General features: G+C 42.6%; 1 protein-coding gene and 1 long non-coding RNA gene across 2 annotated transcripts; one reads left to right on the top strand and one right to left on the bottom strand.

The window, feature by feature from the left end:
• Positions 1 to 19,168: 19,168 nt before the first annotated feature.
• Positions 19,169 to 33,496, bottom strand: LOC138789652 (uncharacterized). Its single transcript, XR_011362750.1, has 3 exons — positions 33,412 to 33,496; positions 23,514 to 23,770; positions 19,169 to 19,227 (listed from the first exon to the last, which is right to left on the bottom strand). It is a non-coding gene; the product is annotated as an uncharacterized lncRNA (long non-coding RNA).
• Positions 33,497 to 33,581: 85 nt separating this feature from the next.
• On the top strand, positions 33,582 to 58,397 carry SLC39A13 (solute carrier family 39 member 13). The gene is made up of 10 exons (XM_069965841.1): positions 33,582 to 33,667; positions 36,382 to 36,602; positions 36,953 to 37,066; positions 45,676 to 45,815; positions 46,859 to 46,951; positions 47,042 to 47,131; positions 49,444 to 49,494; positions 49,570 to 49,702; positions 51,780 to 51,879; positions 55,981 to 58,397. The coding sequence occupies exons 2-10, from the start codon at positions 36,383 to 36,385 to the stop codon at positions 56,054 to 56,056; spliced, it is 1,017 nt and encodes a 338-aa protein (XP_069821942.1). The 5' UTR covers positions 33,582 to 33,667; position 36,382; the 3' UTR covers positions 56,057 to 58,397.
• Positions 58,398 to 63,008: the final 4,611 nt, after the last annotated feature.

Below are 63,008 nucleotides of genomic sequence, written 5' to 3'. Positions count from 1 at the left end.
AGTGTAATCATGCTGCTGTGTCTTGCTGCATCCCTTCTAAAAGTAGAATTATATTAGAAAAACATGGCTGTATAAATAGCCACATGGACTGTATCTAATAGTGCAGCATATTTCCAATTATCCTGTCACCAGTCCATTTAATTTTTGTAAATACTTGTTCCCATGGAAAAATATTTTCTCATAAAATTAGATTGTGCTGTTCTTCTGTTGTCATTCAAGAATATTTATGAGTAAACTGACAACTGGACGCTACCATTCTTCTTGTCATAGGTGTATATACCTACACAATCTAAAGGGCCTTTTACATGGGCCGATAATCAACCAGTGGTGTTGCTAGAAATGCTCCTGCAGACGACTATCGGACTGTGTAAAAGTGACAGCAATCAGTTGAGGACCAAGCAGATCATGTCTTTTGAGCGGGCATCGGCTGCACATCTTCCTGTGTAAACAGAGTACTGTGTGGCCAATAACGATAAAGGGAAACTGACAGCACAAATATGTATTTGTGCTGTCAGATCTCAGATCACAAGCAGTGCATACTTAGCATCCAAGCCGCTTGTTATACGGCATGTCTCTCCAGTCCTCCGACTGCTGGTTGTATCTTCAGGGCCCGCCTCCAGCTGTCAATCATTCTGGAGGAGGCGAGCCTGAAGATACAGCCAGCGACCGGGGCACTGGAGAGGCATGCCATCTGCACTGAAGCAGTGCAGATGGTAAGTCTACACTGCTTGTGATCTGGAAACTGACATCACAGCTATATACATAGCCTGCATGAAGGATCCTTGTATGGTTCGTGCAGCCCCAGGAAACTGACAGCACAGCTATGTTTATAGTGCCATGTAAAGGCACTTCAAACAAGCATTGATCTCGCAAAAAGAGGCGCTCGTTTGTGGGCGAAAAATCTTATCATGTGAAATGACCCTTATGCTGTCAGCACAAATTGGATAGTGTCAGGGTTTGTGGGGACAGTTGTTAATTTATTTATAAAGTTTTATAACACAGCAATCACAGAACATAATGTATATTAAAAAAAAAGTGGTGCGGCACTTGACTAGTATAAGCCTTTCCTAAGTCCCAACACACGCCTGTTAAAGGAATAGTCGTTTACGACCTATCCAATAAGTACTGAGGTCTGCTGGAGAGGCTCTAACCATTTTGGAGTTGGTGGCGATAAACTTGAAGACACAACTTGTACTCATAGCTATGAAGATCTGTCTATTGCTGGTCAAGAGCACAGAGTGACATGTGCAATAGTATAGCCTCACTTAAAGCGTAACTGTCATGTTTTTTTTTTATTGCAGAAATCAGTAGTATAAGCGATTTTAAGAAACTCTGTAATAGGTTTCATCAGCCAAAAAAGCCTCCTTCTGTACTCAAGAAGCAATCTCCCAGCCTCCCCCCCCCCTGACTTCTTATCTGTGCATTATCAGGCAAACACATCTTCATTACAGAGAAGCCAGTGAAGACGGGCTCTGCTCTCTCCATTGTAAGCCTATGAAGGGGGGAGGGGCTGAGGGAGATGAGGGAGCAGGAAGAGGTGACATGAAGGTCAGCTGTTTGCAGACTCTCTGGGCACCTAAAACGCTAAATTCAGGTGTCAGAAAGCTCAGTGCTTATCTATGAACTTACTGAGAGAAGATTGCAGAGTGTTGTGCTGTGCAGAAATCCTCTGTGCTCAGTCACTCCTAACAGCCCCTACCCTCTCCATAGCCACATAATGGAGACAGAAATCCTGCTTCATTTGATGTGAGGGGGGAGGCTGGGAGATTGCTTTTTCAGTACAGAAGGAAACTTTTTTAGTACATAAAACCTATTACAGAGTTTCTTAAAATCGCTTGTACTGTTGATATTTAATGTTTTCAGAAAAATTACCCTGAAATGACAGTTACGCTTTAAGGGTGAGCCAGCCGTTGGGGTTTCCTGTTAGGTCTGTTTAAGTTGGTGTAGTTGCTCTTTTCCAATCTGCTGTCTTTACTGAAGCTCCTGGTGCGTGTAAAGGATACAGGCCCGGTGGTAACCTCACCCAAGGATTACTAGCCCGACATGGCTAGCATGCAGGAACACTTGAAATAGGAGATCAGCATACACTTGTGTCACATGACCAAATGGACTTCCAGTGCAAGTGTATGGGGTCATATAGGTCTCATACACAGGGCAGGGAGAGGAGCCTGTGGCAGCGTGGGCATCTCCCCACTAGTTCTACTGATCAGTCATAGTCTCAGACCCTGACTGATAAAAAAAAAAAAAACTTTACATATGTCTCTCTAATGTATCAACAGTTTTTTTTAATGACAGGTACTCTTTGAAGGGGTTGTCCGGCTAGGACCCCTTTTTGCTGAATGCAAGAGAAGGGGATGGGTGAAAAAAATAACATAAACTTATCTTCCTGGCTGGTGCCCCGCCTCTGTCACTAAATGTCTGTGCAGGCTTTCTACGTCATGTCCCAGAACCTGGCTGCACAAAGAGAACCAGAGCACGGAGCTAAGTGTATGCTATTTTTTTTACCTATCCTATCCCCTCCCTGGGCATTCTGCAAAAAAGAGTCCTGGCTGGACAACCCCCCCTAAGGATGAATGCAACTAATAGACAGGGCTGACTTTGCAGAAAAAAAATCAAAATAGGGTCCACTTACTTGTGACCGATTAAGCCATCATCCCTCCATCCCATGACAATTGTTCACAGCAATTGTTCTTTCCTACAAGGGACCAGAAGATGATGTAAAGGATGACACAACACTCTGGCCAGCTCTTCCCCATCTATTTGCTAACACTAAAAGGGTTATCCAGGATTACAAAAACATTGTGGACTTCTTGGGAAAACAACGCAGCTGTTGTCATTATTTTGTGATTAGTCATGCAGCTCAGTTCCATTGAAGAGAATGGAAACAAGCAGTAATACCAAATACCACAGACATTTTTTATTAAAGTATTGTATTGCCCCCCAAAAGTTATACAAATCACCAATATACACTTATTATGGGAAATGCTTGTAAAGTGCTTTTTTCCCTGCACTTACTACTGCATCAAGGCTTCACTTCCTGGATAAAATGGTGATGTCACGATCTGACTCCCAGAGCTGTGTGGGCTGTGGCTGCTGGAGAGGATGATGGCAGAGGGATGCTCAGTGTCCCTCCAGTGCCCTGTGTCTCTCAGTGTCCCCCTGCCATCATCCTCTCCAGCAGCCCCAGCCCGCACAGCTCTGGGAGTAGGGTCGTGACATCACCATTTTATCCAGGAAGTGAAGCCTTGATGCAGTAGTAAGTGCACGGAAAAAGCCATTTATGTACATTTCCCGTAATAATTTTTTTTTTTTTTTTTTTTGCGTTTTTGATGCGTTTTTTTGCACTAGGTGCGTTTTTTGTTTTTTTGTGGTTTTTGCACTGCACTTTAATGCCGCACATAATATTTTGTATCACGGTACACTATGTACTGTTTGTCTATATCAAATATTGTTTTTTTCGATTATATCTACACAGTCCACATGATTTTTATATGATCTCACAATATTTTAATTCACATTTATTACGTAACATACACTTTATTTATTTATTTACACAACCTAATGCACTCTAGCACTTTTTTGTCAAAGAGACACACTTACACATTGATCCGTATTCACACATCACATACAATCATATTTATTATTAATTTTGTACACATGTTTACATAATCTTAGATCTAGGTCTACACGATTTGTTTACATAGCACATACTGCACCTTATGAATGACATTCTTTTTTGTTTTTATAATTGTATTACAACAACACTGTTTACATGTCGAATGAGGGGTATACAACATCCTGCTCGCACATATACTCCACTAAGGTATCCGTGGTAGTGCGCATGCCCGAATGACTTCTCTGTCTGTGGTGCGCGGCGGCCTGGGTAACCGGCGGCGGTGTCATGTTACCCATGATCATGTGACAGGCATGGCCGGCTCACGTGACCGGGGCCGTGACGCCGCTTCCGGTTTGGCCGCGGCGCACTCACAGTGATGGGATGGAGGACGGAACATGCGCCGAATGAGCCACAGGTGTTGAGTAAGTAACAACGGGGAGTGATTGGTGGGATGATACCATTTATACCCTCATCGGATGGGACGTCATTACCCCCGGACGAAGGCAACGAAACGCGCGTCGGGGTGGTGGCGTCCTGGAGGATAAACATTGCACATCATTGTAAAAGGTATTTCACTGTCTGGATCCCTTGATTTGATGGGGAAATAATATTTAATGAAAGGTGGATCAGAGATTTATGAATTATCTGTGGGCTGAGTCCATGAATTGAATGCACTTGCACTTTATTATTTATCACATGTACTATAATGTCCTAATATGTGAATACATCCCCCTTTTCTGTGACATTTGTTGTCGGTCAGAGATTCCAGCATATATGATTTGGTTACTTTAGAAACACCTCCAGGATAGTCACTGTTCTTTTTAATGTTTGGTCTGTCTCTCTTTTTTATGTTAGTGGTTTTTATATTTATTCAATAAAGATATATATGGTATTTGCTACGAAATTTCAGCATTTGTTCTCTTTTTTGGTATAATCCGTGTTTGCTGTAGTGGCGGTAGAACGGCCGATTGCAATGGACCTTGAATCATTAATATGAGTATTCTATAGGTATACGGCCATTGCATCTAGACAAAACCGTGAATGTAACGTTGTTATCTGTTTAAATTACAGAATTTTTTGTCTTCCCAGGTCATGGATTTGCGTACCCAGGAGCAGTCCTGGATGACCAGACTAGACGAGATTTTTAAGAGAGAGCCAACATTAAATGGATCTAGCACCCGCAGAAATGTAAGCGAAATGCAGAATAATCTTAAGACCCTATATCAGAAACGTACTAAAATTTGGTGGAATAAAGCATTCCTTGAAAACTATATACAGAGGGATCTCATTCCAAGAGGCCTGAGAATACAAGTATACCCATCCTTTCCCATTGACGATGAGGACTTTACTAATAAATGGGAAGAGGTCTGTACAAAATCATCACTCCAATTTATGAGTTTATTGGTCAATTTGAATAACAAGTCATTGGAACAACTAGAAGTTGAGATTCTCCGGGTACAAACTCAATTACAGACAGAATCAACAACGGAGGAGAAGGAATCTTTCAATAAAAATATGGAGAAACTGTTTATAAGCTGGGAGAAGGAGATTCAGGAAACAAAGGCCAAGAAATTCATGAGAGACCAAGAGGATTTTCAACAAAAACGAGTATATAGATGGAGACGTAATCGGGAAAATGTATCTAACCTGAGTAGAGCATCATCTATGACTTCACTGACCTCTCAGAGCAGTACAAGTACGTCATCTAATCGTGACTTCCATGCACGCAATTACGGCAATACAAAGAGGAAGTACAATTACAATCATAATGAGGATAAGAGGAAACAGAAGAGAGGAGGCGATGGTGAATTAAAGGTAATAAATCTATCCTCTCATAACTTCACTCCCACAGATATTGGTGTACTAATGAAGGGCTTCACTTTTTCACCCTGTAATCCATTTGACCCTTTTACAGCGGTGAAAGATCTCCACATGTTTGCCCGCACACTTGTTTTTAAAAAATGGCACCACCGTAATGACTTAGATGAAGAATTCCCTACATTAACAGAACATGAGGCAGTGAGGACATTAGAGGACCTACTAACAGAACAGGACACGGAGACTGAGGAGGTGAGTAAAATTCCAGAATGTATACGAATCAAATCAAAAAAATTCCCGATATTATCAACCTGTCCAGCTATAGACCTGTTTGTAAAATTAGTTACCTCGGAATTTGAGAAAATGCCACCGCATATAAATAATGATAACCTAACTAAAGAAGAAAGGGTAAGCTTAAAGAAATTACAACGAATGAAAAATGTACAGTTCAAGCCCGCAGACAAGGGAGGGAATGTGGTGGTCTGGCCTAATGAGATGTACGAGACAGAAGCAAGACGACAGCTTAATAACCCCACCTGTTACAAGAGACTAACATATAACCCACTCTCTTCCTATAGAGACCAGCTGAAAGATATTCTGGTGAAACATCAGGAGGAAGGAACTCTAACATCACAATTGGTAAAAGCCCTTACCGTTGCTGAACCAACAGTCCCGACGCTATATCTTTTGCCGAAGGTGCATAAAGACATCAAGAAGCCAACAGGTAGGCCGATAATATCTGGCTGTGGGTCACTCACTGAAAAGATAGGAAGATATATAGATCATAAATTGAAGCCACTAGTAGAATGCCTACCTTCCTATGTAAGAGATACAGCTGATCTAATTAAAAGAATAGATGGAATACACTTAGAGGATGACATGCTTCTGGTAACCTGCGACGTAGAGTCATTATATACAAACATTAGACATCAAGACGGTTTGGAAGCAGCGTCATATTTTTTGCAAAGTGGAGATGTGGGAAGTGACATGACAAAATGTCTGGTTGAGTTGCTATCTTTTACGCTAACTCATAATTTTTTTACCTTCAATGGGTCGTTCTACCTACAGCTCCAGGGAACGGCTATGGGGGCGCCTTGTGCGCCCTCGTATGCCAATTTATTCCTGGGGCTGTGGGAGAGGGACCTCTTCTTGTCAGATCAGCACATCTCAATGGACCGTGTCCTCATGTGGGCACGGTACATTGACGATGTTTTCCTGATCTGGCAGGGAACAGAAGAAGATTTACAGATATTTATGGATAAATTGAACAACAACACTCGCAACATCCATTTGACCTATAAGTGGGACAAGAAAAGCATAGATTTTTTGGACATATTTATAAAAAAAGATCTCTCTGGTTACTTGCAGACAGACGTCCATAGAAAGTCCACATCAGTGAATTCGATCCTGCATGCAACATCCTCTCACCCAGCCTCTACAATCAAAGCAGTACCAATCGGACAGTACCTGAGGGTTCGCCGCATCTGCTCCTCGGATGAAGATTTTGAGGGACAGGCACGGGAGCTCCAACAACGATTCCTGGATAGAGGGTATAGCAAAAGAACATTAAAAAGAGCGTACAAGAGAGCCAAAGGAACAGACAGACAACAACTGATCCATACATCTACCTCTAGGAGGGCAGAGAACCAGGTGAGATATATTACCAACTACCACGGACATTGGCAGAGAATGAGAGATGTGATGCAAAAATATTGGCCTGTCCTACTATCTGACAACATTTTGCAGAAATACTTACCCAAAAAACCATTGATAACTGCTAGAAGATCTGCGAACCTGAAAGACATATTAACGAAAAGTCATTACCCAGAACAACAAAAGAACTTCTTCAACACCAAAGGTCCTAAGTGGGGCTGTACCCCGTGTGGGAAATGCGTGGCATGTCCTAACATTGAAAGGGCCACCGATTTCACCGACTCATCTGGTCAACGAACTTATGAAATCCGACAAACAATCACGTGTGATACAAGGTACGTGATTTACTATGCTACATGTCCCTGTACTAAAATATATGTCGGACTCACAAGCCGGGCCTTAAAGATACGTGTCCGGGAACACATGAGAGACATTGAAGCCGCACGTAACGAAAACATATATGCGAATTTAAAACCAGTGGCACGTCACTTTAAGAAGTACCATGACTGTAATCCTCGTCTCCTAAAAGTCAGAGGTATTGACAAGATGAATATAGGAGCTAGGGGGGGAGATTGGAACACTCGTCTGGCTCAACGTGAAGTGAAGTGGATTTGGAAGTTAAAAACGGTATATCCCTTGGGCATGAATGAGGTTCTGAGCTTCGCTCCATTTCTGAATTAAGGTGCTAGATCCAAAGTTTTCTTCTCCAAGTCCCATTGTTTGATTTTAATACATATAATTTTAATGTCTTTTAACTAAATTATTTTTCTTGTTTTTTCTTTAATTTAGAATTTCTTCTCCCACCCACACCGAATGTAGCATGGATGTTGGTGATAATATGGATGGAATTTACTAAAGATTGAAGATCTCCCCTCAAGGACATTATTAATATATCTAACCCCCTTTTTTTTTTTTTTTTTTTTTTTTTTTTTTGCGTTTTTGATGCGTTTTTTTGCACTAGGTGCGTTTTTTGTTTTTTTGTGGTTTTTGCACTGCACTTTAATGCCGCACATAATATTTTGTATCACGGTACACTATGTACTGTTTGTCTATATCAAATATTGTTTTTTTCGATTATATCTACACAGTCCACATGATTTTTATATGATCTCACAATATTTTAATTCACATTTATTACGTAACATACACTTTATTTATTTATTTACACAACCTAATGCACTCTAGCACTTTTTTGTCAAAGAGACACACTTACACATTGATCCGTATTCACACATCACATACAATCATATTTATTATTAATTTTGTACACATGTTTACATAATCTTAGATCTAGGTCTACACGATTTGTTTACATAGCACATACTGCACCTTATGAATGACATTCTTTTTTGTTTTTATAATTGTATTACAACAACACTGTTTACATGTCGAATGAGGGGTATACAACATCCTGCTCGCACATATACTCCACTAAGGTATCCGTGGTAGTGCGCATGCCCGAATGACTTCTCTGTCTGTGGTGCGCGGCGGCCTGGGTAACCGGCGGCGGTGTCATGTTACCCATGATCATGTGACAGGCATGGCCGGCTCACGTGACCGGGGCCGTGACGCCGCTTCCGGTTTGGCCGCGGCGCACTCACAGTGATGGGATGGAGGACGGAACATGCGCCGAATGAGCCACAGGTGTTGAGTAAGTAACAACGGGGAGTGATTGGTGGGATGATACCATTTATACCCTCATCGGATGGGACGTCATTACCCCCGGACGAAGGCAACGAAACGCGCGTCGGGGTGGTGGCGTCCTGGAGGATAAACATTGCACATCATTGTAAAAGGTATTTCACTGTCTGGATCCCTTGATTTGATGGGGAAATAATATTTAATGAAAGGTGGATCAGAGATTTATGAATTATCTGTGGGCTGAGTCCATGAATTGAATGCACTTGCACTTTATTATTTATCACATGTACTATAATGTCCTAATATGTGAATACATCCCCCTTTTCTGTGACATTTGTTGTCGGTCAGAGATTCCAGCATATATGATTTGGTTACTTTAGAAACACCTCCAGGATAGTCACTGTTCTCTTTAATGTTTGGTCTGTCTCTCTTTTTTATGTTAGTGGTTTTTATATTTATTCAATAAAGATATATATGGTATTTGCTACGAAATTTCAGCATTTGTTCTCTTTTTTGGTATATTTCCCGTAATAAGTATATTGGTGATTTGTATAACTTTTACGGGGCAATACAATACTGTAATAAAATTTTTCGCCGGACTTCTCCCTTAATAGGCACCCTAAAAGTCTGTCCTGATGGTACTCCTGCCCCCGAAGTTCCAACTGTGTCGACGGATCTCTGTTTTTGAAAGTTATGAGTCTCTTTACAGTCTTGGGAAAGTGGGGGTGGCATACATGGTAGGTTAGGCAAGGGTAGGTAGCTGCTGAGGATAAGCAACCCGACAGATATCCCATTTTTTTTTTATTTGAACTTACCTCTCCTCAATTGTATGCCTGCAATGTGATCCAGTGATAAAGTGGTAATGTTTCTTCTTGTGAAGACCATCAGCTAGCAATGCTCCATGGGAAAAAATATATACAGATTAGCTCTCTTCCTTTTTAAAGGGAATCTGTCAGCTCCTGTGCCCTACCTAAGGTGCTGGCAGTGTGCTGTAGCTGGCAGCCCCCAGTGAGCATGGTGACTTTTTGGCAATTTTCCATGGAGCGGATTATGTACAATTTTATGTATCCTACTGTACTAAAGAGTCACAGAGCAGTTGTCCGTGCCACACTCTGGTATGCATCCTCCTCCCTCTTCATGAATTATCAATGCTGCCCTGCCTCCTGCTCGCTCAGCTGTCAGATTGCAGATCAGTCCTCTGTAGGCAGTTTATGTCTGAAAGAAACACTCAGGTATAATTGAATCTCTTCTCCCTAATGTAATGTCTAGAAACCTGCCAGCAGTTCCCTTTAATGTATCAATCAGTCAATTTACCTGCTTAATAACGCCCACAGGCAAAATGTCATGGCTACTTCCTATACATGGACTCTTAGGGGCACGTTTATCAATCTTTTTATTGTGGCACATTTTTTGTTGTTGTGCAGGGTGTAACATTTTCTGCATCATTTATGAAGAAGTTTACATTCAAGCAATTAGCTATTTTTTTTTAAATGTTTTACTTGGAGGGGGCATGTTAAGGGTGTGGGTTAGGTTAGCTACTTTTTAGCCAGATTTATCATGTGCGATTTTCTATTTTGTGTAAAAACTATAGTGAAGCAGTACTCCAGTCAGGCCCTAGCGTAGTTTGAAAAGTGCGCTAGCAGAAACATTCTTGTGCATATGAAAAATAGGCCCCTTAATATACTGGAGATGATATGAGGTGGCCCTTCGGCCTTCCTTTTTGTTGGTCTCGTCTCATTTAAACCCAATATATGGTAAAAATCGATGCGGAAAGGGAGAGAAGCAATTTGGAAACACTAGTTTCATGAATACAATGATTGTGTATGGTCATGGATTATACTGTGCTGTGATAAGGAATAGATTCCAGGCCTTGTGGCTCTGGTGGTTTTCTGAACAAAGGTGTTGAGCAGATCCTTACATGTCTTATCTTATTTAGACAGTTTCCTTAGCTAACCTGACCACAGCAACCACAGACATTGTTAGTCACACATTTATGGGTAAATAGTGTGTAATACACCTGCTGCAAGACCACGCTCTGCACATAGAAGGTATGTGCAATTCACCTCCAAAGGGTAGCAGAAAGGAGTCTGTTTTAGCTGATTTGTGTAGATATTCCGTGTTTAATAATATAAGCTTTATATGTAATGGTTCTTAATAGGTATAGACCTCTGTCCACATTGGGCTATGCATATTTTCCTAATTAAGAACACACAGCCCATACAAAATCTACGAATGTTGTAATGACGCAGGCCACACCACTCTCGTGACGACCTGTACAAGGCCTCACACACACTATTTTTGCAACATTTCCCGGCCTGTTGTCAGGAAGATTTTATCATTAGAAAGAGAGAAACACAGTAAGTGAGATCTGGGCCTAGATAGTATTATGCAATGGACATCTGAGCCTGTTTACCTCCTTTAAAGGGACCACATTATACATGAAATGCAAATGAGTATTTCTTTTTTGTGACCACTATCTTACTATGTACACAGAGCTGCCTCCTGAGTGTAATCCCCTCCTCCCCTCCAATTAGTCGTCAGGAGTAATTCACTGCTTAGATGAGGGCTCCTTATGTGATCCTCTGCCTTGCTGTGATGCTGTGAGGAATAGGTGCTGTCATGTGACTAGCCAGATAAGTTAAAAAAAAAACACTGGAGTTCGGATGTGAGTACTGCTGTTGCTGTCAAACAGTCCAGTTGTGGTCAAGCCCCCTGAAATGGGGAGCATGAGAAATAATAATGCACCAAACGGGACTTTCAGGGGTTCAATAACAGCAGTGATTGCACTAAACATACCTTGTCAGGCTTTTAAAATTCTTTTGAAAGTACAGGCATGCTTTAAAGTGTCACTCTCATTAAAATTTTTATTGCAGAAATCAATAGTACAGGCGATTTTAAGAAACTTTGTAATTGGGTTTATTAGCCGAAAAATGAATTTTTATCATGAAAAAGCAGTTTGAAGCTCTCCCCTCTGTCTTCATCTTTTCCTATGGAGAGAGAAAGTAAAAGCAGCAAAACAGGACAACAAAGAGTTAATTTACATTCACAGTCACCACTGACCTCTCTGACCTCTAATTAGGGCTCTGAATAGGCCCCCTTCTGAGCAATCCTTTGTTCTCAGCTCTGAGCTGCCCACTAATCTCGCTCCTTCCCCCTCCCCCCTCCCCTCTTCATAGACCAGACAGATCCGACTGATGAAAAAACAGTCGAGATTTCCTGATACTGAGTAGTGGATGACAGAAAAGAGATGAGGGGGGGACCTGGGAAAAGGCTTTTTACATGCAGATAATGGCATATTTGGCTAATAAACCCAATTACAATGGGTTACAAATTTTTACGAGAGTGACTCTTTAAGAACAACGCAAAATGTCTTGTGTGAAACCAGCCTAAGTGATTTCATACACATCATTTTTGAAAGAACGATACAGTTCATTTTTTTGAGCTAAAGCCAGTAGTGAATTCAAAAGTAAAAGGGAAAATAAAGGAAGGAATAGATCCTATTGGTGGCACATAAGATTTTTAGTGTCAGGGTCCAGGGTTCAGGTCCCTATACATGTGTGATGTTAGAGGGTTTTGCAGCGTATTCTTTACACTCCAGCAATTTATAGTTCAGTGCATGTGAAAGGGGTTTTATTAACCCCCTCCACATGTGCATACTGCTGTTTTCAATCCATCAATGTATAGGGTGAAATCAGCAGATATAAGAATCCACATGTAATATATGCAAAGGTGGATGTGCAGAAACTACCAAGCAGTAATCATGTTTCCATTTAAAAGACCTAAACACCTCCACACATTTTGGTTTATCTGGAAAAAAAAACACTGGACTGGACCAGGACCAGGGCTGGACCATTTAACTAAAGGGACCATACACTTGTCAGTAATACAGCTGAAACCAATGTGTAGTATATGATTACTATTGTTTCTAACCTTCTTAGAATGCAGTTTCATGGTGCACAGCAATTGCATGCTGACAAAATCTAAAAAGGCTAATTGGATGTATGATTTGGCCGTTTTACTGGCAATCTATTGGTCATCAGAAGCAAGCAGGGTTGCCTTGCATCATTAGTTGCACTGTTAGACTATACCTTTAGGCTCTGTTCATATTTTTTGTGGCAACCATTTATTACAAATGGATTCCAACACTGACTTATAATGGGGTATGCGGGACAGCAAGAACGTTACATGGCTCCACACTTTTAACTTTATGGATTCATAATGATAACCAACTCCCTGTAATATTTTCAGCCAGTACCTATTGATTAAAGCTGTTATAACACAAATACACAGTGTATATATATATATATATATATATATATATATATATATATAATTTATTTTTTTTAACTGTTTATGTGATGAGTAAGAATAAAATTCCAAGGCTTCAATCCTTCCAACCTTTATCCGCTATGACAAAAGATCGCTTCCTCTTTTGACAAAGACCCGATTGCATAACTGGGTAGCAAGATGAGTCAGAAAGCCTCAATTCCATCCCCCACCCTAATTCCCCCTTCCTACCTCCCTCAGGCCATTCACAGAAGTTTGTTTTTGGATGCGCAACCAAGAAAAAATAGATTTCATATAAATCAGCAGACTTGAATTTGGATACTATGTTCCCAGAAACAATGAATTCAACATTGAGTAAATAGTAGAGATGAGCGAACCTCGAGCATGCTCGAGTCGATCCGAACCTGAACGTTTGGCATTTGATTAGCGGTGGCTGCTGAACTTGGATAAAGCCCTAAGGCTATGTGGAAAACATGGATATAGTCATTGGCTGTATCCATGTTTTCCAGACAACCTTAGAGCTTTATCCAACTTCAGCAGCCACCGCTAATCAAATACCGAACGTTCAGGTTCGGATCGACTCGAACCCGAACCCGGTTTGCTCATCTCTAGTAAATAGGCCTCTATTAACAAGGCAGCAGCAACTAATTAGCATAGTGCCAACAAGCTGCACCTAAGAGTGTGTTCACACTATGGAATCTGGGCAGATAACTCGCTATGGATTCCGCTGCTTGTGCCATCTCCGCCTGTGCCATACACTCCATTCAATGGTTGGGCAGATTCCACCGTCTACCCAAAGGATTGACATGTCTTTGGGCGGACGACAGAATCCGCCCGACCATAGAATGGAGTCTATGGCACGGGCAGAAATTATTCTATATAAGGAGTTTAGTAATTTTATAGTAAATATATTGATATATTGCAGGGTCATGCATTTACCCTGAGCTACTGTAACATACCAATATGGGCCCCTGCAGGGTGTGTCTCCTCTGCCACCAGGCACTGCATTGCTGGGGCCCAGCAGCCCCGAATTTCCAAAGAAAATGGTCACTATGCATAATGTATGGTATGATCCATCCTTGTGATCTAGTACATAAAATCTGGTCGGGATAAGGGGGATTTCTTCTCAAAATGGTGGTCTATACTTTAAATCCTGGCATGGAGTGCTTTCTCATTAGGCTGTGAGCACTAAGGATCCTGCAAGGGACCCAGGAAGAGGCAAGACTATTTAAAAACAGGTGCACATAAATCCAATTAAGGGCGCACCGGCCCTTTTACAGTAAATTTTACTGTGTCGGAACACATGCCCTAGGTGGCGGGGACATGTGGCACCAAGGAGACCAGGATACAGGGACAGAGCTGCAGACGGTCCTGCGTCTGGCACATGGGGTGTGTGATGGGAGGGCAGGCACCAGTGAAAAAGCATGGCCACAACCCGATGTGCAGGTCACAGCTGCGGCCATAACAGCCAGAAAGTGCCAGAGATTTGTAATTTGCTTCTATTACGAAATCTCAAGTCTTCCAGTACTTATCAACTGATATATGTCCTGCAGAAAGTGGTATTCTTTCCATTCTGGAGAGGAAGAGAGGTTTTCTTTTAGGATTTGCTACTGTTCTGGACAGTTCCTAACATGGACAGAGGTGAAAGCAGAGAGCACTTTCTCATACTGGAAAGAAAACACCACTTCCTGGAGGACATACAGCAGCTGATAAGTACTGGAAGGCTTGAGATTTTTTTTTTTAAAGTAGTAAATTACAAATTTGTAAAACTTTCTGACAACAGTTGATTTAAAAAAATATGTATTTACAAAGTATACATTTAACAAGACATAAACTGGTAGAGTATAGAACTGGTATTGAGAGGATTGCTAATAATAAATGCTGAATGTGATTGGGAAATAACATTTCTATTGTGAAGATTGTTCCAGGGTATTTCCTACTGGTCACATAATACCCAAAGGAGGAAATCCATTGAGCACTTTCATACAAATATAGAGGAAAACCTTAAGTCGGGTTATGCACCACTGATCAAAAGAAAGTTTTAGGTTCTATTTGGAGGGTTTAAAAGTGAGAGCAAATAACATTACTTTTTTTTTTTTAAGAAACATTAGAGAAGTTCTAGATACAAGAGCATGAATAGCAGAATAGAGGTGTAAAGAATGGGAGGTCATGATCATGGTACAAGTACAGCAATACTTGAGTCTCTGTTTGTTTGTTTTTTGCACCGATATACTGCTATGTTTACCAATGGCGTATGCTTTTTCTTTTAAAAAAGCATTTTTATTGACCTCAATGGAATACATTGAAGTTAATGGAATCACGGATGTCCGAAGCACACAGAGTATGAACTGACGGATGTTGTTTACGCCAAGATCAAAATAATGATAATGACAATTATTTGTGGACGTCTTTTGCAAACAGTGGACGTTATTTTTTTTAGTTGTTCACGCTCAATAATTTTTTCACTGTCCTTTCCCATCTTTAATATTACATTCAATCGACTTCAATTAAAGACACAGCCAAAGGGCAATTATTCCACCTAAACTAAAATAATGTACCAACAGCCATCATTGTGATGACGAAGGTCCAAAACGCAAATGACGGACATCATTTAAAAAAAAAAAAAAAATGGAAAGGAAAAAATATCATGTGAACATAGCCTTGGTGTAACTACCCTGTTTCCCCAAAAATAAGACATCCCCTAAAAATAAGATCTAGTGGAGGTTTTGCTGCATTGCTAAATATAAGGCCTCCCCTGAAAGTAAGACCTAGTAAAGTTTTTTGTTTGGATGCATGCACGCCGAACAGAACACCGGGGCCTGCAGCTGTGATTCTTTTTAGCCATTGTCCCCTACCTTCACCATCCGCTGCAGAGCAGCTGCATGCAGGACATGAACCTGTCACCTGCCGCCAACCTTGATGTTCCCTTCCGTGGCCGTCACTTGTAAATGTGCAGGCAAGAGGCCTGCCGCCATCCCCATTGTCTCCTACCGGCAGATGTAGAACTGCACACAGTCTGCCATTATCCAGTTGCCTGCTGTACCATTTCGTATGCTGTCCCTGTTGTGCTGTACAAGTGTGCTGTGGTGAGCTCCCTCTGGTGGCCGGAAGCTGCCATACCATACGCTGTGTCCTTGCTGTGACGTGTGAATTATTTTTCATGAAAAATAAGACATCCCCTGAAAATAAGACCTAGTGCACCTTTGGAAGCAAAAAATAATATAACACACTGTCTTATTTTTGGGAAAACACAGTAGAAGCCATTGAGGAAATTGAAGCCGCTAGTAATGATTTTAGGGCAAGATTGAGAACATATGAGTTTGCTCATAGGTTTCCCCAGGGGAAACTGGTGTGAATGAGAACGTGCCTGACATCAGAGGCCTATGGACCAAACTTCATAACTAAATGTAATAACTGTTTTTTAATCACTTAGCCTCATTTATATAAAATCATAGAACCTCTGTAAAATTCAGATGTCAAGATAAAATGAAGAACATGTTTTACCATTATAGATAACAGAAATCAATCATACATGTCAACTTCAGGGAGATAATACCAGTGGATTATGCAGGTTAAGGGTCACACAGGACAGCTGGAGAGTCACAGGTTAGAGATTCCTTTTCTAGGATATGCCATTAATATCTGCTGTGAACTAAACGGCAGCAGGGCTAGGAATAGTCATCTGGCACTTAGCATCTCTTTCTGGCATTTTAGTAGGCTGTATGGCCACTCAGGGACGGTTTTAGGGTTTTGCAGGCCCTCGGGCAACAAATCCTCAGCTGGCCCCTCATCCATTTACTATGCACCCATCATCCACACACTATGCACAATCATTTGAGACACCACTAACATACACAAATACAGACTACTGACACACACACATTACTGACACATACACTTACTGACTGGCACACAAACGTACTGACTGACACCCACCCACCTACTGACTGACACACATTACTGACAAACATACTGACTGACTGACACACACTTTACTAACTGACACACACATACTGTATACACACAGCACTTACAGCTCAGTCTTCTCCCTCTTCCTCTCTGTAGGGCCGATCTCAACACTGTAGTATTGAGGACCTGCAGGTCATGTGATCAGGTCCTTCATCCGTCTCTCTCTGCAGGACGCTTACAGGTCCTGCCTGCCTCCTGTGTCTTCTGATGTTTAGTGTTCACTCTGCACTACAGTCAGTGGGCTGAACATCAGAACATCAGACCCGTTTCCCTCTTCTGGGGCCCCGGCACTTGCCCAGGTAAGCCCTGTGCTGATTCCGGCCCTGTGGCCACTGACTATAATGAACATTTTAGGGAACATTTAGTTACAGCCGGGGTGTACACTAAGGAGAAGGTACAGATTCGGCCCTTCTACCTGGCGTACACCTGCCATATCCCCCGCATGAGCAGGCAGTGGGGTTTGGGGAGGGGGGGCATGGTAAGGCTCCCGCAGCTCATTTATTTGGATTTACACCGTAAATCATGATCCAAATCCGGGAGCTGGCAGCAGGTATAGATTTGGTACACCAGGAGCATGGACGGCCAGCTGGATTTACTAAGAGGAGTGCGCCTCTTAGTGAATTCGGCCAGGGAAAGGGGGGTGTAATTTAAGATGGGCGTCTGAGTACGCTGGTCTTGAAAAAGCCCTTCTTCATGTGCATATGTCCAATTAGATCATGCAGATACTAAAACTGGAGCATGACAACAGCAAAATTATATGGAAGTGAACTTCTGAAGGGTCTGGATTTTATTTTGACATTCTTAACCAATTATACAATTGTCTTTTGGTTTTATGTATTGTACAAAAATATCCTTTAGTTTCTGTGTTACTGACTTAGAGAAGTGAACCTGAGGCTGTGGTTGACTTTGTAGCCAGTATAATTTTATATTTATTACGCAGAGAGACGCTGTATAGGGGAATTCCAGTGAGGGACGTTCAGAAAATGATCCCCTGGTTTCCAGAGTGGAATTTTTTAACAAGACATTTCAATAGGTCATTCTATATATTGCGTATTTGTAGAATATATGGGTTTATATAAACTATGAGCCAGATTAATTGGTCTAATGGTGCGTTTACATACAATGATTATATTGTTCGAATTTTCGCGATAACGATCGCATTTGAGGGATATTCTGTTCATGTAAACACTGCGAACGATCAAGCTCTTAAATCATCATTGGTCGTTCACTGAAAATTCGCAGGTCGCTTCGTTTAAACAGTCTTGCACCGATTCACCCTATGTGTGAGATAGGCCAAATCGATCTTAAAATGATCACAATAACAATGTTTTCAAACGATTTATCATTCCATCTAAACGCTGATCGTTATAAAAAACACATTGTTCTTTCTAAATCGTTAATCGTTCAATTGGGCGAATTATCGTTCTGTGTAAACACACCATTAGACAACAATTAGTCATTTTTTTGTTTTAGACATAGAGCAACCAATCACAGCTCATTTTGAAAACTGAAAGCTGAGCTGTGATTGGTTGCTGTCTGGGACAAAAATCAGCCGTAAGCCCAGGCAGCTGGTGACAGAATACACCCATGGCTCCTATATTTTCTAAATGGACAAGGCTGCCATAAACTTCTAATCATCATTATACATTAGCCACTCTTTGTAAGGTGGCAAACAGCAGTCCTATTCTTCTAATGCCTCTGAGAAGAACAGAAGAGGGAATAGTTGGATTTTGATCCTAAATCACCGGACATTTTTAACCCATCTCAATTCCACCTGGGAATTAGCTAAAACTGCAATAAGTGCCCTTTTTAAAGGGACACTCCAGAGAAAAATCAATTTTAAATAAAAGCTGTTCCAAAGAGCAGGAGGAAGTCTTGGCACCATGGTTGGCAGAATGACGCATGGTTCTCACTGGTCCTTTCCGCATTGCACCTCTAGCCTAGCTCCTGAAGTGCAGACAGAATCATTGAATGTACCGCCAGGTCACTGTCTGTGGCAGAGTAGCTTACTAGTGGTCCCTGACATGGACAGAGGGGGCAGCAGAGAGCCTGTGTTGGAGGCACAAAAGATCGTAATATAATCCCAAACTACCAGAAAATGTGCAAAATTGGGATAAAGATACAATACGAAGCTGTATGGCTTTGCACTAGCTTTTTATTGAACAATCATTTTTTTCCATAGTACCCCTCTAATGCACATTTTCATAAGCCGTGTCTTTGCAGAGCAGTCTTTGCGGCCAGTCCTGTGAAAAGAGAAAGATTGCCAATCCTTTATTGGGGGGCACTGAATCGCGTTGTCCAGAGTTGTTACTTATAGCAGTAATTCACTACAAGTTTAGGTATTAAGAAGCTTCTAACAAGCAACCCCACTCCAAACTCCTAGTCATGGGCTATATCATTCCATTATTTTGCTTCGGAAAACAAATGCCTGCAAATAAGGGCTTACCAATATATCAGCACAGAATCGAAATAACATGGATATGCTTTCAGCAAATAATTAGCTTTGTGTCAATTTCTTTAAATATGCAGAAAAAGATAATTTAACTTCTGACCCATGTCTTCTGTCATCTCAAGAACAGGCCGTTAAGTAGTTTCCAAACAGGAAGCAGATTTTTTAGTCAGTCCCTGTTACACAAGCTGGCTTTTACTCAAGGACTTGGTTATATTGCATAGTGAGCACATCTCAGAGCTGACCAAACATCACGCGCCTGCAGGAGTATACAAAGGGGAGAATTGCACAGCCCCCCTCATCTTCCTGACATCCTCCACACTTGTGGTCTGACTGATCTGAACACCATGTGGATTCATCATTCCTCTGCTTTCTCAAGTTTACATACTGGATATTATAAAATATTTACACTGCGTATAATAATCATAGATATCGCTCTGGAAGCTGCTGCTGTTCATGACATGCAGTGGATCATGGGTAATTTGTACAAAGTGCAAATATGGCATGGTCTGAAGCAATATTCTTACTGGAAACTAATGAAAACCCCACAGATCCTACTGTGAGCCATTGAGATTAACGACAATTTCTTTAGATACATTTGAAAAAGGATAGAGCATAGCCAGTGTAGCAGGCCAGATTAATCCCCGTCCAGATTATACACAGGTATAAAATAGCTTAGGCCAGAGTATACCCCGTGGTATAAATTGGCTTAGGCCAGAGTATCCCCCGGGGTATAATATAGCCCAGGTCAAATTTTACCTGGAGTGTAAAATAGCCTAGACCAAACTATACCCCGGGGTATAAAATAGCCTAGACCAAACTATACCTGGGGGTATAACATAGCCTAGGCCTAGAGTATACCTATCCAGGCCAGAATATATCCATCTAATGTCGAACCAGGCCACAGTATACCCGAGGGCATAAACTATATACATGGGGGTTTAAAACAGCCTAGGCCATGCTATATCTCTCTGGACCATAATGTTATTACTTCACTGGTTTTCTCAGTATTTGGGGGTGTAAAATAGTCTAGGCCAGACTATATCCCTCCAAGTTATCATGTCACTGGTTTTCTCAGTTCTAGCACAGGCTACAGTGTACTTCAGGGGATATATTCTATACCAGGGGGTGTAAAATAGCTTATGTGGTGTCCCACTAGGGGTGTTGCATATATATACACCCTTAGCAAAAGTCTGTACTTATTGTGTTATTATGATGATGAAAGTAGTACTAAAGTTCACCATTAGATGTCGCTATATTATATATGTGAGTATAGAAGCTGCACAGCTGAAGGATTGCAAAAGGTTATAGTTTTCTATGTGTCACCTGAATCTGTAGACCAGTAAAAGTCTAGCTTTCTTCTTTCCTATCAACGCCTCTCTTTCTTCTTCTATTGCACTCTTTCACCCACTCACAGTGCACCTAACACGCTGGGGAGGAAGTAAGTCACATGGGTGGAGGAGGAACTAATTTCTTTTCGTTCTGGGCGTTGTTAAGGAAGGACACACGCTACATGGCTTTCCACAGTGGTCCTGTCTGGGCCCTGGCCCTCTGCCAGGACCCCGTACCTCAAGTCAGTCTTAGCTAGTACCTCGCATTGGAAGGACGCAAGAAAGCACGCTGCTACCAATTTCTTCACTAGTTGAGGTACTTCACTAGTTATCACTTTTTATGCTGTTTTTGTCACTTATCTCTAATTTGTTGAAAAGTGCATAGATCTTTTTTTTTTATCATACTTGGACATACAGCTGCTTCCTTTTGTTGGGAAATACAGTACAGAGCTTACATTGAGCTGACTATAGATGGCGCTGTCCCATCAGTGCATCATCTGCACTATTTTTTTGAGCAGGAGGTTTTTGTGGGCTGCGCAAAATGTTACGGATGTTGCGCAAAAATCATTATTATACGCAAGTGCCTTGATACATCTTGCACAATTTATGCCTAAGGCTGGGTTCGCACTGCGCTTTGTGCGGTCCGTTTTTTTCAATCTTTTTGCAAATTAACCTCTTAAGGACACATGACGTACCCGTACGTCATGTGCCCGCAAGAGGTGTTCAGAGCGGGACTGCGCAGCCACCCCTCTCTGAACCGCCGCGGTCCCAGGTGCCGCTTGTAGCAATCGGACCGTGCCCGCTAATACAGTAATCAGATGCAGCTGTCAAAGATGACAGCTGCATCCAATTACCGGATGCAGCACTTTCCTGGTGTCTAGTGGCGGAGATCGCTCCCCCGGGACGTTGTCCCGGAGGAGCGATCTCCGTGACTGGTGCCGGCCGGGGTCTCCGCCAAAATGGCGCTGATTCCGGTTCGGCACTCGGATGCTTTTGGCTGCAGCAGCCGAAAGCATTTAAGTGCCGATCTCATTGATCTTTGCTGTATAACTATCAAAGATCTCAATGAGAGATTAGTGTACTTATCCTAGAAGTCCCCCAGGGGGAATAACCCTAACCCCAGGGGGGCTTCTAGTATAAGTGCAAAAAAACAAAAACAAAGTATTGGTATTAGTAAAAAGCCCCCTCCCCTAATAAAAGTCTGAATCACCCCCCTTTCCCCATGTTTTAAATAAAAGTAAATAAATAAATAAATATGTTTGCTATTGCCGCGTGCGTAATCGCTTGAACTATTAATTATAATCGTAATCGTAACGAAAAATGCAAGTGCAATGGCCTTTTAAACACAAGGAGCAAAAAACTAAAACGCAAAAACAAAATTTGGCTCCGTCCTTAAGAGGTTAAAAAAACAGATTAAAAAACGGATCAAAACGCATCTTTTTTAGCATACACAAAAACGTGGTCAACCACATTTTTTGTGTATGCTAAAAAAACTCATGTATTTTTATCCTTTTTTTAAACTATGGAAGTTAATGGAAAAACTGATCAAAACAGAGGCACACAAACGCCAGCCTAAGACAGCTTGGCTACAAAGCTACACTAGGGTGAGATTTTGCGCAAAAAAACTGAAATTTACCCATGATAAATCTAATGAAAACTAGTTAATAGAACATCCCCCCCCCCCTTCAAACATAAAAAAAGGTGCAGGCATTGGAAACTGATGAAAAATGGTGCAAAACCCTTAATAAATCTTGCAAAAATATTTATGAAGTGCACAAAATCTCCTTATTAGCCAAAAAAAATGGTGCAAACACAATGACAAATGTCCCCTATGGGGGAGATTTATCAAACTGGTGTAAAGTGAAACTGGCTCAGTTGCCCCTAGCAACCAGTCAGATGCCACTTTTCATTCCTCTAAGACTCTTTGGAAAATGAAAGGTGGAATCTGATTGGTTGCTGGGGCAACTGAGCCACGTTCCCTTTACACCATGTTTGATAAATCTCCCCCTATGTGATTGGACTCTTAAGATTTAAGACAGTCAGCTTCTCACTTAACTCAGCAGATAAAGCCGAATCTTCAATAAAAAGTTGAAAAACTAAGAAATTCTTGTGTATATCACTCAATGCTACTGATTTCATGGGGGTATAAAATGGCCTGAGGGGGTATGAATTGGCCTAGGCCAAAATATACCCGGGGTATAATCTAGCCTAGACCATTTTAACCCTGGTTATAGTCTGGGCTGGGGATATACTCTGGCCTGTTACACTGGGCCACGGCACAAAGAGGAACTTTTGAGTATAACACAGGCTGTAAGATAGGATCTTTACAAGATAAGTAATGCAAGGTTTGTTCAAAGAAACTCCACTAGCAGATTAGTGAGTGCAGCTCTGAAGTTAGTCAGAGCTGTACAAGGCAAGTACAAGGTTAGTTTTACAGGACTGTAATATATGATTGCAGTTTCTATTGGGGGAAGGTTCTTTATTACTGATAGAGTAACACAGCAAGTGGGTTTGACTCTTGTGGCTATAATCAGATGATAAGATATAGACATATTATAGTTGTCTCAAAACCGCATATGCTACAGATCACCGCAATGATGTAAAATGTGTAGAACAAAAGGAAAAAAAAACAAGTGATGGAAATTCAGTCAGACACATCCCTGGAAAAAATACAGTAACATTTCCGCTGTGGATATGGTAAGTACAGTACTGTGGAACATTTACTTAATCATGAAATATTGTGACATACCAGAGTTCACTGCCAATACCCTTCAGACAGTTGTTGGCACCCCATAGTAACCAGCATCCAGGAATCAGACCCATTAAGTATTTCACCATTAACCTTGCACGAGGTTAAATATAGATAAATGTAAAGTTATGCATGGATTAGGCATGGATTGAAAGGAGAGTGACATAATATTTCCACTTTACAAAGCATTTTTGCAGATTTATCTGGAGTATGCTGATCAGTTCTGGGCACTGGTTTACAGAAAGGATGTCCTGGAGCTGGAAGAAAGTTTTGAAGAATTACATTATTTAATTAGACATTTTGAGAATAGACATCTAAGGGGTATGTGACAAACCTATTAAAATGGCGCATACAAATAAATTCATAAACTGTTCCATGTAAAACACCCTCAGAAGTCTATGGGATGTTCCCTCCATCTGGAGGAAAAAAAGGTTCAGTCATCACAGGCCAAAAGCCTTCTTTACCATAAGTGTGAACAGTCACCTCAGGATCTGATCACAGCAACAACAGTGGAGGGCTTCAAAACAGGCTTAGAGGAAAAGAACATCACTGCTTATTTAAAGGTGTTGTCTCATAAGGCAAAATCAGATGTGTAGATATGTAAATTAGTACAAAAATGTAGTGTCCCACCACAGGGGGTTCTCTAAGTTTTATACCACCCAGGTAAAGTAACTCAGGTGTCACATCAAGTGCTGGTAGCTGTGTATTCCACTCCAGCCACTAGGTGTCTCACTTCTCCTGTGCAGAGCTGAAGTACAAACCAGGTTTAGCTACGTTTTATATGTAATGTTGCATCTATATGTTTGTATATTAGAGCAAACACTCTTTACACTACAACATCCTATATAAGGTAGGGATTTCCTGTCAGGAGGGGGTCTTTAGTTCTTCCTAGAGAGTGTATAAGAGACAGAACCAGCCTAAGAGTTCATGCTGCAGTAACTAAGCTGTCCTGGCTTAGGCCAGAGCCATTGAATAGCAGCCACACAGAACATGTCAGTTCACACAATGGAGCATGCAGCTCCGGCTGCATGCTCTTTTGTGTGTAGCGGTGAACTCGGATGCAGGCACACACTGGTGAACCCGCATCCGAATTCAGCAGAAATTAAGATAATTCAGCCGGTACTGCAGTACTGGCCAGGATGATCTTCAATAACACTGGCTGTTACTGGTGCCCAGGGGAACTACAAGTACTAACCAACCATCACTGTGCAAACCTAAGGAGTGTGCTAGCTCCTGTTGAAGTCTTTTAGCGTCTTTAACCCAGACCATGACCAAAATGATGACTGTTACCCCAAGCATTTCCACAGATCTCCCTCCATTCTTCGAACAGCGCTCTCTCTAGACTGCTGCAGCTGGTAGTTTTATGGAGACTGCAAATACCTGTAATAATCTTGGATATCTTCACAATTTCCTTTAAGTTTCCCTGTTAGTATTCAGACCAGAATACAATAATGAATATAGCTGTAACTGGAAAAACAGGTTGATCAATCCTTTTGAGGTTGGGGTTTAAAAAGTACCCTACTTTTGGTGGAGGTCAATAAAGGACTTACACTGTCTTCTCAGTAGGGGAACAGAAACTAAGGATTTTTTTCTGATCCAGTCTTATAAAAAGGAAGTGCAAGTGAGATGTCTAAATGAAGGAGAAAAAACTGAGGTATTTTTTAGTCCTTTAACCCATTAATGCACTGTGATGTCTCAACTGAGGTACCTTGATGTACTATAATGTCAAGGAGATTACACAGGCACTGACGCTTAGCCTGCATGATCATTTGCAGAAGGACACGTGACACACAGCTGTGCACGTCATAACTGGCAGGATTAGAGACTTATCCCATTCAGTGGCATCAAGCCTGAACAAACTCCTATCAGCTGCTGGGCTCACTATGGAGAAGCTGTAAGTTATAATATACGTTAACACAGTGCTTCAAAACCTGTGGTTTTCCATAGCTGGTTTCGGAACAGTGCTATTATGGAATCCAGCATATTATATTCATGTAAAAATAACACTATAAATAAAAGAAGATGCTACTTTCAGAAAGAGAAAATAAAAAAGTTATGTTGTTCTAAGGATTCATTAAAAGTATTTATAGGACCCCTATATAAGAAAGCCTCCAAATATAAAAAAATGTGATCAAGAACTATACACAACCCTAGTTGAGAGATTTGAGGGCAGCAGGGCTCTCTAGTGGACATAGGCAGGAAGCACAGGCCATTTTGCTGGTGTAAGCAGATGCACAGGGCCATATTTAGGATGGAAATGATTACTTGCAGTGGTATGTTTGACCTTTACACTGGCTACATTAGATTTTAACAGCACTGAGCGATGGATTCTTTAAGTTGTTGGTACAGATTTGCTTATACAGTAATTCCCTGGAGCTTCCCTGCTTTATATCACAACAATTTATTAATACACGGATGGATTAAGAACATAAACTGTAAATTCAACCATAGAAATTGTGGCACATTGTTCTGGTGATATAATACAGGCAAAGAGGGATGATTGGAATAGTTAACATGATCTGGCACATAAAAAGTCCTGGGGGTGCCTGATTCTTTGAACTCCACTGTAAATAGAGTCAGTAAGCCTTGGGCTAGTTGTTTTTTATTTTTTTTTATCTCACAATGACAACTGCTTTTCATATGCCCTATTGAGGCACATAGACAGTGTAGAGAGGGACCCCTGGGGAGGGGAGGTGCATATCAGCAGGAATGGATCTGTCATTATGTGGGAGTTGGGGGCTAGATCTGTCATGGAGGCTAGATCTGTCATGGTGGTGATACCATGAATGAGAGGCGTTGAGTCATGTTGGCATGAACAGTGTATGAGCAGCACCCTGGCTTTCTAAAGGTCCCTCCCCCCCACAGGCCGCTCACAATCACTGACTGTGCACTTGTGAAGGGGATTAAAGTCAATGGAGCCTAGAAAACAGGCTGTATAAGTGCAGATCCTACCTTTTTGTGATCCAGGCTCCTGGCCAGTGCATGAACTGTGGCATTCACAGTCATGTGCATTAGCCCATAGACTGTAATTGTGGCGGTTGCCCGACCGGTCACTTACTAGATATGGTACTGTGTAACGACACTATTATGGTGGTTGGTCGGTGGAGTATAGCTCGGACAGATGTCATGTTGTTGTGATGGTAGTGCTCATCCAGCACAGGTATGAGGCACACCTGCTTTTAGTTTTTTGTGTCTGGCTTTACCCTTTCCCCAATGGTCGGTGACCTACCGGGTTGTACCCACAGAAAAGGGGAGACGACCCAAGGACGTTGTAACTGCGGGGTAGGTTCTTGTGCAATAACCACTTAATCCCAGTAAAATAAATAAACTTTTCGTTACTGAAGGAATACTTTAGCGTGCACTGTAGAGAACTGTAGAGGTAGAATATCAGTGCTGACTTGATTGCGTGCTGAGAAGGTAGAGTGAGTTAAGAAAAGTAGAGAGGAGTAGGTCATGAGAGTTCAGAGTAGTGGAGAGTTTGTCCTGAGAGTCCCAACCCAAAGTAGTACTGTACTTTAGAAGTTTAGAAGAAGTAGAAGAATACTTGAGAATACTTGAGAGAAGAATACTTGTTCCTGTGTTTCGACTTTTTTCGCTATACCTTCTTTTGTCGCTATAGCGTCAGCACGCTTCTCCAGACGTAGCCCGGGGGGCTTCTAATTACTGTATGTGAAGGGGGGAAAGTGTTTTTATTATTAAAAATCCCTTCCCCTAGTAAAAGTCTGAATCACCCCCCTTTTCCCATTTTATAAATAAAAATAAATAAACAAACATATAGCGCTGGTAAATTCAAGTACCATTTTTTTTTTTTCAAATATATTTTTTTCTGTCATGATGATAGATAGGTACTCCTCCTATAAAAAAAAACTCATTGTCATTGTATGATTTTTAAATAATTATTTAGCATTTTATTGCATGGAATAAGTATTTGATACTATAGAAAAACTGAATATTTGGTACAGAAACCGTTGTTTGCAATTACAGAGGTCTGACGTTTACTGTAGTTCTTGACCAAGTTTGCACACACTGCAGCAAGAATTGTGTCCCACTCCTCCATAGAGATGTTCTCCAGATCTTTCAGGTTCCAGCAGGGGCATAGCTAATGTCTCTTGGGCCCTGGTGCAAGAGGTCAACTTGGGCCCCCCCTTCCTCGACCAAGCGATGCTATTGGTATATCTCATATTGCCAATAATACCAGTATATACGAAATATTATTACCATACATATTACCGCCATATTTTTACTAACCAAATCCTTTACACTCAGACCAATATTGCCAATAATACCAGTATACAAGGGGCAAATATTACCGCCACAACCACTACCATCACCACCATATTGTTACTGACCAAATCCAGTATACTAAATCCAATAAAACATAGTACCAGATAAAAGTAACAAATATTACCACCACATATTGACTAACACCACCACCTACTGAATAACACCGCCACATACTAACATCACCACATACTGACTAACACCGCCACATACTGAATAATAACGCCACATACTAACATCACCACATACTGACTAACACCGCCACATACTGACTAACACCGCCACAAACTAACACCACCGCTGCTACTAACAACACAACTGCTACTGACTAACACCACCACTGCTACTGACTAACACCACCACCGCTGCTACTAAATAACATCCACTGTACACAGATCAATATCACCTCATCCAGTCATATAGAGGCTGACCCAGCTGTACATAGGTTGTATACACCATATACATTGCAGTGCAGTTATATCAGGTAGGTCACAGGGGGCGTCTTCTCTGATCAGAGTTCTTCCATTTTCATCTTCTTTTCCATCTTCCCTGGGCCATTATGAGAACTTCTCCGAGCCACGAATCCACAGAATCTGCCAGACAGACATATTAGGCTCCTCACTCCATTAGGCAATATCCTCATCTCTCTACAAACTGTACATCTGTATTGGCCCCTTTACACCCTCATTTAGTGGGTAGGCTGACTCTATGTGACCCCCTTATAGTACATACCACCTCTTTGTAGACCACTATAGTACATGCATCCCTCTGTGCATGCCCTATTGTATACGCCCCCTGTGTATTCCCCCTTATAGATGGCCCCACAATGTTATCCCCCTTACAGATGGCCCCCCTTGTGTTATCCCCCTTATAGATGACCCCACTTGTGTTGTCCCCCTTATAGATGGCCCCCTTGTGTTATCCACATTATAGATGTCCCCCAATGTTTCCCCCTTATAGATTGTCCCTGTTGTCCCCCTTATAGATGGCCCCCTTGTGTTGTCCCCCTTATAGATGCCCCCCATGTTATCCCCCTTATAGATGCCCCCGTTGTCCCCCTTATAGATGGCCCCATGTTATCCCCCTTAAAGATGCCCCCCATGTATCCCCCTTATAGATGCCCCTACTGTTATCCCCCTTATAGATTGTCCCCTTTGTGTTGTCCCCCTTATAGATGCCCCCCATGTTATCCCCCTTATAGATGCCCCCCATGTTATCCCCCTTATAGATGGTCCCATGTTATCCCCCTTAAAGATGCCCCCCATGTATCCCCCTTATAGATGCCCTTACTGTTTTCCCCCTTATAGATGCCTCCCATGTATCCCCCCTTATAGATACCCCTCCTGTTATCCCCCTTATAGATGCCCCCATGTATCCCCCTTTTGTTGCCCCTCCATGTTATCCCCCTTATAGATGCCCCTCCTGTTATCCCCCTTATAGATGCCCCCATGTATCCCCCTTTTGTTGCCCCTCCATGTTATCCCCCTTAAAGATGCCCCCCATGTATCCCCCTTATAGATGCACCTCCTGTTATCCCCCTTATAGATGCCCCCCATATCCCCCTTATAGATGCCCCCCCATGTATCGCCCTTATAGATGGCCCCCATGTAATCCCCCTTATAGATGCCCCACCATGTATCCCGCTTATAGATGCCCCCCATGTATCCCCCTAATAGATGCCCCTCCTGTTGTCCTCCTTATAGATTCCCCCCATGTATCCCCCTTATAGATGCCCCTCCTGTTGTCTCCCTTATAGATGCCCCCCATGTATCCTCCTTTTGTTGACCCCATGTTATCCCCCTTATAGATGCCCCTCCTGTTATCCCCCTTATAGATGCCACTCCTGTTATCCCCCTTATAAATGCCCCTCCTATTATCCCCCTTATAGATGCCCCCCATGTATCCCCCTTATAGATGCCCTCATATTATCCCCCTTATAGATGCCCCCATGTATCCCCCTTATAGATGGCCCCCATGTTATCCCCCTTATAGATGCCCCCATGTATCCCCCTTATAGATGCCCCCCATGTATCCCCCTTATAGATGCCCCCCCATGTATGCCCCTTATAGATGTCCCCCCATGTATCCCCCTTATAGATGGCCCCCCCATGTATCCCCCTTATAGATGGCACCCCCCTGTTCAAAGCAGAGGGGGAAAAAACACTCACCTGCAACTCGCTCCCCCGCCGTGTATCTCATCTGCAGGCTCGGTCTCCTCCCCAGCTGACACGCGGCTCGGTCCCCGGCAGCACACACACCAGTGAGCTCTGTGTGCGCTGGGGATGTTACTTCCGGCTCAGGGGCGATTGTTATAGACATTCCCTGCACCGGAAGTACTGTACTTCCCCGGCGCACACAGAGGTCACTGATGTGTGCTGCCAGGGACGGGACTCGAGGCGGGAGCCGCGCGTCAGACGGGGGACCAGCCTCTTGTGACTGCAAGAAAAACACTGCTTGTCACAAGAGGGAGGAGGGCAGTGTGGTGCCAAGGGGAGGCTTCGCGGGCCCCCCCCCCTTGGTAGTGGCCCGGTCGCTGTGGCGACCGCGGTAGCTACACAACTGGGATTTTAGGACTGTGGCTGGGCAACACTGTGTTTCAGCTCCTTCCACAAATTTTCTGTTGGATACAAGCCTAGTGACTCACTAAGCCAGTAATGCTTTTTACGGAGCCCCCCTTAATTGCCCTGGCTGTGTGTTTCGGGTCATTGTCATTCTGGAAAACCCAACCATGACCTATTTTCAATGCTCTTACTGAGGGAAGGCGGTTGGTGGACAAAATCTTGCGATACATCTATCCTCCTTTCAATACGATGCAGTTGTCCTGTCCTCTTAGCAGAGAAGCACCCTCAAAGTGTGATGTTTCATCCTCCATGCTTTACGGTTGTGACTGTGTCCTTGGGGTTGTACTCATCCTTCTTCCACCAAACATGGTGAGTGCAGTTGATACTAAAAAGTTCCATTTTGGTCTTATCTGACCACATGATCTTCCCCCATGTCTCCTCTGGATCATCCAGATGGTCATTGGCAAAGTTCAAATGGGCCTGTACATGTAAACAGAGAAGCTTGCATGCCCTGCAGGAGTTTAATCCATGATGGTGTAGTGTATTACTAACAGTAATCTTCAAGACTGTGGTCCCAGCTCTCTTCAGGTCATTGATCAGGTCCTCCCGTCTAGTTCTGGGCTGATTCCTGACATTTTTTAGAATCATTCTTACCCCACGCAGCAAGATCTTGCATGGAGCCCCAGACCGAGGAAGATTGACAGTTATATTCTTTTATTTTCTAATAATTGCGCCAATGGTTGTTGCCTTCTCACTAAGCTGCTTGCCTATTGCCCTGTAGCCCATCACAACCTTGTGTTAGTCCGCAATTTTGTCCCTGGTGTCTTTAGACAGCTCTTAATTCTTAGCCATGATGGAAAGGTTGGAATGAGATTGAGTGTGAGATGATCGCTTCGTGTAAACAGTCTTTCACCGATTCACCCTATGTGTGAGATGGGCTTAAGCAATCTTAAAACGATCCCAATAACAATTTTTCCAAATGATATATCTTTCTGTCTAAACAATGATCGTTATAAAAAACACATAGTTACTTCAAAATTGTTAATCGTTCCATTGGGCGACTTATCGCTCTGTGTAAATGGACCATAAGAGCTGGAATTCTTGCTGGTTGGTAGGTGATTGAATACTTATTTCATGCAATTTAAAGGAAAAGTCAGGCCAAAATTTATTTTTTATATGTTATTACTTATGGAAAGTTATACAATTTTCTAATGTACATTAATTATGGTAAATGCTCATATACTGCTATTTCCCTTAATTTAGTGTATCAGGAAGTGTTAGAATTCTCTCAGAAGCAGTGACGTCACGACGAATGGTGTAATTCCTATGGAGTGTCAAGCAGGGGGCGCTCTATATATAGAAGTCAATAAGTACCATTGACTTCTATATATAGTGTGCCCCTGCTGGACACTCCATTGGAATTACAATGGATGTGTGTATGTAATGTAATGTTATGTACTGTACTTTGTGATTGAATACACTTATGAAATACTTTGGGGAGCAAGTGTCCTTGCTCCCCAAAGTATCTCATAAATGTATTCAATAAATACATTTGCAGGGCACCGAGCAGGGAGGGAGAGAAGTGCCATCTACCTCCCCCCTCCCTGCTCGGTGCTGGGCACATATACAAAGTACTACTCCCCCATTATCTGCAGATAATGGGGGAGTAGTACCTGTGCTATCTATCGCCGCCCATGCCGCCGCTGCTCACAGAAGTGCCGCTCTTCATACCCCCTCCTCCTCTCGGCTTCAAACACTATGGTGCCGCTGACTCCCCGCCGCCCGCCCGCCAGGGAGCCAGCGGCGGGCGGGCGGCGGGGAGTCAGCAGCACGGGCGGCGGGGAGTCAGCCGCGCTGGTGGGCGGCGGGGAGTCAGCGGCACCATAGTGTTTGAAGCCGGGAGGAGGAGGGGGTATGAAGAGCGACACTTCTGTGAGCAGCTGCGGTGCGGGCGGCGATAGATAGCACAGGTACTACTCCCCCATTATCTGCAGATAATGGGGGAGTAGTACTTTGTATATGTGCCCAGCACCGAGCAGGGAGGGGGGAGGTAGATGGCACTTCTCTCCCTTCCTGCTCTGTGCCCTGCAAATGTATTTATTGAATACATTTATGGGATACTTTGGGGAGCAAGTACACTTGCTCCCCAAAGTACTCCATAAATGTATTCAATCGCAAAGTACAGTACATTACATTACATACACACATCCATTGTAATTCCAATGGAGTGTCCAGCAGGGGCGCACTATATATAGAAGTCAATGGTACTCATTGACTTCTATATATAGAGCGACCCCTGCTGGACACTCCATAGGAATTACACCATTCGTTGTGACGTCACTGCTTCTGAGAGAATTCTAACACTTCCTAATACACTAAATTAAGGGAAATAGCAGTATATGAGCATTTCCCATAATTAATGTACATTAGAAAATTGTATAACTTTCCATAAGTAATAACATATAAAAAATAAATTTTGGCCGGACTTCTCCTTTAATTTCAACGCCATTCAGTGGCCACTGGCAATACAATTTTGCCGTGTGATTTGTTCCACATAAAATGATGACAACCTGACCCCTCTCCTGTCTCCAAAGTTAGGGCCTGTGCACACAGAGCAAAGAGGTGGAAATTTCAAGCTGAGTCCACACCACAGACTCCGCTTGAAATTCTGCCTGTCCTATTGCTGTCCTTCAGTGTCAATTGAGTGAAAAGCAGAGGCAAAAAAAAAGCCCCATTGAAGCAATGGGACTCCGCTCGGAATTTTTACCTTTTTTGCTCTGTGTGCATGGGCCCTTATACTTCTCAGAAGGAAGAGGTGGGACAATATCCCAACAGAGGTGGAAATGGAGTACCAAGGAGCAAGAAAAGGACTTGCACTGCAAGGTACCAATGCTAACCACTGAACCACTGTACGTCATAAAACCTCATCTACACATAGTTATTAACTAAAGGAACAGTAAAGCTCCTCTAAACCTAAAATGCATTCTTTTTTTCCCCATACTGTCCCGTGTATAAAAAAAAAAAAAATCAATTTTAAATCACTGCAGTTCACATACTGTCCACAAGATGTCAGCACAACAGCCTTCCTAATCTGTGGCTGGATGTGTTTCACTTTATTTACATTCCCCCACGGCCTTTTCTTTAGCCGGAAGTGCTTTTCAAAATACTTCCCTCCAGACGCAGCATCAAGGAGGTAATGGTTCCGGGGGACGTGACACGTGGCTCCGGCAGAGGGGCGGGGAGTGGGGTGTAGGAGGTCGGGGATGGCTGGTAATGAGAGCACAACCGAGAGCCGTAACGTGATTTCTTTTGGTATGTATGGCTGTATAGTGGATGAGCATAGGAGTTGGGGTATTGATCTGAGCAGTGATAGTCTATTGGTGACTGCAGTGCAGTTAGAGCAGAAAAGTTGCTGCAGTGCAGACCTGGGGGCAAGTGCATTCCACAGATGTGGCACTGCAAGTCCCAGCCTGCCTGTATACTCTATGCAGCTTCCACTGACAATTCCTCTGCTGTGGGGGCACTATATGTCCCAGCATAGCTTCCTTAGAGCTGTAATTCTTTCTGCATTATTGAGCTATTGTGGAACTACAACTCCCAGTCTGTCTGGTATCCTGGATCTACAGGTCACTTACAAAGTTTTGGGGGGGGGGGGGGGAGTCGAAAAACTCACTTTGCAGACAGTTAAAATCCCACTTGCATGTTGCTTGGACTTGTAGTTCTACAGCCGGTGGCAGGTTATTGTCCAGCAATGTAAAACTGCATTATGACCATCATTCACCACCTATAGAATTGGGTTTGGTAACACTATAGAGTAATGTTCCCCCAGCTGTGACTCTCCAGCTGTTGCAGAAGTACAACTCCCATCATGCCTGGACAGATAGTTATACCACAGCTGGAGGTTGGCAGGTTGCGGTCATCTCAGGATATGTGGGTGAGCTTTGAAGGGGGGCGCATTAAGGAGAGTGTTGGGTGGTTGGAAAAAGTGATGTCACGATCACGTAGCGCCGTCTGTTCTGGATAGACCTCAGAAGACATTGGGATTATTTTTCAGTGCATAAAGAGTTCATGTCCACCACAGATTTTTATTGCCCCCCCCCCCCCCCCCCCCCCCCAAATTAAACAATGACTATTTTTGTATATGTGCCGTTGTGCTGTTTATTTGGCTTCAGAAATTGTTCACATGTTTATTTCTTTTTTTATTGCTATTATGAATTACAAAATCAGGTATAGATTTGAGAAGATGTCTCAGCCTTTACTAACTACCTAATCTGCATTTATGATCTGTTCCTGATTGATGTATGATCTCTAGTTAGACTAGTATGTTATGTATGATCTAGGACTAGCTTTATATGTTTACCAATGTCAGTATCTCCATTTAGAGGGTGGATCTGGTATAGAGTGTATGGCTGGATTTTGGCGGGTGAGTGTTGTATAAGGTGCACGGTTAGCTGTAGATGTTGAGTAGCGTTCCCCAACCTATTGCTGTTGCAAAACTGTCATTCTTTTAGTGCCCAGACAACCTGTGGCTTTCAGGTCATGATGGATGTTGTAGCTTTACAGCAGCAGCAGCTAGACAACCACAAGTTGAAGAACTCTAAGGTTATGTGATCAGGTAACATACTGGCTGGTGAGACACCTTGTCATCTGGAGACGATCAGTTCCCTATAAACAGGTTCTGATGCACCGGTGGGCAGATGAAATTTGCGAAAAATGTTGCCATTTCTTTGTTCTTTTTTCTTTGTTTAATGTTCTTTTTCATAAATGTCACAGCTTAAGCAGGAGGGTGGTTGTTTGTCAGGATTAATCAGCAGATATTTTATTTATTTTGCTAGTGTAAATCGCTCTCACCTTTCTGTACCTGATAGTGTGCTGTGAATATGGCGTTGCGTCTGGAGGGAAGCATTTTGAAAACATGTTGCGTTTGCTTTATTTTCAGTTTTTTTTTTTAGAGTTTACTATATCACACATGAACCAAAAAGAAAATAACAGGAGAAAATTTGTCCATGTTAATATTTTCTGGAATGACAGTGAATATATCTGTAGTGTTTTCTGTGGCTAAGCTGGCATGCCTGGGGGCACTTTTTCAGTGCAGTTATTGTGGTAATGGGTGTGTATTATAATGTATCAGACATATAAAGTAGTGTCCTGAAGGTACATGCCGTGAACTGCAAACCTGTTATGTAAGGTTACAGCAGGAAAGCCGGTCCCCGGAGCCCTGTTAATGTCAGATTTCTGACAGAAGGATTAGTGAAGGTGCATTTCTAAATGATAGCTTGTGCTTGTGTCTATGTAACCTGCTTACATAGGCTGCGGTCTGGAGATCCTCGCATCTCAGGTTTGAACCTTTCCTCCATTTCTCCTTGTCATCTCCCTTCTGTTGTGGATGAAAATTCTTTCAGTAATTTTTAGTTTTGCCGTCTGTCAGTCTCCTGTGAGCCAAGGTTATATCTAGGTGTCCTAGTCAGTTTGTGTTATTACTATGTGCCCTGTGTACTGTTATGTAATACAGTGGTCTATTGTTTTATATGAAAAATGGCTTGCAAATTGTAGTTTTTGTTATATAAGTTGTATAATGGAGTTTCCTGTGATGTTTCCAGCAGTCTAATGCTTCTTAGCTGCACTATGCAGAATTAATCAGCCGTAACATAGGGTTACTCAGTGAACTTTAAGGACACCGGATGTCTGAAACTGTGGTTGCCACAGATATGACCACTAAACCTGCTAAGGCTGGGTTCACACTACTTTTTTTGCAATCTGTTTTATGGAATTGTGTGCATCCATTTTGATCCGATTTTCCATTGACTTCCATTATAAAAGAAAAAAGGATCATTCATTTTTTTTTATACGTTTTTTTTTTTTTTTTGTAATGGAAGTAAATGGAAAAACAGATCAAGATGGATGCACACAAACTCATCTGTGTTTCCATCCGTTTTTGCAAAAACGTAGTGTGAAACCAGCCTAACCATGAGATTTATCTGCTGTTTTGGTCACAGGCCACTCATTGTGTTTGTCTTTCCACATAGGATGATGTGGGACAGGATTGTACCCTGGCTGCTCTTTGCATGTGTGGGATTCCACCTCAGTGCTGCCTGTGCCCCAGGAAGTCGTGCCTGTGAAAATGCCAACACCTCTCCCCTGGATGCTTGGATCTGCTCTCTGATTGGCTCCTTGCTGGTGGGACTAAGTGGCGTCTTTCCACTGTTGGTCATTCCCGTTGAAGCAGGTGCTGCGCTGAGATCTGAAGGTATGCTGAATATTTTTATCTCCCTCATTGTCTCCCAGTTATGCACATGGTAATATGGTAGCCATAAAAGTTTGTTGGGCCCTACTGTGCTCCACATCAGAGAAATGTGCCACGCTATCTATATCCAAAATTCTACATCTCGCAGTGACCAGAAGAAAAGTCAAATATCCACATTCCTGTATTAGTTTATAGCGTTACTTGCATAACTTACATAACCCCAGCCGGCAACACATCATTTATGGGTTTACACTTGTAAAATATCCAGGAAGAGCTCTGTAGAGTGATTTACTATGAGTACCTCCATTCATGCTCAGAAAAGAAGGGTATTCATTCAGTTTTTCCTTTTCCAGAGGGCGCCAAGAGGTTGAAGCAGCTGCTGAGTTTTGCAATTGGTGGTTTACTGGGCGATGTGTTTGTTCACCTTCTGCCAGAGGCGTGGGCTTACACCTGCAGTGCTACGACAGGTAAGTCAATGCATCCCTTATGCTCCATTTTTTCCGCTTCTATGTAAACTGTTGTCTTTACTTGTAATACATTAAGTGCATATTTGGCACCAATACATATAAGCAGACTTATTTATTGACATTTAAGAAAGCCTTAAAAGTTTTTCCAGGATTTAAAGGGGTTATCCAGCACTACAAAAACATGGCCACTTTTCCCCCCTACTGTTGTCTTCAGTTCAGGTGCAGTTTGCAATTAAGCTACATTTACTTCAATGGAACTGAGTTTCAAAACCCCACCCAAACTGGAGACAACAGTAGGGGGAAAGTGGCCATGTTTTTGTAGCGCTGGATAACCCCTTTAATGTCATGGTCAGTCAGTGTATGATGGTTGCTTCTTATCAGCAAAATAGAAGTATGCCGCCATGCAGTACACACCACACCAGTGTCTGTGCACATTTGTCTGTCTGATATCCAGTTTATCTCTTTTATGGGAACCATTGCTTTATTTGGCATTTTGTAGTGTCTGTGGTACTCCAGCACGGTTGGTTACTAGAGGTATTTGACAGTGGCTTGTTTTCCCTGAAATATAAAAAGGTTAGGCATAAAAAAATCCATGTGTCTGATCTAGCCTATCTCGCCGTAAAGTCTGTTTACTTTAATGTATATGGGTAATTTAAAGGGGTTATCCAGCGTTAGAAAAACATGGCCACTTTCTTCTAGAGACAGCACCCCTCTTCACTCCAGTTTGGGTGCGGTTTTACAACTCTGTTCCATTGAAGTGAACAGAGCTTAAAGGGGTTATCCAGAGCTACAAAAACATGGCCACCAGGGCTCCAGATGGCGACCAAAATGGTCGCCAATGCGACTGACATCTTGCAAATGGCGCCCAAATTTATTAATCTGGGCGCCATTTGCGACTGGCCCCGGCGGCGCGCTGTCTCTTTAAGGACTTCCGCCTTCCGCACGCTGCGCCGAATCACGTGGCGCCTCTGCGGCCGTCTGTCCAATGATTGACGGACGTGCTGGATGACGTGTGCGGGGACACGCTTCTCCAGTGACGTCATCCAGCACGTCCGTCATTCATTGGACGGACGGCCGCAGAGGCGCCACACTCCTCCAGCGCCTCTCTCCCGCCTCTCTTCACCCGGCGCCGCGGTTCTTCAAGTTCACCCCAGCGGCACCAAGCTTAGATAGTGGGTGAGTACAACCGGAGGGACGGCAGGGGTGGGGGCCGGCCAGTAATGTGTGTGGGGGGACCGCGGCCTGGGCGGGGGATTGGTAGTGTGTCTGTTGTGATGTCGGCCAGGTGCGGTAGTCAGTGCGTGTTGGGTGCGAGGGGGGGGTATGTATAGACTGCACAGTACCACTTCCCTCAGTGTGTATATATAGACTGCACAGTACCACTTCCCTCAGTGTCTGTATGTATAGACTGCACACTACCACTTCCCTCAGTGTCTGTATGTATATACACTGCACACTACCACTTCCCTCAGTGTCTGTATGTATATACACTGCACAGTACCACTTCCCTCAGTGTCTGTATGTATATACTTTGCACAGTACCACTTCCCTCAGTGTCTGTATGTATATATAGACTGCACAGTACCACTTCCCTCAGTGTCTGTATGTATATATAGACTGCACAGTACCACTTCCCTCAGTGTGTATGTATAGACTGCACAGTACCACTTCCCTCAGTGTCTGTATGTATAGACTGCACAGTACCACTTCCCTCAGTGTCTGTATGTATATACACTGCACAGTACCACTTCCCTCAGTGTCTGTATGTATATACACTGCACACTACCACTTCCCTCAGTGTCTGTATGTATATACACTGCACACTACCACTTCCCTCAGTGTCTGTATGTATATACACTGCACACTACCACTTCCCTCAGTGTCTGTATGTATATACACTGCACAGTACCACTTCCCTCAGTGTCTGTATGTATATACACTGCACACTACCACTTCCCATATACATTGCCACAGGGGCTATATGTCATCGGCTGCCGGGGCTATATACTATATATATATATATATATATATATAGTAGATCATTGCCGGTAAGATGGCAGCTGGCTGAGGGAACACACCGGCAGCAGGGGGGTATATGGTTGTCAAATTGCAAGTTTCCATGTTGAACGTTTTCAAACTAAGAAAAGAAAGAATCTAAAGGAGGATGCTGCTGTGGCCTCTGCACACAGTAAGTCCCATTTAATATAACATAAATTTTACATGTTTTAAAATGTTGGCGACCAAATATTCTATTTGGCGCCTAAATTTTTCAGGTTAGGAGCCAATGGCTCCTAGGTAAATTTTTTAGTCTGGAGCCCTGGCCACTTTCTTTCAGAGACAACACGACTCTTGTCTCCTGTTTAGGTGCGATTTGCAATTAAGCTCCATTTACTTTAATGAAACTGAGCAGCAAAACCCCGGCCAAGCTGGAGACAAGAGTGGGGCTGTCTCTGGAAGAAAGTGGCCAATATTTTTGTAGTGCTGGATAACCCCTTTAACTGCAAACTGGACTGGAGACAAGCAATTCCAGAAAGTGTCTGTGTTTTTCTAACACTGGATGAGCCATCAATGCTGAATCCTGGAAAACACCAGTCATGATCATAAATAGAGGGGGGGGGAGTTGAATGCAATTGTTTTACAAAGCGTAGTGAACATGGACATGTACCTGCTTGTTTGTGCTTGACCAGTCTGGGCTGGAAGGAGCATTGCAAGCGACAGGTGAGAATGTGTGAACATGCATTGTGCACATATCAGTAGCTGCGCTGTATTCAGAAAGGTGATCTATTCCAGAGCTTTACGCTTGCTGCCTAATGCATTGTCCACATGTGTGTTGTTCAGTCCCATTCTTCTGTTGTGATAGATTACTTGGTCCATCACATGACAGACAGCAGCGGCCACATGCAACAGACCCCATTGCCTATTGATAATATATATAATAATGACACACTGTGTCAGTACGGTACAATTTAACCCCTTATGTTGCCTTTACACAGAGAGATTTATCTGACAGATCATTGACCCAAAGCCAGGAACAGACTATAAACAGACAACAGGTCATAGCGGAAAGACTGAGATTTCTCCTCTTTTCAAATCCACTTCTGGCTTTGGCTTCAAAAATCTGTCAGATAAATCTCTCTGTGTAAAGGGACCCTTAAGGCCCTATTCCACGGGTCGTTTAGAGGAGTAATATAGTTCGTATTCGGCCGATATCGACCGCTACGAACGATATTCGTCCCGTGGAATAGAGTGCAACGATCAGCCGACATCGTTCATGTCGGCTGATCGTTGCAGTCGCTTGTTTTTCAACATGTTGAAAAACAAGCGACTGATATAGCAGCGATCTGCTGCCGTCGCTCTGTTGAATAGGAGCATCGGCAGCAGGCGCTGCTATATCCTATGGGCTGCCCGGACGATCAGCGATCCCCCGGGCAGCCCTCCCGCACTCACCCGCTCGCTGACGCCACGTTGAATAGCGGCGGCAGCGAGCGGGGAACGAGGAGCAAACGAGCGCTAATAGTGCTCGTTTGCTCCTTCAAACGACTCGTGGAATAGGGGCATTAAAGACCAGGCCAATTTTCGTTTTTGCACTTTTGTTTCCTCCTCATGTTTCCTCATGTTTGTTTCCTCCTCCTTCTGTTTAAAAGGCCATAGCGATTGCATTTTTTCACCTACAGTGCCATATGAGCTTTTATTTATTGTGCCCCAAATTATGCTAAAATTGCTTTGTTTTAATCCTTATAACGATTTTATTTTTAGGTCTATGGGGCTTTTTGAAGCACAGTTTTTGCACCATCATCTGTACTTTTGTTATGCAACTTTTTGATCATTTTTTTTATTACAATTTTTTTGGGATACCGTTTCAAATGTGATAATTGAATAGTTTGGGTGATTCGCAGCAATAGTAAATGTTATTATTTTATTTTGTTTTTATATGTAAAAAAAATAGGAAAAGGGGGCGATTTAAACTTTTATTAGGGATTGGGATTTTTTTTATTGATGAAAAAACTTCTTTTTTTTTTTTTTTTTTTCTAACACTAATTTGTAGTCCCCCTTAGGGGACTCTGATGAACAATATAACAATTGTTTATAGGGATCAATGCAGTACATATCTGCGCTCGATTGCCTCAGGCTGCTGCAGACTGAGGGAAACAATCGCTCAGAACCAATAGAGGAGAAAGTGTATTGGTGCGTTTACATAGAGAGATTTATCTGAAAGAGATTTTTAAAGCCAAAACCAGGAATGAATTTGAGAAGAGGAGAAATCTCAGTCTTTCCTTTATCACCTGTTCTCTGTTTATAGCTTGTTCCTGGCTTTGGCTTAAAAAATCAGTCAGATTAATCTCTCTGTGTAAACGCACCCTTAGGCTATATTCACACAACGTAGATTGCCATAGAAGTCATAGGAATCCCGGCCGGAGTACATACACATAGAATACACTCTGGCCGGGATTCCAACCGGCCGCACGGAAAAATGACATATGCGTTTTGTGCGGCCGCTATTCATTGATTAGCGGACGCACAGACATGTCAGTTCACACAATGGCTCCGGCCGCACTCTCCATTGTGTGCTATGGTGAATTGGGATGCGTTCAGCACAATTCAGCACAAATGAAGTTCATCCGGCCAGTACTGCAGTACCAGGCTGGGATGAACTTCACTGACACCAGCCTTTCTGTGACACGGCTGGTGTCATACGCTGTGTGAACCTGGCCTTAATGTATATTCACACTACGGAATAGGCAAGGAATTTAAAGCTGAATCCACTTGAAATTCTGTTCTGCCTGTCCCATTGATTCAATCGAATTTCTCAAGCACAATCCTCAATCCACCCAAAGAATTGACATGTCATTTCCTCGCCTATTCTGTAGTTTGAACATACCCTAATAGATCAACTTGCTGCAATTGCGTTGAAGATGAGGAGTTACAAGCATGCCAAAAATCACTGGCAGGGGAAGGAATTAAGACAATATATGTTTATGACTTTGCAGTTGTTTGGGTGGTTATTGGTTAAAGGGGAACTCCACATAAGGGAAAAAAAATTCTATGAAAAGTTATATAAATGTGTCTATACAATGTATTGCCATATTTGTACGGTTCTGCCACACTGGTAGCTGATAGAAATCTAGGAAGTGAAGAAAAATGGCCTCTGTGCCAATTCACATTGTCTCTTGCTCCCTCTGCTCTCCCACCTAAGGGCTCGTTCCCACTGAGGAAAGGTAGCGGAATTCCGCGACGGAATTGTCCGCCGCGGAATGCCGTTAGCCTCCCACTCATAATGGGAGTCTATGGGAGGCGCGCGCTCCTGCCCTGTCCGCGCTGAAGAATGAACATGTACCTTTCCTCAGTGGGAACGAGCCCTAAGGAGACAAAGATTCCAGGCCTCTGCCTCACATTGTGTGTGTTTTTGAGCACAGACTGATGATGCAGACAGGGGGCAGGGTGTGATGTCCCAGGAGGCTTGGATGGTTCCCTCAATCCCCTGAGTGATTCACCAGCTCTGACCGGCTGCAAGCAGTTTCTGCACTGATTTCACTGATTGTGCACAAGTGTGCAGTGAAGTTAGGGCCATGTTCACACATGTTGGAGTTTCATTGCAGTACTGCAGCATATGCACAAAAATGATGCATTAACACAAGTAAATTATCCTAAATCCCAGAAAGAATCAGAGCCGGCATTGCCAATCTCACCTGGAGAAAAACAAGGCATACACAGTATATCCCATGTAAGGTAATATGGGATAAAGTCCTTATTGTGGGGCTCAACCTCAAAGATAACAGATGCTTGATCATAATATGTACGTTGAGATGACAAGAAAAAAAATGTAATTCAAAAAGTACTTTACTTTATTTCAATATCAGCGTTACAGGTAGAGAATACAGCGTGCTGCGGGATGTTACAGGTAGAGAATACAGCATGATGTGGGTTGTTACAGTTAGAGAATACAGCGTGCTGTGTGGTGTTACAGGTAGAGAATACAGCGTACTGTGTGGTGTTACAGGTAGAGAATACAGCGTGCTGTGTGGTGTTACAGGTAGAGAATACAGCGTACTATGTGGTGTTACAGGTAGAGAATACAGCGTGCTGTGTGGTGTTACAGGTAGAGAATACAGCGTACTGTGTGGTGTTACAGGTAGAGAATACAGCATGCTGTGTGGTGTTACAGGGAGAGAATACAGCGTGCTATGTGGTGTTACAAGGAGAGAATACAGCGTGCTGTGTGGTGTTACAGGGAGAGAATACAGCGTGCTGTGTGGTGTTACAGGGAGAGAATACAGCATGATGTGGGTTGTTACAGGTAGAGAATACAGCGTGCTGTGTGGTGTTACAGGTAGAGAATACAGCGTGATGTGTGGTGTTACAGGTAGAGAATACAGCGTGCTGTGTGGTGTTACAGGTAGAGAATACAGCGTGCTGTGTGGTGTTACAGGTAGAGAATACAGCGTGCTGTGTGGTGTTACAGGTAGAGAATACAGCGTGCTGTGTGGTGTTACAGGTAGAGAATACAGCGTGCTTTGTGGTGTTACAGGTAGAGAATACAGCGTGCTGTCTGGTGTTACAGGTAGAGAATACAGCGTGCTGTCTGGTGTTACAGGTAGAGAATACAGCGTGCTGTCTGGTGTTACAGGTAGAGAATACAGCGTGCTGTGTGGTGTTACAGGTAGAGAATACAGCGTGCTGTGTGGTGTTACAGGTAGAGAATACAGCGTGCTGTCTGGTGTTACAGGTAGAGAATACAGCGTGCTGTCTGGTGTTACAGGTAGAGAATACAGCGTGCTGTCTGGTGTTACAGGTAGAGAATACAGCGTGCTGTGTGGTGTTACAGGTAGAGAATACAGCGTGCTGTGTGGTGTTACAGGTAGAGAATACAGCGTGCTGTGTGGTGTTACAGGTAGAGAATACAGCGTGCTTTGTGGTGTTACAGGTAGAGAATACAGCATGCTGTGTGGTGTTACAGGTAGAGAATACAGCGTGCTGTGTGGTGTTACAGGTAGAGAATACAGCGTGCTGTGTGGTGTTACAGGTAGAGAATACAGCGTGCTGTGTGGTGTTACAGGTAGAGAATACAGCGTGCTGTCTGGTGTTATAGGTAGAGAATACAGCGTGCTGTGTGGTGTTACAGGTAGAGAATACAGCATGCTGTGTGGTGTTACAGGGAGAGAATACAGCATGATGTGGGTTGTTACAGGTAGAGAATACAGCGTGCTGTGTGGTGTTACAGGTAGAGAATACAGCATGATGTGTGGTGTTACAGGTAGAGAATACAGCGTGCTGTGTGGTGTTACAGGTAGAGAATACAGCGTGGTGTTACAGGTAGAGAATACAGCGTGCTGTGTGGTGTTACAGGTAGAGAATACAGCGTGCTTTGTGGTGTTACAGGTAGAGAATACAGCGTGCTGTCTGGTGTTACAGGTAGAGAATACAGCGTGCTGTGTGGTGTTACAGGTAGAGAATACAGCGTGCTGTGTGGTGTTACAGGTAGAGAATACAGCGTGCTGTGTGGTGTTACAGGTAGAGAATACAGCGTGCTTTGTGGTGTTACAGGTAGAGAATACAGCGTGCTGTGTGGTGTTACAGGTAGTAACTGTGTGCTGTGTGGGTGGTACCACAATGAAATGATAAAGTACTGCAAATAATTCAGTAACAGTAATAAAACAGCAATGTATGAACACAGCCTAGATGTTCTTCAACAGATTTGGGCGGGGAATGGGCAGGGTGGAGGACTGTGATGAACAGCTGAGGGAAAGCATTACATTCTGGAACCAGTACTGCATTCAGGGAACTGCTCAACCAGGAAGTACAGAAACACAATACAGAACAAAACCCCCCAAAACAAATGCATTTCTGGTAGTTTCAAAACTGGGATAGATAGGTAAGTAATGCTATATGCTTCTGCAGAAGTTTCATTTTTTTAACCTCTACCTGGAGTATACCTTTAACACAATCTGAGGTATTCTGTGGCCTTATAATTCTTCTTGTTCTGTACATCAATTCCTTAAAGTAATACTGTCACCTCCTTTCTTTATAAGAATGTTTCTGCACAGCTGTACAGCTCAAATTCTGCAGTTTTCATACCTTACTTACAATAGATTTCTTGGTGCTTGATCCAGTGAAAAATGTTTTTTATCTTTGGTGGATTGTGCCACCTAGGCGGGGCTTCACGACTGCTGTGCAACTTTGCCCCACCCACATTGCTGCCTTAAGTCCTGCCCCCTCCGTAATGTCATTGGTGTCTTGGCCCCGCCTCCTTGGCAGCCATTTGAACGGGTCGGCATAGTGGTCTACTCCCCACTCCCTCTAGGTTGGCCCATTTCAGTGGCTGCTGAGGGGGCTGGGCCTACGGTGCCAATGTGGGCGGGGCGAAGGGGCACAGCAGCCATGAAGCCCCGTCCAGGTGGCACAATCCACCAACGATAAAAAGCATTTTTCACTGGACCAAGCACCAAGAAATCTATTGTAAGTAAGCTATGAAAACTGCAGAATTTATTCTTTACAGCTGTGTAGAGATGTCCTCATCCAGAAAGGGGGGGGACAGTGTCACTTTTAAGTTTTTCTGCCTTGATGTGATGTTTGCTCATTATTACATAAAATGTAATGTCTTCTCCTTCCAGGAAGCTCCCAGTCTCTCCAGCAGCAGCGTCTCCTGGGACTATGGGTTATCATTGGCTTCCTCGCCTTCCTAATTTTGGAGAAAACGTTCTCCAATGAACAACAGATGACCACCAGTTCTGTACTGGAGAGAGACACTAAGGTAAAAGGCTTCATGAAGCTGGTCCGTAAGACCTGTATAGCTGACAGCAAATTTCCCAGAAAAATCAGCTGTTTGCTGTAGATCTTATGTTATAGGGGTTCTCTGTTATAAGAATAAGATGTCTTGTATTCTGTAGGTAGCAGTGCCTAAAGGTGTACATTTGTCTTTTCCAGACACCCCTCTTCCTATCTTTATCCTTGGTACATATAAAGTGCAGCTTCACCACACCCTCTCATATGGACACGTTTATATGCAGTCACAGTGGACACTTTGTAATCTGAGCCCTATGGCATTAGGTTATATGAATAGCCCAGTATCCTGCTGACATGGCATCACATATTTGAGAAACAAGTCATTTTAAACCCAAAGTAGTTTTCTTGTTTAGTCACAGGTCAAACAACTTAATACTTTTCAGTTTGGCCACAGAATAGACACCATATAGCAGAGATTAAAAACATACACCCCTCCAGCTGTTGCAAAATTACAAAACCCATCATGCTTGGACAGTGAAAGCATTGGCTGTCCGGGCATTATGGGAACTGTAGTTTTTGCAATAGCTGGAGGACTAAAGGTTCCTCTTCTGTGTCATATAGAATCACCACTCTCCATTTATAGGGGGTAAGGACCAATGATACTTTACTACCCAAGTCTAATGCAGTCACAGCATAGCCAGGTCACAGATAAAAGGCAATCCCTTATTTCACCATCTTCAGGTTAAAAAAATAAAATAAAAAATATCTGAAGATGGTGGAATAAGGTGGCCAGGTGGCCTCCAGGCTATGCTGTGACTGCATTACTCTTGGCTGTTTGTTGTGGGAATGAGATTACCACTTTTGTCCACGAGTGGAACAGGAGTGCCCGGTGCTGACTCCCTTCTACTATTATTGCCTATAGTCACATTACACTTGAGCTGGGTTACCATATCCCATGCCCTGTGCTTCCTGTTGGATGCTACCGGCTTTTGTTCAGCCCACCTTTGAACTACACTTACACTACAAATATTTGCATATAGTTACACAATCTTGTTTTTTTTTTTCCTTCAGAAAGTAGTTCCAGGCAGCTTAATGAATGGAAAGCATGGGGTGAGCAAAAATCCAAACTGTGCTCAACAGAGACCAAAAAGTGACAGTATTAAGGTCAGTAGCTGATATATAGTATGTACTAAGCACATGATATACTAGAGAGGACATCTGACTGTACAATAGTCAATGGCTTATTTGTTACAGGTCAGTGGCTACCTCAACCTGCTGGCCAACACTGTTGATAATTTCACCCATGGCATGGCGGTGGCAGGCAGTTTCCTGGTCAGTAGAAAGGTGGGTCTGACTACATTTTTTTCTTTTAATTATTGGTAAGTCTTACTACTGACTTGCACTTTCAGGCATCCCTGCCTCCAGAGTGTTTGCTGTAACATTAAACGGGGTTGTTTTATTTAGGGAATCCCCATCAAACCTTCTGACATGTCACTATGAGTTTACAAAGATTTCTAAAAGTGATAGTTACTCTTTAGAAACATAAAAGACTGGTCCATCCTGTCTTCCCTTATATTGTTTTATTTTTATTTTTCCTTAGGATAGATATATATATTTGTCCCAGGCATCCTTAAAGGGGTAGTCTGAGTAAAATAAAAGGGGTGTGCAGCAGTATCCTGCCTTATTCACTGATTTTCCTGAGCAGCCAATTCCTGTAGAATTGTGACATCACAGGAATGGGGAGACACAGAAGACCAGTGGGTGATAGAGAGCTGCTCAGCTACAAGGAAAGGTAAGTATATTTTGCTCGGACTACCCTTTTAAAGTGTTACTGTCAATTTAAAAAGAAAAAACAACTTTTGATATAACATAGAGATGTGAAAAGTCTTAGGGGTGTTCACATCCCCATTGATCACTAGAATGAACAGGGAGAAGCACTCAGATAAGCGCTTCTCTCCATATGTCTTTCTTTGCTGATGGTAGATTTTATAAAAGGTCTATGGGGCCTACCTCCTGCAGCGAAGGGAGAGACAGGGAGAGAAGTGCTTAGCTGAGACCTTCCTCTTGCTCATTTTAGTGATCAGTGGGGGTCTCAGCACCCAGACCCCAACCAATTAAAACATATTAGATTTGTTTTGAACTTTCCTCCCTTAGGGCAGGTTCACACTACGGAATTCTCGCGGACAATGTCCGCGGAATTCCGTCAGCTGTCCGCCCGCACGGGCACGCGCTTTTCCGCCGGCTCCATAGACACCATTCAATGGGCCGGCATATTCCGCGATCCGCTAAAAGAAGTGACATGACACTTCTTTCAGCGTATAGCGGAATACGGCGGCCCATAGAATGGTGTCTATGGGGCTGGCGGAAAGGCGCCCAGATGTGCGGGCGGATAGCTGACGGAATTCCGCGGACATTGTCCGCGAGAATTCCGTAGTGTGAACCCGCCCTAACCCACCTTTCTTCCAGACTTCAGATTTAGTTCTTTATGTCATCCCTGATGTTTTATGCCTGACACCCTCCACCATTTTTGTAGTCCATCCTTGGACTCTTTGTATTATATCAATAACCCTTTTTAGGTGAGGTCTCCAGAACTGGACACAGTATTCCAGATGTGATGTCACTAGAGCTCTATACAGCGGTATCATTATCTCCGTCTTCCTACTGTTTATACCTCTAGCTGTGCATCCAAGCATTCAACTAAAGATTATATTAATGCACGGGTTTGTTTACTTTAAGGGAGTGTTCCCACATTCAGTTTTTTTTATTTTAAAAAGCAAAGAATCTTAGTCTTTCTTTTATACATATCATCCATTTATGATCTGCATCTAGCTTTAAAATCTGAATAAGAAATCCTGAACACCCTAAACCACTGGAAGTGGTAGTCTAAAATTATTTTTACAGCGATGCAAGTTTTCTATATGGGAATAAAAATGTAAAAGTTGGCATACATGTACATCAAGCAGGGAGGTAGTTCCCTCAAAATGCTGCAGGAAATACATTATGGGGCTGCGCTTTGCCAGTGCGGTCACTACAGGAGCCCGGCTGTGACTGACAGTAAGGTAACTGTTATGAGAAAGGACACATAGCTGTCTGAACTTTTAAGTGTAGGAATACTCCGAGTATTGACCACAGTGCTGACAGACAACACATACTAGGTTAATGACTGACACATACCTAATGTGTATTTAAGGATATGCAGCAAGGTCAGTTGTACATCTTGTGACTATCTCAGACTTCAATAAGAAAACAAGGTATGCAATCCAAGGTAATGCAACTATTTTAGTGTGACATTTTGGTGACCTCGTGTCACTGTGGAGACCAAAAAATGTAATAAAAAAAATACAGTCATAAAATTAAAACCGATTAGAAAAATTATGTTTCAGTGCCTGGCGCTGATAATTAAAATCAAATCTAGGCAATACATTCACTTTAAGGGTAAATTCACACGGGCGGATCCACCGGGAGTTTCACGCACGAAATCAGCAGCTAATCCGCAATACACGTATTATTATTGTTATTATTATTATTAATAATATGTGTATTGCGGATTAGCTGCAGATTTTGTGCGTGAAACTCCCGGCGGATCCGCCCGTGTGAATTTACCCTAAAGTATATTTATAAGCAGAGATTGTAAAATATGTATCTTTTTCTTCCAGGTGGGAATTCTGACAACGGTGGCCATCTTACTGCATGAAATTCCCCATGAGGTCAGTCATTCTATTTAGTGATCCCTTGTGCTTTCTCTCCTCCTGTACATCTCTAATACAGTGTAACCTTTACAGGTTGGGGATTTTGCTATTCTCCTCCGTGCTGGGTTTGACCGTTGGAGCGCAGCTAAGATGCAGCTGATGACTGCAATGGGGGGTATCCTGGGAGCAGGCTTTGCTGTTTGTGCTCAGTCTCCCAAAGGGGCTGGTAAGTACATAATGAACAGGGTGAGTGAAGGGTTAAATACCAAAGGCAGATCTCCAAGTAACCTATAAAAACATCTCTAAGTAACCTAAAACAACATTTTTTTTTCTGCCATTTTTCTATATAGGACAAGAAAAGCAGCAGAAAAAAAACTTGTTTAAAAAATAAAAAAAAAACATGCATGAAATCAAATATGCATTTGTCTACCCTTAAATATCACATACTCTGGTCTAAAGTTCTGTGCAGAATGATAACATTGTGGCTGCCTGCAACTAACACAAAAGCCTCATGCACACGACCGAGAAATGTATTCCTTTTTTTTTTTTAGATCAGGAAATACTAGTTTCTAGACCCATTGAGTTCTATTGGCCACGTATACTTATCACTATATTTTCTGAAGGGTGTCTGTCCCAGAATAATAAGAAAAAGAGAACGCGCTGTTTCTGACCAGAATTACAGCGCAAATAAGCCCATAGAAGCCTTAAGACCGCATTGGATGCATATCAATAGATGTTTCCCCAGTTGTAGGCCCAAACCTGGCAGTGAGTACATTTCTGGATGAGGAAATACTGATGAACTCTGATGCAGTACAGACCGTAATTACTGACTGTGGTCAGGGTATACTGAACACTTCTGATGAGGATTTATGGATGGATTTATGAACAGTAAAATGAACTTGCCATCTTGTGCATAGGGTCTCCCTGTGTTGAAGGGAATGTGATGTCAGCATTTAAAGTGACACTGTCCCCCCCCCCCCCCCCTTTTCCATTATGACTTCTCTACACAGGTGTAATGGGTAAATTTAGCAGCTTTCATACCTTATTTTATAATCATACGTCTTGGTGCTTGTTCCAGTAAAAAGTGACCTTTTATCATCTGCGGATTGTGCTACCTGGGCGGGGCTTCTCGACTGAAGCGTCACTTAGCCCCGCCCACAATAACACCGTAGACCTCACCCCCTTGTGGCGTCATAGCCGCGTAGGGCTAAGGTATGAAAGGTTGTATAACTTTGTAATGTGTGTTATTTTGTGAATAAATGTTTAGTGCCGAACTACCCCTTTAAATGCGAGGAAGAGAGAAACCATAGCAAAAAGCTTGGCAGTCACAGGCAGGAGACTAGGGGATTCCTGGGCACTCACTGATTTGATGAATGCCCTGTGGACTGTAAAACGTACCTAGCATTTGGCGAGCAAGGCAGGATAAGTTTAAAAGACTCCAACCGGCACGCTGTCCTCTTCTAATCTGGGTGGTAGATGGAGCTCCTAGAATTGCTGTAGACTACATTGTAAGTGTATTACAATGCAGTCTATTGCGCTTTCGGGAGTTGTGGCCCTTGCTCACATGAAAAGAAACTGCCTACCGGAGTCTATTAACATATCCTGCCGCGCTAGCCAAACGTTAGGTTCGCTTTAATTTACATATTAGAAAAACAATGATATTACCATTATAAATATATATTAAATTGATTTTTTTTTTATAGAAACTCTGTATTGCAGTATTGTCTTTATTCAGCAAACAGAGATCTTATTATATAGTGGGTTTCATTCAAACTCCTAACTGCTTCTTAATACACCTCATCAGACTTGAAGCCGTTATCAGTGTAGTTTGCTTTTTTTGGCCCCGTTCCCACTGAGCAAAGCTAGCGGAATTCCGCGACGGAATTGTCCGCCGCGGAATGCCGTTAGCCTCCCGCTCATAATGGGAGTCTATGGGAGGCGCGCGCTGCTGCTCTATACGCGCTGAAGAATGAACATGTTCATTCTTCAGCGCGGACAGGGCAGGAGCGCGCGCCTCCTATAGAGTCCCATTATGAGCGGGAGGCTAATGGCATTCCGCGGCGGACAATTCCGTCGCGGAATTCCGCTAGCTTTGCTCAGTGGGAACGGGGCCTTTCTCATTGAAATATCTTAGGCTGTCCTAAACAATAGCATGTAGTCTGCTCATAGATCTACATACAATTTCTGCTTGTGTATTAGGCAAGTGATCTGTTATCCTGTTAGTTCTTTTGATGGCATCAGGATAGATCAGGCAGACAGATATAATACCTATACCTATAATTGTTTTGTTATGACACACACAGGTGAAGCTGTGGCTTGGATTTTACCTTTCACATCGGGGGGTTTCCTATACATCGCATTGGTTAGTGTGCTGCCAGACCTCCTGGAAGAAAAAAACACAAGGTAAGACGCGTGAAGTCCAGTGCAGTCAGGGGTGATTAATCATTGCCAAGGAGCCGCTGACTGCTTCTGTCACCTAAAGACTCAACATGATATTTCTGGAAGAAAGCTGGAGTCTTAAATTGGTTTTAGATGAAGGGATCTTTGTCATTTGTTTCTAACACCTGATGTTTCTTGGCCAAAGAATACTAAGATAGAAGGACAGCTGTCCTTTTTTACAAGGAGCGTCAAGTGAGATGATGATCAGCCTCTTTAGATCCTTTGGCTTCATTAAAGGATGTGGATTAAATGAAAGGTTATCCACTTCATGTTAATCAGACAGTCTGTATATCTGAGAGTCTAAGGGAAATGAGTATAAACAGAAGAAGTAATGGGAAACAACAGTAGTGGTTGGTACTTTTTATATGTTTTTCAATTTCACCCTATTTAACATGAAAACTTAAAGCAGTACACCTTTTGTGATTATTGTACAGAGACAGCAGAACTCTAGCCAATATAAAAATCATATTACATCTCAGGCCCTAAGGCCAAAAAGGCACTTATTATTAAAGGGGTACTCCAGTAAAACTTTTTTTTTCAGTACTTATCAGCTGCTGTATGTCATAGACATAGATATGTAGGACATACAGCAGCTGATAAGTACTGGAAGACTTGAGTTTTTTTTTTTTTTAATACCTTCATGCTAAAGGTCATTGATGCCCCGATGTCCAGGTCGAATTAAAGAAGTATTCCTCCTCTCCTTCTAAGAGCCATAGCGCTTTTATTTTTTCACCTACAGGGCTGGTTGGGGGGGGGGGGGGGGGTCATTTCTTGTGCCATGATCTTTTTTATTTCTAATATATAATTGTAAAAAATCAGCCAACCTGGTGGGTTTTCTTTCTCTTCACTGTAATATAATAGGTTTATTTTACTTTTACATATAATGGGAAAGGGGATTTTAAACTTTTATTGGGGTTTATTTGCAAAGGGTTTTTTTTTTTTTAAACTTTTTTCTTTAACCCTTTTTTCACCCCTTTTTTTCATTAGATTGCATATACAGTGGTACCTTGGTTTAAGAATAACTTTGTTTAAGAGCGTTTTGGTTTTTAAGAGCTCAGTTTTTCTAAATTGTGACTTGGTTTAAGAGCATTGCTTTGGTTTAAGAGCTCCCTGTACTGGGTGGGAGCCTGAGTGGAGGAGGGGCATTGTCTGCATAGCGTGGTCTACAGCACTGTACTCTGACCCAGGAAGTCTCCCTCACCTTCCAAATCATAGCAGACCCACTTCAGGCTGGGGCTTGCATCAGGGGACAGGACTGTGGAGGTAATCTCTCCATAGCTGTAACCCCTCTCTCCCCGAGAGTGCTATCCGCCGAAAGAAGTGACATGTCACTTCTTTTGTGGGATAGCAGAATACGCCGGCCCATAGAATGGTGTCTATGGAGCCGGCGGAAAGGCATGCGGCCGTGCGCGCAGACAGCCGACGGAATTCCGCGGATATTATCCGTGAGAATTCCTCAGTATGAACCCACCCTAAGAGTGGATATGGATTACAAGCACGGTCCCGGAACGAATTATGCTCATAATTCAAGGCACCACTGTATAGCATATTGCATATAGCATAGCATTGATTAGTTTAATCTGCAATCTGTGCATAGAGTCTGCCTGAGAGCAGGCTGTATGCAAAGATCGACAATCCGTCAGCACAAAGGTAAGTGGTTTACCCCCACCTGCAGAGGTCCTTAAAGCGACTCCTGACCCACAATCTGACCCCCCCAAACTACTCGTACCTTCGGATAGCTGCTTTTAATCCAAGATCTGTCCTGGGGTCCGTTCGGCAGGTGATGCAGTTGTTGTCATAAAAACCAAACACAGAAATTGGGGCATGCACTACCAGATACTACAATGAGAGGGTGCTTCCTGAAACATACCAAAAAAAAAGAGTACGCAACACCACAAAAGGAATAGGGGTATGTAATATAAAGGAGCCCTCCAAGGTTGGAAAAAATGCAAAAATATGTTTATTAACCATTACAAAAACGTATATATGAAGACACAAACACTAGCAAGGGAATAGGAATCCCTACACATTAAAAATTAAGATTCCCAAAGCGGGAGAAACATGGTGGGACCCAAACAACATAGGGGACCCCCAGGCCAGCACACGGTCCTGTAGTACAGCTCAATCAACCCTCAATAATAATACAAAGTGAGTACACAACATAATACTAAAGGTGTCATAACCAAAAGTAAATGTATATGTTTATGTCATGTGAATGGTGACTGAAAAAAATGGTGAACAATGCATAAATATCAAAAGAAATGAAAACCATCAAAAAACATATCACCAAATGAAGAGGGAGAGGAGCGACCTGTGGCGACCCATGATGCCCCTACTCGTTACGTTCCACTGGAACTTTGTCAGGGAGAGAGTTATTGTCCTAAGAAACAACTTTTAAACTTGCAGCACCGTGCCCAATGGGAGTATCTGTGCCCTAACTTTGCACCACCCCTCCGTCCCTCCTCCCCACCCTCACATTTTCTCCTGTCTGAACATTGCACAGGTCCTTAACGATCCAGCCCATGTGCCGAGCTGCCACAGGTGGGGAATAGGAGACAATCTGCCTGGAGCATTCCTAATGATGAGGAGGGCGGGGAGGAGGGACAGAGAGGTTGTGCTAGGATAATGAATACACAATCTAAGCCCCGGCCATTGAGCACGGGGCTGCCAGTTTAAAAGTTGTTTTTTAGGACAATAACTGTCACCTGCCGAACAGACCCCAGGACAGATCTTGGATTAAAAGCAGCTATCTGAAGGTACAAATGGTTTGGGGGGGGGGGGGGGGGGGGCGGATTGTGGGTACAGAGTCGCTTTAAACGCTGTGATCACAATGCATTGTGGCGTTTAAGTGATTAATGACAGGCAGCTGCGTGACCAGCGCCAGCAACACTGATGGGCATTTGGAGGTATGCCTTATGGCAAGCTTCATGGGTATAGACTGGTCCTAAACTTATTCACATTAATGAAAGAGTTTTCTGAACATGCTGTTTGACCTGTGCAAGGATGATTTTGTTTGTGTGGGGAGGAGAGGGGTCCCTGAGCTCTATGCATCACCTTTATGCCATATATTGGTGTTACTTTTTACTGTCTGTGATAAGGAAGGCAGAACAGGGTCATCGTAATATAAGTCTTAGTGGTCAGAATGAGAGCTGCAAAATTTCAGGATTATTTTTATTAGATACATAGTAAGGTGGAAAATGTTAAATCATATATCACCCATAATTTTATGATTAATGTTGAGCGGACTTGTCAAACTGTTTAGGTTTGGGAAACTCTCTGAACCCGAATGTACATCATTCCCTGTGGATTCCCTGTGGCTGCAGAAGTTTGATGCCCCCTAGGGTTTGATAGAAAACATGGATACATCCTATGGCCATTTTCACACAACAAAACTTGTGTATAAATCACGGCCATTGTTGGCGATTTGCTATAATGGCCGTGATTAATACACAACTTGCGTGCCCTGCAGTTAGAGGGAATCCCGTCCAGAGTGTATACACATAGGGGGAGATTTATTAAACATGGTGTAAAGTGAAACTGGCTCAGTTGCCCCTAGCAACCAATCAGATTCCATCTTTCGTTCCTCACAGACTCTTTGGAAAATGAAAGGTGGAATCTGATTGGTTGCTAGGGGCAACTGAGCCAGTTTCATTTTACACCATGTTCGATAAATTTCCCCCATAGTTTTAAATAGTGGGCGCGCAAGACTGACAAGTTACACAATGGAGCGTGCGGCTGTGGCTATGGTGAATTGTGATGGGGGCGCCCACGGATGCGCCTGAAGATCATCCAGCCAGTATTGCATTACCGACCGGGATGATCTTCACTGACACCGGCCGTTCTGTGACCTCGCCGGTGTTTCACGTAGTGTGAACCCGGCCTATGGCTGTATCCATGTTCTCCAGGACTCCAACTTCTGCAGCCACTGGTATTCAAATGCAGAGTGTTCAGGTTCGGAGAGTTTTGCCAAACCCGAACATTTTGACAGGTCCGCTTTACACTAATGATGGTACATTTCTTATAAGCAAAAGTGTTTGTTTTACACAATGCTGTGTTCCTTTTCAGGCATTCCATAGTCCAGGTCCTACTGATCAGCTGTGGAATTTGTGTGATGACAGTCCTGTCCTTAACAGTGGAGTGACTACCTCAGAGCACCTATCCAAGTCAAGACAACCCTGCTCTGCAGGACTGTGCACAGCATATCCGCACAAAAAATGCCCCTGTTGGGGCAGACCCCTGTGTACGATCAATCATGGTTCCCACTTCTGGACAAGTCACCCATTCCTTGCGTCTGATGCTGTAACCATCAGCATGACACCTAAAGGGGAGATTTTTGAGTTTAGTTATATATTTTACTCATAGTCTTGTATTTTCCACTGCTTGTTTTGTGCCTTTGTTTGTGGCCAAGTCTTTTATTCGCAAGCCTGTGTGTCACCGATGTCTTCAGTATGTTCCCTTGCGTCCCCAATGATTGTCTGTCTTCATGTATGTTACCGTGTCCAACTTTCTATGTTTTTGTTTTTTTTTATATATGTTTTTTATGTACTGTGGACTGCATCCTGCAGGACACAAAGAAGTGACAGGTCATCTGCTTCTTCTACTATGCAAGAATATTTTACTATACAGCATTATATAGCTTACAGGTAAAGACCTGATTGCACAAAACTGAAACTAACTTACTTAGTTCCTGTTACAGATTTTATTCATAGACACTTCAGAACCACTGATGTTTTTACATGGTTTATTTAACAATCGTATTTCTCAGAATGCAATAAGAATATAGAGAGAAGGATCTTGTTTCTATGGTGTAATACATGCTTTTTGCCTCTGATTGGCGTGATGGTGCAAGAACCATGGGCTGGTGCAGCAACTGCATACATCTAACAGTGCAATGCACAATGTTCTAGGCTAGCCTAAAATGGACACTGTCTTTTTAACAAAACAATTGACGTCCAAATTCCGTAGATTAATTTCTATGTATATCCTTACTAGTCGGAACTCTGGCCAGACATTTCAGATAGCCGAACATTCAGCTGAGAACTAAATCTCCTGATTCCCTCCTTCCATATACATGCACAGTGAGTATGTGAGGCAAGTGTGCATGTGTTCTAATTGGAGAGAGGAGAGTAAGATGCCGTCAGAAGCCTCTGGCAGGAGCCTACTTCCCCTGAGAGCAAAAGGACTGGGCACGTTGAAATAGAACTGTCTCATCCATCTGTTTTCGGGGGAGAGTCAGGAGGCCCTCATTCACATTAGATTGCAGTCTTTAGGTCCCAGTAATGAACATAGGTTACATATTAATCCCTATGGATTGTCGTAGTGTTAGCGGCTTCCAAACTCCTTTGCAGTTTTTGAGAATTTTTAAAAATGAATGGCTTTGGAAATAAAGCATGAAAAAAAGTTCCAGACACTTTAAAATAAAATATATTAACAAATTGACCTGCACAGAATTATAGACATAAAGCAATGTGATGATAAAAGGTGGACATTTAGGCTGGTTTTAAGCGGTACAGTAGAGTAAGAATTGATGAACATTATATTTGTATGTATTCCTTTTTAATTGAATGTACAGGATGGTTTCTCCATTGTGGACAGTGGAACAAAATGCTAATGTCCAGTCACAAAATATCCTCTCTTCATGAAGCAAGTCAATTGACGTTTGATTTTATAGAAAAATCTGATTAGTATTGCAGATTTAGTGGGGATTTGTTGGTTTTTTTAAGCATGGTGCTAGTCTGGCTTTGATCATCTGGGTTGAATGAGACAAACTAGTAGCTGGGGATATACTACATCATAACTACTGCCCTCGGTGTAGGCACGGAGGGCAGATAAGAATATTCCCAGACTTCCTTCCATCCAGTGCTGTCATGTTTAATCAGATTTTTCTATATAAAATTATTTAGTGAATATCATTTTCATGAGATCTGTCGCTAACCTGTTATAAATACTCATATTACCCCTGAAGTAATACTTTCACATTTTTTCCTTCATATAAAGCTGCATTGTGCTGTTACTGTTATTTCTTTTGAATCGTATAAATAAATGGACTACTGGGTGTAACCCAGTAAAGTCAATGCCACTTTGGCACCACCCAGTTGTCAATTTATTCACATATTTTTATTAGGAATGAGACAATGCTGAGATCTAAGGAAAAATGCTCCAAAATTATTATACATGGTGTATATAAGTATGTAGGAAAACAGACAGGTCAGTTAGTCATTAATATTCCAGTTATTACTTTAATCCATACAGTTTGAAGTACATCGTGCATCTGAAAAATCCAAGTTAGATCCCTAAGAAGGAAGGAAACTCTGTTACAACCCCGTAATATAGATATCCTTGTGTATATATGTATAGAGAGATGGTTTTTACAAGCGTTGGAATAGATCTAATTTTCCATACCTCTTTATGAACAAATGTTGAGAGAGATTTATTATATTCTTTTGCATGATATCTTAAAAATAATAAATTCTATTTATTCATGACGTGTCTAGTCTCCATTATTGTAGTTTTAATCCACTGCCCAGTACACTGGAAGAAGCAAGCTCATGGATTTATGCCAGTTTTTGAGATTCACTAACATTTTTCACCAGACTTGGGACCCTGATCCGCCATCAAGGTGATTCCTGGAGGCTTCTCCTCTCATGAGGCAGATGCCAATTGCCCCTTCACAGGGAGATGGCTTCCCAATATGGCAACAAAATCCAGATTTAGTTTTCTATTACATAAAAGTTAGTACCCATAACTTATGGGTCGTTATTGAGTCACCCATCATAACATCATGTGGCAGAGAGTTCTTTCCTCTAGATGTAGAGGATACCTCCTTGTCATACTTACTGACCTAGGAGTAAAAAGATCACTAGAAAGATCTCTGTACTGTCCATTTATATATTTGTACATTGTGTTTAGATCACCCCTAAGACGTCTTTTTTTCTAAACTAAGTTACCCCAAGCTTAATAATCATGGTACTGTAGCGCCCCCATTCCCTTAATGACCTTAGTTGCCCCCTCATTCCCGTTCATTCATGTGCTTTCTCATATACAGGTGCCCAAAACTGTACACAAAGTTCAACGTGTGGTCTAACTAGTGATATGTACAGAGCAAAACTATGTTCTCATCTGTGTCGTGGCGGTAAAGTCCCGCTAAGATTTAAACACTGTCAGATCTCCCAACATCATATTGATACATTGATTGATGGCGAGTAGTCTCTTGTTCTATTACACAGCGCCACACTCCTTAGGGTCCATAGATTACATGAAAATAAGCCCTTGGGCATGTATTTAATTTATGAAGGCTAGACGTACTGTATGAGGTGAGCTTATTTGTCTTTTGCTGTTTTCCCACATATACGATCAGCCAATAAATGAGCAAACATTCACATGGACTGATTGGATTCTTTGTGCGGCCCAAAAAATCATTATTATCGATAATGATAAATTTGCAGGGCTCGGCCACATCCATAATAAAGCCTTGTAAATGCCTTGCACATTAGCACTGAACAGTTGGCCCATGTAAAAGAGCCCTAAGACTATGTAATAGCTATGGCTTACCTTTAAGCCGTAAGTGTGTATAAAAATTTGGGGCATTTTGGGGCATGCACTGTCACATTTTAAAGCACACCTGCCAGTTCTGCCATATTTATTTATATGTAATTGAGCCTCAAATGCCAGGTGGTGTTCCCTAGCCTGGCAAGAACCTAAGGTTAGCCAGCCCATCTCCTTTTGATTGACCAAGGAGTCTGGGCATAACCCTGGCCACTCACTATGCTGGGTAACACCCCAGGGCACTTGAGCCTCATTCTCTTATTACTAAACAGACTGCTGATGGGTGTAGCTTAGGGTCCATTTACACAGAAAGATTATCGGACAGATTATCTGCCAAAGATTTAAAGCCAAAGCCAGGAATAGATTTGAAAAGAGGAGAAATCTCAGGGTTTCCTTTATGACCTGTTCTTTGTTTATAGTCTGTTTTTGGCTTTGGCTTCAAATCTTTGGCAGATAATCTTTCTGTGTAAATGGCCCCTTAGGTTTTACAGTAAGCCCTGCCCCTTTGTCGCATGTCATACGCACCCCCCAGTTTTTGTGTGTATAATTTGGTTAAAAAAAAACTTTAATAATGTGACTTTTTTTTGTGCAAACTGAACTAAAATTCTCCCTCATTGTCTGCTTACTTCTATCAGCCCCACATGTGTTGCACCAAGTATTACAGCTTGGCTTAATTGACATGATTGCTGCAATACCAAACCTGTAAACAGGTGTGTAACTATTTTCAGAAGAAAGCAGCTATGTTTATCTAATCCTCTACAATCTCTTCTTTCGGTTTTAATATTTTATACATGTTATAATTTGTTGTACTTTTTTTTCCCATTTTGTTAAAAAAAAATGATTCACATTCTTTTATTTATTGTTCACTTCAAAAATCTTTCACTGTTTTCCTCTTGAAAAGGCCGTGTTAAGCACGTTTAATCACTGTTATTTCCGCATCGCTGTAGTTGCAAGTTGCTTTATGTTATACATTTAGTCATGCAGTCAAGGCTTCTATGAACAGCTTAGAACTAGATTGCACTTCTTGCCCCTAAAGAGCAATTTAGCAGTGTTTTATTTTTGAGGCATGCTTTTAAGGACCTTGTTCTACCGCGTTGAAGCCACAAGAGACTTTTTCCTTTTAGAGTTTATATTTTTCCTTTATGGCCTATGCCACATTTTGGGCTATCAATACATTTAATCCAATTTGTTTTAGTCAGAGGACAGAACAGAGAGATATAGATGTGTTATATTTTATACTAGTTACTAGGCTGCAAAGCGCTTTCAATTCATAATAAAAGAAATTAGGAAAGATTAGCAATTCCTAATAAAGGTATTCCTCTTATCTTCATCCTCTGCGCCATTTCTGTGCAGTTTGTAGTTTAATCCGGCATCTAGTACTGTCTAGCTACCGTCTCCAAAGCACCGATCTGCCCCTGGCCGGCCCATCCCTTCTAATGATTATGAGTGGGCGCGGGCTCAGTAACTCTGCTCAGTAGCCGCCCTCAAGTGCTAGAATGGCCTTAGTAGATGCCAGAGTAAACTACAAACTGCAAGGAAACTGTGCCAAGGACAAAGTTTAACTTTAGGCCAAAAACTCAGGAACAGAGCCTAAGTATCCTGTAGGTTTTTACCCTTTGGCCCACTCCAGGTTGCAGAAGCTGGACTTCTGCTAAACACACTGGCCCTTTAAGTTATAGCCAGTGCACGTGTGTGGCCCCTAAAGGGCAGACTAAAAACTGCATCCATGGTGCAAGCAGCAGGAGAATGACCAGACAGTGGGGAGTAGAGCAGAGAACAGGACCCGACGGGGATGAGTGCCTGGACACACTACATGCTGGTGGGGGTGTGGTCTGTCCTACTTTCCTTCTGCTTCTGATGCAAACAATATTCCCTGTTGTCTTCATTGCTCGACTTCTTGTTTAGTGGTCACCCTGTAATAGACTTCCTGTTCCTGCTGTACACTATAGCTGGGAATTTAGCCAAATCTACCTGGATGGGTTAAAATGTTGCATGTGTATTTAAATGTCAGTTAATTGATCTAATGTGATCTTTAAGTGAACCCTGTTGGACTTATTTTGCATCCCATCCCTATTGCAATTCTACAAACCCACTAGTTGCTGTTAGTTACATTCTTATAATGACAGTAGGAACACACTAATATTAGAGGACAGAGCTTATGTGCAAACAGTTTTTATCTAAAAATTCCTGAAAGCAATTTATTGAGGTTGAAACAAGCAAGTGGGTGCTACTTTGTCTGGTGAACAACACCTGTTCTGGTTGCCACAAGAAGTTATGGCCTTCTGAGCCCATCAGAGCTGAAAGGATCTGTCACATGGTCAGCTGAGAAGGCAATGTGATCATACAGCAGGTGACTAGAGAAAGCAGGGGGGATAAATTAAAGGGAGGACCAGGTAAACTTCCAATGCTGCCAGCTACCTGGTGGAGACTCGGAGAGGTTGTGATGGTATCACGTTGACAGGTGGTCCAGGAGGACAATCAATACTTTCACATATCCCTAATGCTCCAGGAACATTGACAGACCTGGGTGTGAATGATAGAACCTGCTATTAGCTACATGCACTCAGTTCTGCCTCCAGCTGTGGAATTTCTCACAGTAACTTAAAGGTGTAAATGAATTTCTTGTACAACAAAGTGTAATAACTGCTGAATCTTCACCACCACCCCACCCCCAACCCAACCTAGCAGCAATGGCTGCAGAAGCTGCACTGCAAAATGAATAAATCACACATCAGAGGAGGCAGATTTGGGGCATGTAAAAGGAATATTCCAATTATTTTCAAGGGGAGGGATTAGTGCCTTTATTTCTAGGTGGTATGTTTGGCAGGAACGTAACTTGGAGATCCTGGGAACCAATGCAGAATTTGCAATGTGTCAATGTGTCATTGCACCTCCTTGTGAAGACCTGGTGGTGAAGACACAGTTGTTAAGGGGAGAGCAAGCTGGTGCCTATGGTTCTACACAGCAATTTGAGATGTCACAGTGACTAGAGTGGGTTTTACTGGTCCTTAATGCTATTCTGAGGGCACTACAATGTAAAGAAAGTGTCCGCACTGATGTGATGGAATCTAGTCCCCCCAGGCACACCCTGGTTAACAATGTAATGGTCGATGGCAGAAGGGGAACCCTTGGTGGTATTTGTACGAAAACATAATCTGAGGTTACTTGGGATAGATCAGAAACAATGTCAGAAAATAATACTTTGCTGAAAGGGCGGACTAAATGAACCAGGTGGTCACCTTCTGCTGACAAGTGGCACCTGTTGCAAAGTTACCTGCTTTGCAACAGGTGCCACTTGTCAGCAGAAGGTGACCACCTGGTTCATTTAGTCCACCCTTTCAGCAAAGTATTATTTTACCAAACACAAGAACTTTATCCATAAAATGGAAGTACACAGTTCAAACAGTTCAACAAGTGTTACCAGGTGGCTGTCATTAAAGTGCTGCAGTTAGGCTGTGTTTATTATGCATTGATGCATTTTTTGCAGCGATTTTGTCACTATTTTACAGCGAACTGTGCAATTGCGGTAAAATAGCACCATGTTTGTG

Source organism: Dendropsophus ebraccatus, chromosome 4 (assembly GCF_027789765.1).
Source record: "Dendropsophus ebraccatus isolate aDenEbr1 chromosome 4, aDenEbr1.pat, whole genome shotgun sequence".
NCBI classification, from domain to species: domain Eukaryota; kingdom Metazoa; phylum Chordata; class Amphibia; order Anura; family Hylidae; genus Dendropsophus; species Dendropsophus ebraccatus.
This window is presented reverse-complemented; position numbering and strand designations above follow the sequence as displayed.

Bases quoted from the DNA above. Each gene is read 5' to 3' on its own strand.
- SLC39A13 (XM_069965841.1), top strand. From the start codon at position 36,383: ATGATGTGGGACAGGATTGTACCCTGGCTGCTCTTTGCATGTGTGGGA. The intron at 37,067-45,675 runs GTAAGTCAATGC...TTCTCCTTCCAG, and splicing joins CACCTGCAGTGCTACGACAG to GAAGCTCCCAGTCTCTCCAG. The intron at 45,816-46,858 runs GTAAAAGGCTTC...TTTTTCCTTCAG, and splicing joins TACTGGAGAGAGACACTAAG to AAAGTAGTTCCAGGCAGCTT.